General features: G+C 48.3%; 3 protein-coding genes across 5 annotated transcripts in view; 1 reads left to right on the plus strand and 2 right to left on the minus strand.

Annotated features, from left to right (window-relative positions):
* Positions 1-289: 289 nt before the first annotated feature.
* LOC128344995 (H-2 class II histocompatibility antigen, E-S beta chain-like) lies at positions 290-21,242 on the minus strand. 3 transcript variants are annotated; one of them, XM_053296192.1, is made up of 6 exons: positions 21,112-21,242; positions 18,019-18,297; positions 4,996-5,190; positions 3,536-3,646; positions 2,894-2,917; positions 290-2,168 (listed from the first exon to the last, which is right to left on the minus strand). In XM_053296192.1, exons 1-6 carry the CDS (start codon positions 21,200-21,202, stop codon positions 2,155-2,157), a joined length of 714 nt encoding a protein of 237 aa, XP_053152167.1. In that variant the 5' UTR covers positions 21,203-21,242; the 3' UTR covers positions 290-2,154. The 3 variants fall into 3 exon arrangements, with proteins under 3 accessions (XP_053152167.1, XP_053152165.1, XP_053152166.1); XM_053296190.1 differs by having other exon boundaries at positions 4,996-5,283; XM_053296191.1 differs by lacking the exons at positions 290-2,168; positions 2,894-2,917; positions 3,536-3,646 and adding an exon at positions 3,689-3,887 and having other exon boundaries at positions 4,996-5,283.
* Positions 21,243-23,657: 2,415 nt separating this feature from the next.
* On the plus strand, positions 23,658-30,511 carry LOC128343797 (RLA class II histocompatibility antigen, DP alpha-1 chain-like). Its single transcript, XM_053293234.1, has 4 exons — positions 23,658-23,674; positions 25,132-25,331; positions 26,815-27,053; positions 28,697-30,511. The coding sequence occupies exons 1-4, from the start codon at positions 23,658-23,660 to the stop codon at positions 28,817-28,819; spliced, it is 579 nt and encodes a 192-aa protein (XP_053149209.1). The 3' UTR covers positions 28,820-30,511.
* A 19,821-nt stretch (positions 30,512-50,332) lies between these two features.
* LOC128343798 (H-2 class II histocompatibility antigen, E-S beta chain-like) overlaps positions 50,333-70,466 on the minus strand; it is a 23,152-nt gene continuing 3,018 nt past the window's right edge. The window contains exons 3-7 of the mRNA XM_053293235.1: positions 67,675-67,826; positions 60,503-61,004; positions 58,237-58,347; positions 53,595-53,618; positions 50,333-50,887 (exon numbers count right to left, since the gene is read on the minus strand). Of these exons, the coding sequence (XP_053149210.1) occupies positions 50,874-50,887; positions 53,595-53,618; positions 58,237-58,347; positions 60,503-61,004; positions 67,675-67,826 (803 nt within the window). The 3' untranslated portion in view covers positions 50,333-50,873. The remainder of the gene's footprint in view (positions 50,888-53,594; positions 53,619-58,236; positions 58,348-60,502; positions 61,005-67,674; positions 67,827-70,466) is intronic.

A 70,466-nucleotide genomic window follows, 5' to 3' on the forward strand; every position in this document is an offset into this window, starting at 1 on the left:
GATTTTACCCTGTTTCTATAGGTTCCTATAGGACTCTAGAGGCTAATTACGCAAAAAATGAAAGTGGAATGTTCCCCCACCCCCACCCCAAGTAAGTAGAATGCACTAGTCCAGGCTGCACTTTGATTTTGGGGTAAAATTAGGGAGACTTTTGCAGGCTTCCTGGGGCAAGGACCTCTCTTCTCATTCTTGGGGAAGCACTTTTACCCACACTCTACCCAATCATTACAATTCTGGCACTTTTAAAACACTGTAAATCAAGGAAGAACACACTTAAGGTGACAGCGGCTGGAAAAAACCCTTTATTGATACAATTCAGAAGAAATCATCTCACATCAAGGCTGTGCTGTGCAATGTCTTGCTGTATTTAAATGAGTCAGATGATGTTGGGCAATGTAAGAGAATTGCAATGATCAAAGAAGCCACTGAAATGTGCAATACATTTAACTGATTTCTTGCCAAGCAAAGAAAGCTAGCAGGTGGGGGAAGGATTCTGTCCCTGGAACAGGAATCATCAGTTTCTGTGGGGGGAAATTACAGGGGGAAACAAACTAGTAAAAGGGAGTTACAGACCTCTAGCATTTGCCTAGGAGCAGATTTCCCAGTGAACCGGATTATCTTTGGATCCGGAAGAAAGGGAGAGTGCGGGACACAAAGACGGCAGGACCCACAGAGCCAAGGCTGACCTGTAAGACTCTCCTCAACACTCTCGCCCCTCACATCAGCCAATCTGGGACAAGAACAGATCCTGGGAGATTTCCAAAGAAGGTGGTTTATTAAAAAAATCTTTTCATTACATTTAGCCCATTGTTATGGGATCGGCGGCATAACTCTCATCGGGCAGACATCTTCCAAGAACACAGGCTTCCCACAGTCACTTGGAGGGAACACTGTGTTGCTCCCCCTCGCCCCTCCTGCCGCTTCCCACCACCACCACCACCACCACCACCACTGCTGCTCCCCCTCCCCATAGAGCTAATTCTCACAGACTCATCCCCCACTGCTTTGGCCTCCCCGCCTGCCGTTGCTCTTGCTGCCCCTGCCTTGCTGCCCACTGCTGCCCCTCTGGCCAGCCTGCTTGCAAAGCAGTAAGGGGTGGAGTGGCCTCTTTCTGCACTTATTATTTATTTCTTTATTTGATCTTTATACCACCCTTCCAAAAAGGCTCAGGGCACTTGAGCGAGGAAAGAGGCCATTCAGCCCCTTCTTGCCGTGCAAGCTGGCTGGCCAGTGGGGTGGAAGAAGGGCAGCAAGAGAAGGTGGCCAGAAGAATGAACTAGAGGGAGGAGGAGGAAGAAAGGGGCAAGGAGCTACTGGGGGGGGGGACCTTTGTGTTCGTGCGAGTGGTGGCTGTCCACAAGGAATAGTGTAAAATATTTCCGTGGCACCAGAGGCGCAGCAAGAACGGGTGGCCAATGTCCATTATTGAACACAGGACCCTCTAACCTTGTTACGGCAGTGACTGCATTTGGGGTAAGGAGAGGGTTAACTGGCAGAGTGCTGACCTAATTTACTTATGTTTTGGTTTGCTTACTGTGTGAAAAGGTGTGGTGCTCAACACAGATCTCATGGCTGTTGCGGTGGCCAGTAGCTAAAACATATATCAAAACCATAATCTATACCTGTGAATCTGAAAGAAAGGCAGCCCTCAGCAAATCCCACCCCCGCCATCCAGCCCACCAGAGCTCCAGGAACAACTCACAAGAGATGGCCTTGTGTGAAACTGTTACAGCTAAACCGACAGAGAAACTGGTGGCATCTCAAAGCCTAGGAGGAAGTCTTCAAAAGGCCACACGATCCTATTGCTCTGAAGGGAGAGTCCAGACTCCCCGAGAAAGGGCAGTGCAGGATGCGGCCATCTGGACCAGACATGTGCAAAAGTCTCAACGGGCAAAAAGACAAGATGAAATGCAGCAAAGACGTCACGGGGCTTCTCTCCACCTCCCATACAACACTCCCCCCCAGATAAATAAGAGGCAAAGAAGTGATGGTGCTTTTGAAGGGTGGGGTGTAGATGAGAAGATCTGACGGTCCTTTTCTGTTCTTCCTGTGCTGCCTCTGAACTTTGCATCCTCCAAGCAACAAAAGGTGTCCATTTGAAAGGAAGAACACAAATGCTTCTCCCCTTTGGGGATCCAGCTGGAGCTGTGAAGTTTAACTGATAAGTCCTGCAGGTAGAGAAGAAAGAAGAGAGAAAGCCTTGATTGTGGGGTGCAAAAAGTAGAGAAAGGGCAGGATCAGCCCTGTCAAGGCTAGGTTGGGGGCGGCGGTGGGGGGGGCAGCTCTAGCATACCGGTGGGCGGGTGTCCAGGGCCTTCAGAATCCCCACCTTGATGCTCTTTTTCATCAAACTGTTCCTTAAAGCACAGTTAGGGAAAGCAACACCGCCATCTCCTGGCCATTCAGAGAAAGAACTGCACCAGGCATTTAAGGGCAGGCTGCTCAGCCAACTCGTATCAGCCTTGAACGAAGAAGCTCGTGGCACAGTGAGGGGATGCACAGAGGGGGCACAATGGGTTGTTGCTCTCCCCTTGCTCAGTAAAGAGAATCACCATTTTTAAAAAGTGCCTCTTTGCTCTGCAGGGGACTATTGGAAAGATTCTTGCAATGGAGTTCCAATTCTCCATTGGCTCCTGCGGAGGAAGCCTCCTTGACAGCCTCAGAGGTGGTGAATTCTCCCACAGGCTGCAAAAAGAGTTCCAGGGGCAGGACTGGGGCAGGGGAGGGGGGAGCCCGGCCTCCCCGTTCCTAAGGAAAATGCCCAGCACTGGAAGGACCTTCCTGCTCTATAGAGTCTGTGCCTGGAAAACAGGCAGAAATACCACAGGGGCACCCCAGGCAGCCAGGGCCAGGGGCTACTTGAACAAGAGGAAAGAGCAGAGAGAGGAATTACCTGCAGGTTGTGGAATGCCCCGCCCTGAAAGAGAGAGAAAAGACTCCGTCAGGACCAGGATAATCCCCTCCCAGACCCACCCAGCCCCTTCTCCAGACCATCAGCGGCACATCGCCTAATTAAGGGACAAGGAGGAACCATCCTGTGTGGGGAAAGCTCATCTGCTGCATCCCACAAAGAGTTACATCTGGAAATAAAGTGCTTCTTTTATGGGGAGCATGGAAAGGGAATAAATACTCCTCTCAAAACACATCCAGAAGTTTCAACGGAGGGACCCCTTGTCATCTCTCCCCCACTCCTTCTCTCTCTCTCTCTCTATCACACACACACACACACACACACACACACACACACACACACACACACCTGGGCACAAGTTCTCTGTCTGGAAAAGGATGCTTCCTTTGCGACATGGGAAGCCTCCTGGGACTGAATCCAGGGTCCCTCCGGTCTCCTTTGGCCCTCCAATTTCTTTAAAAAATACTGCCCATTTCTGCGACAGCTGGAGGGACCTCCTAGGACCAGAGCAGGCAGCAGCCCCCAGAGGCCTCTGCCTTGTCCCTGGGGAAAAGGGTGTGTGTGTGGGTCTTTGGCCAGGCTCCAATTCCCTGCCCCCCCCAACACAAAAAGCATCCCAGTCACCTTTCTTATTCTTCAGGAAGAGGACGAGTCCAGGGAGGAAAAAGACCAGCCCCAGCATGACCCCCATGACCCCCGTCCACATCTTGTTCCTGGCAGAATCCGATTGTGGGTCTGTGGACAGAGAAGCAGCAGCAGCAGCAGCCGGGAGTGAGAAAGGGCAGGCCTGGAACCGGCTTCCTGCTCCTGGCATAGTTCAAGTATTGGACGAGGACGGGGGAGACCCAAGTTCAAATCCTCTTTCAATCATGAAACTCACTGGGTGACTCTGGACTAGTCACTTCATTCTCAACCTAGCCTTCCTCACCGGGGGGTTGTGAGGAGAAACATAACCATGTCCACTGCTCTAGGCTCCCTGGAGGAAAAACGAGATATCAATGTAAAGACTGTTTCAGTAAATCAATCCCAGGAGGCGGCCAGGACTTGGACATAAAAGGAGAAGCTCGCCTGGCCATCCTGATTTAGCGTTTGGGTGACGACGAGGAGGAGAAGTTCTCCTCCTGCAATTCTACTTCTCGCTTGGACTATTCCTGCTTCTTTTGCTTCTTGGGAATCTTCCTTGCTTTCCTCTCATCTTTCCTCTGCTTCAATGAATGAATAACTTTATTACGATCATAGATCAGACGTAAACACAACAAGTGATACAACATTCAGACAAGAAATCTATTATACAATACACCAACAAAGTTTGTCGGCGGACCTTAACAACCTTGTGTGTGATAGATTTCTTGTCTGCAAAGAGGAGTGTGAGATAAATTTCATCTGTTCTGCAGGGGTAATATAAAAGCCACGGAGTATTAAGACTACATTGACTGTCAATATAAAAAGAACAATAAAGCAATGCATGGTGGACAGATTCAACCTCACCCAAACCACAAGGGCAGATCCTATTGGCCAAGGGGGTTTTCAGAAATTTCCCATTAAAAACTACCAGTGGTAAGGCATCACATCTTGCTCTGAGGGACACTCTCTGATGGCTAGATGGAGAGAGTGACAATCAATAAGTGGCTGGTTCCCGGCTGAAATTGCCAAGGCCTCTTGTGGTGGTCTGTGGGATGGCAACTAGGTCATCTTGGTGCTCAATGTCCAAGATCCTCCGTTTGTTCCTCTACTTGATCTTTTCTTATCTGCTTTCTTCTAAGCTTTTATTTTTAGTTTTTTTCCACAGGATCCTGGACTAGAGATGAGGCCTTGGATCTGTCCCAGCAGGGCTCTTCTCAGGTCCTTAATGTCTGCTTGGAGCTATCCAAGGTCCTGCATCTACAGCATGGCACCACCTCCTAGTCTTGGCCACCCCTAGCCCCCAGCTCCCCACCCCACACGCCCCATGGGCTTCTGCTTGAGGTCCGGGGAGGACATGGCAAAGAGATGGTCCCTTGGGCAGATGTCTGGCTCTGCTGCAGAAGCCCAGGAAGAAGGATCCAGGGTGGGGTGTCTATGTGGGGAAACTCCAGGGCTCTTACCCCACTGCACGGTGATGACGGTGCCATTTAAGCTGGAGTGCTCCACCTGGCAGGCGTAGAGGTCTCCGCACTCCAAGTGCGTTTCCAGCATGACGTGGATCTGGTAGGTCCAGTCCCCGTTCCTCATCAGGTCGGTGGTGGCCACTTTGCTTTCGCCTTCCTCCTTCCCGTTCCTCAGCCACTTGATTTCGATCTCTGAGGGGTAAAAGCCAGTGACGGAGCAAACCAGCAAAGTGTTGAGGGAGGAGGGGTCGTAGTCTGTGGGGATGATCGTCACCTGGGGCTCGACTGGGGGGGGGGAGTGAGAAGATGGGGGGGTCAGAGAGAGCCTCAGGGACTCAAATGAGGGAGCAGGAGAGAACCCCCATCTCCAGCCTGGATAGCCAGTGATAACAGCCTGTCTGGGTGGGACAGAGGGGAGGAAAAGAAGCTGCAGGTGTGGCTTCTTCCCACACTACTTCTCCCCCCATCCCGGATGCCTCGCTCTCCCTCACCATGTCCCTTTGCTGCGTTGACCCCAGGCAAGCAGGCCGGTCATTTTCATGGTCTCCCAAGCTGATGAATGACCAGCCTGCATGCCTGTGGTTAACACGGCAATGTGAACCCTCCTAGTGAGGGACCATGAGGCAGTGGTGGGCGCAAGAAGAGTGGGAACAAGCCACACCTGCGGCTCATTTTCCTCCCCTCTCCTGCCCCCACACCTGGATGAGTCACCACTACAGATCATCCAGCTGGCTCCCTGTCAGTCCTGGTCACAAAGCTCATCCCACCACCATAACCACCCCTTGGTTCTCCCCATAAAAGAGCCCCACCAATATAAAAATATTGGGGCTTGGATTTTCTCTCTTGCAAATGCACTATGCCAGGGGGGTGTCAAGCTCAAATCTGGTGGTGGGCCAGATTAGATTCCGATGCACCTCTGGGGAGCCACACATAGCCTTGCGCCCACACATCACACCACCTTCTGTCTTCCTTCTCCTCCTCTCTGCTCTTTCTCTCATTCCTTTGCTCCCACCCTCCCTTAAATTAGCTGAATTCACTATTTTTTTACACTGAAATACACTCAGGGAAAGATTAATAATAATTATACTTTTTTGTATTTTTGGAAGAAATCCTGAACATACCTGCCAATACCAGATTTTGCATGGACAATCCTACCACTTCTCTCTCCCTTAACAGAGGTGTTGCTGGGGACTTAAAAGATCCAAGGCTTGGGCTCACAGCTCCCCCACATTTTGATAACTAAACCCTTTCATGGTCTCTTAAAGATATCCACTAGTTTACTTCACCCGAAAAACGAATCTTTTTCTCCTGCATCAGATTGCTCCTGCAATCAATAAGCACGCAGCTGAGGACCAGTGTGGTGCAGTGATTAGAGTGTTAAGACTAGGATTGGGGGACTTGCGTTCCCCATTCAGTCATGAAACTCACTGTGGGACTTTAGCTGAGACACTCTCTCCCCGCTCCAAACCTGCCCCACAGGATTGTTGTGAGGATAAAAGTGGTGAGGAAGAACATGGACACTTCCCTGACCTCTTTGGAGGAAGAACAGGATGTGTGTCGTGTTATATATATACGTTTATATAGACATATGACTTTTAGCCACATGCACTCCAATCCTAAGCATGTAAATTCAGAAGCAAATTCAAATAGCCTTTTTTACACCAATCGCAGCAGCATGCAATCCAGTTTGATCTCTTCTATTGACTGCATTTCAATTAAGCAAAAAATCATATGGAACTATAGTGTATGACTATATACTACAGTATATATACAATGTATAGTGTATGTCTATACACTATAGAGCAGGCATGGTGTAGTGGTTAGAGTGCTGGACTTGGACCGGGGAGACCAGAGTTCAAATCCCCATTCAGCCATGATACTTGCTGGGTGACTCTGGGCCAGTCACTTCTCTCTCAGCCTAACCTACCTCACAGAGTTGTTGTGAAGAGAAACCTAAGTATGTAGTACACCGCTCTGGGTTCCTTGGAGGAAGAAAGGGATATAAATGTAATAATAATAACATAGAAAGAAAAAACACCATTTTGATTTCAAATAGGACAGCAGAATGTCATATATGGAGTTACCCCAATTTTGCAGAATTTAAAAACAACCAATCATTTCATGTGCAAAGGAGTTTTAAAAATGAGTTTCTTCTGAACTGATCTGCAAAGCCTTATTTTGAAGCAAGTGTACAAAAATACTTTTGCTTGGGGAGCATGTTACAAGCACAAAGCAAAATAAAATAGTAATGTTTAAAAGGGGGAAACATGTTAAAAGAACCATTTCTGCATATTTTGCTATTTAAGCCATTCTGAGAACTCTGTTGCTAAAAAAGCAGCATATAAATACCTTTTAATAAGAAGAGGGAGAAAGAAACTCACACAGAGAGACCAAATTTGAGCTATAAGCAGTGCATCTTCAGGAACAAAAACAGATCCATTTTGTCAGAGCATTCCTCCCCCCTTCTTTTCAAACCTTTTAATACTTTTGCACTGATTCATGGGGGTGGGGTGGGGAGAGAGCAATACGGTAGCTTGACCAAGGGGAACAAATCACATACCAATTACATACATAACAGCAAATGGTTGGTTCTTACAAAATGTTTTAATTCCCCTCTTGGAGGGAGCCCAACAGCCAGCTTCCAGGGCTCTGCAGTTCCATACAAATTCCAAGCAGGGGAGGAGCACAAGACTCCAGGAGAACCAAGAGGGCTGGGAGAAAAGTTAACCCTTTTTTAACTCTCTTCTACTGCCGATCTCCAAGAGAGTCAACATTAATCCACAGGGGGTGCAACTGCACACTTGCACACCACCCCCACCCCCGGATCTGCCCCTGCCTCAGAATCCCAGTTGCAGGGGAGTCACAGCAGGAGAGAGGGCATGCCCCTTTCAGCTCCTGCCTGTGGGCTTTCTCAGAGGCAACTGGTGGGCCACTGTGTGAAACAGGGTGCTGGACTAGAGAGGCCCCCTTGGGTCTGATCCAGCAGGGCTGTTCTTGTGTTCTTAAAATGCAGTTCCAGGGGCTACACTCTGAAGCACAAGAGCCACAAGAGGGATGCAGGGGGAAGAGAGCAGAGACTCTTCCCCACTGCTTTATCTCCCCCGCCCCACAGGAGACCAAAGCATCTGAGCGGGGTGTCCACATGCATAAAAATGTGCATGCATGTGTACACACACAAACACACACCTGGTATCCGGCATAGCTCAGTGTAGTTTACAACCGCCACAAAAAAAAGACCGTAATCAAAACCCTGGGAGGTGGGCTCATTTGAGGAGGGGTCTGAGGATCCCAGGGCTCTAAAGGCTGAATCTCCCACCCACCCCTCAAGCAGAGACACCCAGCTCCATCCGGCACCAGGCCAAACCTCTGAATGGTCCTCAGGCCTCACTGAGACCACATTGCTGTGGCCAAGCCTAGAAATGGGAGAAGTAGAGATATGCATGGCAAGATCCACTCTCTTCTATTGGTGTGCACGGATCCGTGCCTCTGCGGTTCTGCGCCGGGGGTGGTGGTTCTTTAAGGGCAGGGGGTGCACTTACCCGTTCCGCTGCTTCTCCCCTGCTGGCGCTCCTTTAAAAAAAAAATTTCTTGGGGCGACAGTGTACCTCCCTGCTGCCCTTGCTCCCACTGGTGGCTGGAAGTACCATGCGTGTGTGCATACATCGTGCCTGCACATCACTTCCGGCCAAAAACGAGGGCAGAGGAGTCAGGGAGATACACTGCCGCCTCAAGAAGTTTTTTAAAAAAGGAGCGCCAGCAGGGGAAAAGCAGCGGGAGGGGTAAGTGCACCCCCACCCTTAAAGACCCCCCCGGTGCAGAACCTTCAAACTGTGCCACGTTCGAACTGGTTCGGAGGCCTCTAAAATGGTCTCTGGACTGGTTCGTGCACATCCCTACTCTCTCCGGGGGGGCGGGCCTTTACATTCAATGCAGGGTGGGGGGAAAGGTCTTCCTCCTTGCAACATTCCCATCCTGCTTGCCAGGCACAGCCCTGGGTCCAGAAGCACTTGTGCTCCATCTTCCGCAGGCAGGCTGAGAAAACCTCCAGACTTGACTACTGTAATGCACTCTATGTGGGGCTGCCTTTTCACGTAGTCCAGAAACTGCAGTGGGTACAGAATGCAGCAGCCAGGTGGGTCTCTGGGTTCTTTCAGATTACTCCTGTACTATAAGAACTACATTGGCTAACAATTTCAGGGCAAAATACGAGGTGAACATAGGAACATAGGAAGTTGCCATATACTGAGTCAGACCCTTGGTCCATCTAGCTCAGTATTGTCTACTCAGACTGGCAAAGACTTCTCCAAGGTTGCAGGCAGGAATCTCTCTCAGCCCTGTCTAAGGTGCTGGTTATAACCTATAAAGCCCTAAACAGCTTAGGCCCTGGGCTATTTGAGAGAAGGACTCTTCACTATGAGCCCCAACACCTATTGAGATAATCCGGAGAGTTTCATCTGCAGTTGCCGCTGGGTCATCTGGTGGCTACTCAGGGACAGGCCTTTTCTGTTTCTGCCCCAAGACTCTGGAATGTGCTCCCTGCTGAAATAAGAGCTTCCCCATCTCTGATAACTCCTTTAAACAGTCTCTAAAGACACACTTATGCAACCAAACTTTTAACTAGACTTGTGGTTTTAAATGTTTTAAGGCTTTAATTCCCATTTCAATATGTTTTATGTTGATGAAATTATGCAACCATTTGCCACACAGGAGTTGCAGCTGTTCCTCATGGCCACTAGGTGGCAGTTTCAGATAATCTGATTTCATCCCTTTCACCCCATCTCAAGCCTCACATTCGAAATCTTCATGGAGGGGAATCCTGTTGTGGATGCTCTACCTCTGTATTCCCTGCACTGAGCAGAGGGTTGGACTAAATGCCCTCCATGGAACCCACCAGCTCTAGAACTTTAAATCTCACCCTTTTTAATTCACCAGAATTGGTAATTTACACAGGTGGCTTTAAATTGGATATTTCAACTGAAAATCATAGTTAAATATACGAACACGGCATACTAACTAGGAACGGGTCACCACGGAAACTGTTGTCCCAAAAATGGGGTTCATGCCTGGTGTGCAATAGTCCAATGAACACACCAAGGGTGGAGATCTGTCAAAGCTTTAGTCTGTGCAGAAGACAAGTGCTGGGGATCATTCCCAAAGCAAGCACACACAGCAAATGTAGCATCAGACTTATATAGGAAAATGTACAAGGTTTCCATCACACCAGCCCTTCATGGCTCCCTCGCCCCAATGCTAGACTCCCGCAGTCACAGAATAAAGGGCCATTCTCCCTTCTTTCTTATGGGAACCAGACTGGGTGATTGCGACTTAGTTGCAAGCAAGCAGCTAAGCGGACAGCTGACTGCTACGTCTGCATTTTAACTTAGTGGCCTTACATACAAGGGAGGGGTAATGGCTGCTCCCTGGCCCACCACGTTTAGCCATTTTCCTGCCCCATCTGGGCGTATACATGATGATCATTCACTATGAGACTGGGGGCAAGAGATCCAGGGCTGCTTTAATTCTCTTTCTATGAATCTCCTGGTGACTAATTAGGTCTTTTTGTTCCTTATCAGGTTATAACGGATGGTCCCCAGCTAAAGTCTCTATCCTTCTTTAGGTCTGGCTTGCTTAGGCAGACATACACCCTCGTCCACGTGGAGGCCAGAACAGGGAGGGACTAAAACACCCTGGTTTACTGTATCTCCCAGTCCCTTGACAGTGTGCCTGAGGAGTGTGGGGGGGGGAGTGGAAGTGTGTGGGGGTCAGAGAGATACCTAGATATGAATCCAAGTTGAAAAATGCAGGTCTTCCCTCTGATTATCTTGGTTGGACCAGCAAAAACCAGAGCCTCTCTTGATGGCCCCAATGAGAGTTCCTGTCCCTGTCACAGACTGGATGAGGAAGTATTAAGGCCTGACTCCTCCCTCCTCCCTCTCCCCTCATTTCAATAGCAAAATCAAGAGCGAACACCCCCCTCCAAGCACCAACATCGCAGTCCTGGATGCCACATTTTTGCAGTCCATTCTGTGAGCATGAATGTGAGTGATGGTGATGGGTTGGGTGTGGGATGCTCTCCTGCAAGGATCGAGCCTTGTCTCAACCCTGTTTTTGCAGAGTGAGATTGCCAGGATGAGCAGGAGGACCCAGGATGCTGGCCATGGAGTCTGACCTCCCCTGGTTGGCACTGATGTGAGTCCCGATTACATCACAGTGGGTCTGGGGTGTCTCCCTGGACAAAGTCATGAGGGACTCCTGGCAAAAGACACGAGGAGCTCTGAGGACCCAGGCCTTGGCTCTTGGCTCTGGTGCCATTGGGGGGCCTCACTGTTCATAGCACTGCTGGATGGGGCCTGTGATTGGATTAGAGAGCTGCAGACCCCTTCCTCCTGGCTCCAGGTCCTCCTATCGGGAGGCCTCCCCAGGACCCTGCTGCCTGCCTAGCCCCACATTTCCTCTCTTGGTTGGCTGGCTACACCTTACCCTCACAGCTGATCTGCCCCCCCGCCCCCCCGACCTACCCCCCCATTGTAGCATCTTGTCACACCTCCTCTCCTGCTTGGCTGGATGCGCTTGCCTCCCCTCATCGCTGATCTGCCCCTGAATATTTCTCCTTAGATTAGCCTACAGTCACCCAACAATTCATGGCTGGACATGGATTTGGTGTTCCCCGCCCCCAATCCTAGCTCAACACTAACCACTACACTACGCTGCCTCTCAATTGAATGCACCTGAATTCAGAGGAGGGCGGGTATGGTCTTGTCTGATGGTAGCAAGCATGAATGGCCCATTTTGTTAAGCAGGGGCTGCCCTGGTTTACATTTGGAAGGGAGACTACATCTGTGCGCTGTAAGATATTCCCCTCAGGGGAGGGGTCCGTAGCTCAGTGGAAGAGCATCTGCATCCTTAGAAGGTTCCAGATCCAGTCCTGGCATCTCCAGGCAGAGCTGGGAAAGACTCCTGCCTGAAACCTTGGAGAGCTGCTGCTGTTCATAAAAGAAATATGAGCTCTCTTTGGAGCAGCAGCAACTAGAGAGAGACGCTGATCTACAGCGGCAAAGAACTCAGTGTGCTGCTGAGGACACCAGGGCCAGAGAGGCTGCAAGCCAGAAGGTGGGAATCAATCCAATTTGGGAGGCCACAGAATGAAACCACTAGAAGTGGTCATGATGGGAATGTACCCAATTATTCAGCACCAGCTCAGAAGAGAACTGATTGGTGGGGCTGCTTTTGTCCAGTAGACTCTGGAAAGGTTTCCTTTCAAAGAGTCTTAAAAACAACAGCAGCCCACATGTTTGCATGCAACACAACAGCACTACATTTAAAAATATGAACATGGAGAGTTCTTTTTCTTGGTCTTTGAATTGGGAGTGTGGCTATGGATCATGGCTGTGGCTATGGGAGCTGTCATGCTGAGCGCCCACACTTGTGAATTTGTGACTATACCACTGGAGAAGGAGCCAGACGTCTGTGGATAAGCCCAGATGCTAAGTGGACAAGAAGCACCTTTAAAGGGGCAGCTCTTATATTCAGCTCGAGGGGAACAGCCCTCCCATTTCAGCTCCGCACAGTTTCTCTCCCAATGGCCGGTTATGTGTGTGTGTCAGAGAGAGAGAGAGAGAGAGAGTGAGAGTGAGAGTGAGCATGAGCATACACATGATCGTATGCTTTAAACGGCAAGCTCTTTTGTGTCAGGGAGCCTTCTTCTCATGCCTTTGGCTGGGAAAATCGCACTTTTTTTTTTTTTTTTGCTGTTGAAAAGTAGTATATAACTTTTTCAATCAAGACAGGTACAGGGTGTCCTGAGGAATCTCGGTGAGAAACAAGAGCTTCTAAAGATGGAGGAATTCTTGTTGGTATGGAGGATTTGGAGTCCTGCCTCTCAGTCACCACAGAGCTGAGTTTTCCAAGTTGTGTGGAATTAATCCCCTGCTAACTGGGCAAAGAGACACCTTTTACCGTGGTGATTCTCTTTATTGAGCAGGGGGAGAGTAACTGGCCCCACCCACCCCCAGCACAGTACTTCCAGTGACTGTTGCTGGTGTCTATTGTATGTTTCTTTATAGATTGTGAGCCCTTTGGGGACAGGGAGCCATCTTATTTATTTGTTTGTTATTTCTCTTTGTAAACCGCCCTGAGCCATTTTTGGAAGGGCGGTATAGAAATTGAATTATTATTAATCATCATCATCATCATCATCATCATCTTCTCCTGTGTGTCAACCTAAATCATCCTTAGGATTGCTAGACATTATGTTGAATACTAATCTATAATCTGTTCTGTTTCTTGTTTATCAGGAAATTTTTCTAAAACGTTTTAATAAGATATTGGGGTGGTACTGCCTGGCTGCTGCTGGTATGCTGTTAAGAACTGCTTTGCATGCAAATGCTTTAAAGGGCAGTCTGACATTTACTGTCTAGAGATGTGTTTTATCCATTTCTAGAACTTTTACACAGAGATACAGGCGGGCATAGAAATCATCCTTTGCTTTGACAAGTCTTTGCCCTTCACAACCGCTTTAAAGGATGGGCAATTGGAGCGTAAATTGTGTGTTTTCAGGAGGATACTTTTAGGTTCAGCATCACATTATTGACCTTATGTTTTGTAAGTGCTGAGAGGAAGAGAAGAAGATTCTTGGTCAGGAATCGTGCTGCAAATGCAAGTGATCCTGACAGGGGTGGATGCACAAGTGAGGAAATGTGTGCATTGCACACCAGCTGCCACAAGGGGGCACTGTCAATTTTCTAGCTGCAATTGGATAACTGAAGTTGGAAATTCTTTAAGAGAACACCTTCTTCGTTCTGAACCCTGCCGCCTATTGAGATCATCAGGGGAGGCTTGTCTGAGGGTGTCACTGGCTCATCTGGTGGCGACCCTTCTCTGTAGTTGCCCCAGGGCTGTGGGACACACTTCCTGCTGAGATGAGAGCTGCTCCATCCCTGATGGCTCTTAGGAAACAACTAAAGACATCTCTCTTCAGCCAAGCTTTTTAATAGGAGTCTTAGCTGATGTGCTTTAGCTGAATTTTATTGATTGTTTTAACTTTAAATTCTATATATGTTTTAAATGTGTTAAAAATTTTGTTTTGTTGTTGTAAAGTGCTTCGAGAGCTTGGTAGTAAGGTCAAGTGAGTCGTTGAGTCAGTGTCCTGGCTCCCACGGAGCCCTGTGGTTGTCTTTGGCAGAAAACAGGAAGGGTTTACCATAGCCTCCTCCTGTGCAATATGAGATGATGCCTTTCAGCATTTTCCTTTATCGCTGCTGCTGATATAGGTGTTTCCCATAGTCTGGGAAACATACCAGCGGGGATTTGAACCGGCAACCTCTAGCTTGCAAATCAAGTCATTTCCCTGCTGCACCATTAGGAGGCAGGCAGTATAAATAATAATTTCCCCAGAAAGATCAATGGGATCTTTTGGGAGCTCAAAAATGCTGAACGGCTGGGTTGAAAACTCTCAGATTTCACATGGTGCCCCTACATGATGATAACAGCAAGTATGTGAAGGTGTGTGAGGACAAGTCCACCCACTGATTGGTAATGAATTTTCAAAATTAAAAATGACAGGTTTACCGATATTACTGAAAAGCCACATTCTTTATGCTAGGATCCTGGGCTCCCACCAGCTCCCACTGCCCAGCCATTCTGCAATTATAACTCGGGGTGCAAAAGTGGGGGCATGGCTCCCTTTATATGAGGCCTGCTCAACTGCAGGAGGGCCGAAGTTGAGCAGCCCTGCTTTATATGAAGGCAAAGGGCCGTTTCCTCCTAGTGAGGTTTGAGTGATGGTCCTTATGGGGGCTTCAGTTCCAGCCCTTTGTGGTAACTTTCTGCCGTGAAGCAAAAGCATTTAAGAGACTCCCTACATTAAAAAAAAAAAAATTAAACTATGTGAAGCGATCCCCTTGAAATTCTACACACTGCGTGCTACGTGACATTTAAGAGCTTTCTAGAAGGAAATTATTTATATTTATTTAAAATATTTATACCCTGCCCCTCCAGTGCACTACTGCTCAGCGTGGCTTACAACAATAAAACAGATACAAAAGTAATCAAGTTAACCGAACTGAACAAACAAGTTAAAAGTCAGGTTAAAAACCACAATCATTATTAGGTTCAAATTAATTAAAAGTTATTTTAAAAGCCAAAAGCTGAAAATTATAAAAAGCTAAAAAATCTACCAGATATAACCAAAAACTGAGCATTAAAAAGCCTCCTTAAAAAGGTGTGTTTTAAAAAAATCAATGCGGGAGGTAGCATGGCGAAGCTCTTCAGGGAGGGTGCTCCAAGACCAGGGGCTACAACAGAGAAGGCCCCATCTCCCCCTGGCCCCCCTCAGGGCCCTCCTGCAGGGCAGCGGGGATGGGAGGGGCACTTCCTCATCAGGCAGGCGAAGCTCACCCGCCTGGCAGCCCCACCCTCCTGAAGTGGGGGGCAGGGAGGAGAGAGGGTCCCAGCGAGAGGGGATCCCCTGAGAGGGGCCACAGATCCACCGGCACTGCCAGGAGGGCACCCTTGACAACAGCAGCCTCGCTGCCTCCCCAGTTCCCATCGCCTCGCCCCCCCGGCCAGAGGCGTAACTAGGGAAAACGGTGCCCGGGGCATGCACTGAAATTGCGCCCCCCCCGCCGCACTCCCCGCCGCCGCACCCCCCGCCGCCGCACCCCCCGCCACCGCCCCCACAACATACATCTGACTGACACACATGTTTCAGAAAACCTCTATACAAACATCTGACACCCATCTTTCAAATAACTTTACCATAATACCAGCTCAAAAATACAAGTCAAGCTCGTGACCGCCCCATCCTTGGTGATATTATCAATGTCCTCCTAAAACTATTTGGTGTAGTTGTCTCGTATATAAACAATCACCTTGCTTTCCATATTTTTATCTATGAGGACTTCCTGTATATGAAATGGTTTATCTTCACCAAAAACACTGATAATAACTACACCATTAGACAATTCAATGGAACTAACTCTAAATGAAATGCAGTAATATCCAAGAACTCATACTACACATTTCTTGTTACTTTTTCAAAGAATCACACTTGCTGAATCTAACTGGGAAGAAAACAACGTTTTCTGAATTTTTTTAAAAAGGAAAAGGTAAACCAGTGAAGAGAAAGCAAAAGCAATGAGGAAATTTTTACATAAACTGATTTGAACTCTGGGGAAAGCAGATCAAAAATATTTGTGCAAATAAAAGATATTGAGATACAGTATTTGAAAACAAAGTTTTCTGCAAGATTAAAAAGGTAGCAAGGAACTCTGGGGAGTTCCCAGAGACTACAGCAACAGGCAAGAGACTTGTCAAGTAACAAAGCAATAGTTAGTAGAGTGCATGTCAACTAACGAATGTGCCCGATTTCAAACTTCTTGATTACAAAGTTCACTAGGGCTCAACCCTGAAGACTTATGGGCAGTTTCAGGACTCTGATCTGAGAGATGCAGCTAAATGAAGAGGCACACAGTTAATTTCCTTGCCTGCTAAGAAGCCACAGCGTCTCACACACAAACAGGTGGTGGGATTCATGAGCAGGGGTTTCAGGTGCTAAATGAGCAAAGAAGCACCTTTGAAAGTGGTGATTCTCATTATATTTAGCAAGGGAGAGCAACTGACCCCCATCCAGCACCAACAGAGACACCAGCAAGCCATGGGAGGGATGCTATCTTATGTTTTTGTTTTTAAAACTGTGAATCCTTTGGGACACAGAAGAACCCTCTTTTTGTTTGTTTTTTTGGTGTAAAACGCTCTGAAAACTTTGGTTGACAAGTGGTATGTAAATATGTGCAGTAGTTCCAGGTGGGAGCTGTTGTACTTTTTCTAACATCCGAGTCAGGGGAATCACTGACTACCATTCATTTAATTGAACATTCAATTTAAACATTATGTTCTCCACACAAATTGCATACCTGAGGATGGCAACGACTATTTGCATGTATAGGTCTTGTGCAAACTAGTTCCCCCACATTCATTCAAACTAATCCCTTTTATAATTTGGGGTACAGGAAGTATTAGATAAACAAGATATCCCACAACAACCATTTCCTCCCTTTGTCCGCCCCCACTCTACTGTGAACAATCTGGATAATCCCAGGATGTTTTCAGCGATAAATAACGTTGTAATTAGAAAACAATCGGTGGTCTTTTAAACAGATCTCCAAAACACCCTCTCTTAAAATACAATCTGCAATTTATTCCGTTTATTTCCAACAATCCCACTCTCCCCCGCCCAGAGCAAACATACTAGCTTTTCCCACACTGTCGCTCTTCCAATCTCTTCCCCGAGCAAACCTCCAGAAGCGGCTGGTCTGCCGAATGTGCCAGCCGGGTGTCCGTGTCCTCTGCTGCCTGCTGCAGCCAGCCCCAGCCCCAGCAACGTCGACGCGACGGCGCGGCTCTCCTCCGCTCCGCGACCGTGCCACCGCCACGTGCAGCCGGCTGCAAAGTTACCGAGCTGGGAGAGGAGGACGCCAGGACGGAGATGCACGCATGCGCAGAGCGACTCGGCACGCCGGCCGAGTCGCGTATGCGTGCGACTACCCTACCCTCACCCAGAAAGGCGCCCACCGCGGCGCCTGCCGCCAAGAACTTCCTGATCCAGGTAAGCCAGCAGCAAAGCAATGGGGCAGGCGGGTGGGCGTGGAAGGGACCAGAGCCGGACCGCTCATTGGGGAGGGGGCGCCGATGCGCTCCCTTGACTGCTGCTGTGGCAGAGCCAGAGAGAAATTTGAATTTAAAATATATATATATTTTAAAAAAAAATTGGGGGGATCGGTGGGGGTCATGGCGGCACCCCCCACATGACCCGCAACGATGGTGCCCGGGGCACGTGCCCCCCCTGCCCCCTATCATTACGCCTCTGCCCCCGGCTCCCCCTCCTGCCCCCACGCGGACCCCTCCACGCCATGCCTCGGGGCTGTGAGGGGGCAGTCCAGGGGGCCTGGGAGGGACCCCCTCACCCCCTCCTGGGGGCTTCTCTGCACCCCACCTCCCCTGCCCGGCCCCTGCTGGGCTCACCACTCCTGGTGCGGGCGAAGGACCCGTCGACTTCGTAGTTGTGCCGGCAGAAGCGGTCAACATTGTGCCGCTCGCTCTCCAGGGTGGCCTTCTGGCTGTTCCAGTATCGGGCGTCGGGCTCTCCCAGCGGCATGATGGCCCGGTACTCCCCAACGCGGCTGTCGAAGCGGACATAGTCCTGCCGGCCCCAGGTGTAGGTGAGCAGGAAGTGGATCTCCAGCTGGGTCCCGTTGAGGGGGGTGAAGAAGCACACGGGCCTCATCTGGTAGACGAAGTGCTCTGCGGGGAGGGAGGGGAGGGACCATGAGAGGCAGTAGGGGAGGGGAGAGGGGAGGCAAAAGGAGGAGGGCTCCTCCCCTCGAGGAGGATTCCAGCCTGGGACTCCGGGAAAAGGCGGAACGGAGCCTCAGGAACGGCTCCCGGGCAATCCTAACAGAGGAGAGCTAGCAAGGGGCCGGTGGAAAAGGTGGAACGGATCTGCTCGGAACGCTCCCCACCCCCGGGGCAATCCACCTGAATCCCGAAACCAGCAGTGCCGGAGGAGGAGGAGGAGCGTGTATCAGAGTCTGCCACTGAGGTTAAGAACTGGCTTGACCAAGTCAGGGCAGGGGGATGATGGATCAGAGGTGTAACTATAGGGGGGCAGGGGGGGCACGTGCCCCGGGCGCCATCTTTTCGGGTCACATGGGGGGCGCCGCCATGACCAAAAAACTTTTTTTAAAAAAAACTTTTTTTAAATACAAATTTCTCCTGCTCAGTGCAGCAGCGCTGCAGCAGTCAAGAGAGCGCATCGGTGCCCCCTCCCCCACGAGCGGTCCCTTCCGCACCGCCCGTGCCCCCCCATTGCTTTGCTGGCGGCCAGTCAGTGGCCTGGCTTGGCGGCGGCGGGCGCCACGGCGGGCGCCTTTCATGCTGCTCACTGCGCCTGCCCTTGGATGAGGCTCGCTCGCTCTGTCGCTCACTTAGTCTGGAACAGCCAGAAAGAGGCCCTCTAGTGGCTTGCCAGCCAGAGGGTCTCTAGTCAGTGACGCACGCATGTGCAACTCGGCCAGCGTGCCGTGTCGCACTGCGCATGCGTGCAGTGCGTCTGTCCTCCTCTGTTCGCCTGCACGTGGTGGCGCGGTCACCGTCACGGAGGAAAGCGTGGTTGCTGGGGCTGGGGCTGCACTGCAGCAGGTGCAGGCAGGACAACGAGGACACACACGGACACCCGCACGGAAGAAAGGATTTGGCGGTGGGCGGGTGGAAGCAGCAGACCAAGTGTCAGGGTGAGAAATGGAATGAGTTGCAAAAACTACAGAAGCCACATGTGGAAAAAAACACATATTAAAGAATCAGGCTTTTATTTAGCTGCCCAGCTATGGTTCTCAGATGCCTAACAGGTATTAATGTTTGCATTATACGCTCCTCTCTCCACCCCAAAAGAAAGAAAAACAATCATAAAGATTCTTTGGCACTCAATCTTAAATGAAAAATGCATGCATGTATATGGAACTGAGAGTCAATTCCCACAGCCTGGGTAGTACAGCAGTGTGAGTTGACTCAAGCAGTGTAACATAGCTGCCTGTGCATTGTTACAAGGTGTTTCAAGAGAGTTTTACCATGAGTTCTGCTTGCTGGCATGCTCGTTTTTGCACTGGGAAAGCTTGCCTTGTGATCTCAGTTTACGCTGAAGTGCTCCTATAACAGCTCCATCTCAGAAAAACCTGCAGTGTTAGCTTTAACAAGTGCCTGTGGTATCCTGCTAAAGACACAAAGTTTGGCAAGAAAAATGGGGGAGGGGGTTATATGCCAGGACCTTTGGAGATTGTCTCTTGCTTGTGAGGAAAAACCTAAGTATAATGTGGTGTGTATCATCAATCATTGCATCATAATTCTGTTGTTTGAGATACAAGCCAACTCCACAGGGTTGTTGCTTGTGAGGAAAAACCTAAGTATAATGTAGTGTGTATCATCATTGCATCATAATTCTGTTGTTTGAGATACAAGCCAACTCCACAGGGTTGTTGCTTGTGAGGAAAAAACACATGTGTGTCAGTCAGATGTATGCTGGGGGGGCGGGGGTGGGGGGGCGGGGCGGCGCAATTTCAGTGCTTGCCCCGGGCGCCGTTTTCCCTAGTTACGCCTCTGTGATGGATATAATCATGTCAGGAACAAGGAGGGGGACTTGGAAGGGTTTGTGCAGTAACACTTCTCACCCAACAAGAGAGGAGTGCCCACTCCAGGAGGTTCCGACCGGATCCCCCTCCGGGACTTTGGACCAACTGGCCAGCAACCAGCCTGTAGCCTGAGGTGGTCTTGAAATAATCCAGGAGGAATTAGGAGGGAGACAAGCCCCCTTTGCAAAGCGCCTTGCTCAGCTGGAGCTCTTGCTCTGCTGCCACTGAACTTCTGGAGAGGAAGAAGAAGCCCTCTCTTCTGAGGCAAAAAGGGGCCAGTTTGATTAATCACAGAGGAAATCACTGCTGGAAAGAGGACGGCAGGCCAAGTCACAACCACAAGGCCTGACAATGGTGGTTAACAAGCTGATTCCAAGATCAAAGCAAGCCCTTCTAACGAAGAGGCCCCGCAGTAACAACTGTCTTAGTAACAACACAGTGCCAATGTGGGGCTAGAATACCACCCCCTGGCTGGACATAGGTAGAAATAGGTAAAAATAATAGGTATTATTAGGTATTAGGTATTATTATTATTAGGTATAATAATATCTTAATAGGTAAAAATAACCTCAGGGTGTGCCACTCCACAAAGGTCTTCACTTCTCCCCACTTTCCCCCCTCCACCCCCAGTAGAAATCGAAGTAACTGTCCACGGAGGACGGCCCTTTATGCCCTCCACGAAGTGGCCTCTACCCCTCTACCGCTGATGCTGAAATCATTGTGATAGTCTTCAAGGTGCCACAAGACTCTGTGTCATTTTAGCACCAAAGAAGGGGCTACTGCATGGAGACCTGTGTTCTTGCAAGAGGGCTGGGAGAGGGAAAATCTGGGGTTCTAATTGGGGGTCCCAAATGGGGATCCTGCTTCCCTTCAGGAAAGGATTGCCCTGGGAGCAGTCTGCTTCTGAAGCCCCCCCCCCTCCATTATTACTCACCTCTTGGCCCCGCGCTCTGTACCTGGGGAGGGAAGCCCCCCAGGCCGGCCATCGTCACAAGCAGGACCCCAAAGTCCAACGCAGATCTCATCCTGCCTCTTCTGCACAAAGAAGGACCAACAGCGTCTGCCTCCCACCAAACTCCATAGTGGGACTTTCTCAGCCTGGTCCTGGGGACAAATCCTGCCAGGGTGCTGCCCCTCTGCCCTGGGGATTGGACGTTGCCCAGATGAGAGGCCAATCAGCCGCAGAGTGGAGGCAGCATCATCAGTCACCAGGCAGGGAAATCCAGCAAGTGTCTTCTTTGGACAGATTGTCCCCAGGGAGAGAGACTGAGCGAGTGAGCAAGGGAGCGCATAGGAAGGCTAGACTAGGGCTGATCAGAGGGGACTCCATGCTACCATGAAGTAGTGATCTGCAGGGGTGTGTGTGTGTGCTTCTGCTGCCCCACTCAAAGAAAGCTCACTCTGTGGATGGGGTTTCTCTTGGCTTCTCTTTCTCTGAGAAGGGAGGAAACGTCTGCATTCCTCACCCCACAGAACAGAAGATGCCCCCACACTGTAGCCTTCAAGCTGGAAAGACTCAGGACCGTTTCCTACTAACTTCCTGCAGCAGGTCATCCATTTCCCACGTTGGAGACTGTGCCTGTCAGTCTCCCCGACCTCCATCTTTCGCCTCCCTCTTCCTCTTCCAGTTCTTGATGTGTAACTTTTCTTTTCTTTTATATGGTCCACATTAATGTGACTCACCTTAGTGCAGGGTTTGGGGCCTGTCTCACCAGTAGCCAGGGGCATATCAGAGCCCCCTCTCTATGTTGCTGGCCACCACTGAGTCCGTCCCCAGCCCCGCACCAACTTCCACCTTCCCTTGCAGGGGGAGAATTGCCATTAGTGGGAGGGCCCCCCCTGCACTCCACAGCCGGGGCCAGCTGCACCCCAAAACCCACACCTGGGTCCGTCCTGGAAGTGCACAAATAAGGACTTCTCCATATGTCACAACCATCAAACACACACACACAGGCCTCAGTTACTGTTCCTTCTCTGTATGCTCTGAAATTAGAGCTGGTGTCCCCCAGACAAGAAGAAAGAAAAGCCTCACTCACCACTCCCTGAATGAGCCACTCTTGTGAATCAGAAGACAAAACCAGCCCACCCTCCATATCCCCCCCACCCTCCACATCCACCCCCTGCTGTCCCCCAACTCTCAGCCCAGGACGGAGCTCCTGATCCGCTTTCACTCCATCGCCTCTTGAGGTTCCTGCTGATTGAAGTTTCACCTGGTAACAGACTGGTCACCACCCAGGCCTTTTCCTCATTGGCTGAATTTGCATGGGTGCCTCTGCCCCCTTCTCCAATTCGACTCCCTCCAAACTCCCTCCACAGCCACTCTGAGGGCAGGACCCTGCTGCTGGACCCATTGCTTCTCCTACTGTGTCTCTCTTCTTGGTTTGCACCCTCTCTGTGCATTGCCCACACCCCCACTTGGAAGAGCTGAGATGGCCAGAGAAGGAGCCCTTCACCTTTGCCTCTGGGCACGCCTTGCCTTGCCAGGCGTCAGAGCTGTGAAAGGTGAGAGGGGGGCATCAGGGGGCAGAGGGGCCTGGGGGGTGGGCTCAGGTGTGAGGGGAAGAGGCTTTGAAAGAAGGGGGTGCCTGTTGGGCAGCTGTGGCTAAAGAGTTGGGGGTCCCCTTTAGTAGCCCCCGCCCTTTGCACAGGCTGAATACACCAAACAGGTAGATGAGGGAACCAGGAAGGGGAGGGAGTAACGGCCTCCCCCCAGGGAAAGAATTCAGAGCAGGGGCGGGTGGATCTCAGGGGTGAGGAGAGCCACGGAGGATGCTTAATCCCTCGGCTGTCTTCAAGACGGCCCTTTTTGATGAGGGGGGGCAGGATGGGTTGCACAGCTGGCATCCAAAGCTAAAAGGGCAGAAACTACATCTCTACCATGTCTGGGGATGCTGGCACCTTCTGGGTGAAGACAAAAGGAAAGAAGGAAGAAGTCCTTTCCTTGAGAGTGAATTTGATACCAGAAACAAACCGAGCTGTGTGATACAGAAACCCCCAACAGCTCCCCAGAGGGGCAGCCCCCACCCTCCAGATCCAATGTGCCCCCCCCCCAAGACAGAGAGGTTTCTCCCCTCCCCAGCCATGCAGACTCAGGGTGCAAATGCTGACCTCTCTTCAGGGATCAACCCCACTTCCATTGCCGGCTGCATTTTGATATGTTCTCCACAGCGTCAGGCTTGCATTTAATTGTCAGCTGAAGTTTTGGTTGCTTATAAGGGAGGGCAGTTTCTTCGTAGCCCCTTCTTCCTCCAAGGCATTCAGGGCACAGTTGACTCACAGCAACCCTGCAGGTTGACAGAGTGACAGTGTCTGACCCTGGATGACCCTAGGATGCCTGATGAGATGGATGGATGGGCAAGGAATAAACTGTCCGTGACTAACCAGGAAATACATCTTGGGGTAGAAGTGGATGAAAAGTCAACCTAATATGTGGTCACTGTGAAAAAGGCAAGCTTTGCATGGGGCTATTGGGCAGGGGGAATGGATGAAATAATTTGGTGGGTGGGGGGGGACTGCTAATATTATCATGGCCTTTTACAAGCCTATGTTGTGGCCACACTTCAAATGCTAAAAAACCCCAAAAACATATTGTGTAAGTGGACAAGGTATAATAGAGAGATAAATCCAATGGATAAGGGAACCTGGTCTGGAGCACCTTCCTTACAAGGAAAGCTCCCATGTGCAACTTATGTACATTCATACTCCCTTCAGGCAGCCTGATACCTTGAACTGTGGCCTGTACATCTTGTGCACATAAGTTCTGTTCAGAAGAGAGGATCATAGGAAGCTGCCTTATGTTGAGTCAGACCATTGGTCCTGCTAGCTCAATATTGTCTACCCAGACTGGCAGCGGCTTCTCCAAGGTTGCAGGCAGGAGTTTCTCTGGGAGATGCCAGGTAGGGAATGTGGCACCTTCTGCTCTTCCCAGAGCGGCCCCATCATTGACAGCCATTGCAAACCCATTAAAGTTTTCATCCATCCTGAACTTTCAGGGGCTTGCAGGATTCACCTGGAAACAAATAGGCCCTTCCTTCATTCTTCTCTGCTGCCTACAATCCTACACAATGGGCCATTGCTCCCATTTCACAGATGGTGAGCTGAGGGAACAGAGACACCAAACTGAATTAGTGAACAGGAGAGGAGAGCTGGTCTTGTGGTAGCAAGCATGACTTGTCCCCATAGCTAAGCAGGGTCTGCCCTGGTTGCATATGAATGGGAGACTTGATGTGTGAGCACTGCAAGATATTCCCCTTAGGGGATGGAGCCACTCTGGGAAGAGCAGAAGGTTTCAAGTTCCAGACTAATTCTCAATCTTTCTTCTCCGGGAATGATGGATCTCCAAATGAGGAAGGGGAAGAGGCTGAGATGTTTGCCACTGAGGGGGAGGGCGATTCTCTGCCTGATGGCATTGTCAGGGGAGGGAGTCCCTTGACATGGGGAAGAGTCTGGGAGCCACACTGTAAATAAATAATCCTTTCTGGAGCCCTGGGGGAAACTGGATTTCCTCTTTCTGGAACCAACAGGAGCCTTTCCCACATTGGGCCCTGCAGAGAGAGGTGATGTCACTGTTGTCACAGCCATGGTGGGAAATTTCTTCTTGAATTGGTGGAGGGGCTGGCCATCATGGGCAGGAGGTGGAGATTCTTCTTCTCCCCTGACATGCACAGGAGGAGGCAGGAGGGGATTCCCTGCCTTGGGGGCCTTCATGCTTCCAGAATCACTTCCAGATTGCTCTCAGCTGATACATCCCAGGGAATAATGTTGGAGCTTCTCATCTGGAGGAGGCCCATAGCTGGGGTGGAGGCCTGGGGTTGGCCAGAGGTAGGGTCTTTGGGAGCAGATTCCCTCCCACCCTTTTCCTCTCCTGCTGACTCCCCTTTGCCTCTGTGGAGGGTGTCCGCCATGCACTGGGATCTGTCCCTGCCCAACTCATCTCTCTCTCTTCTTGCCCCAGTGGAGATGTTTGTGGAGCTGGACTTCTTCCAGGAGAGTTCTTCCACGTGGACTGGGACAAGAGGCAGAACGTCTGGAGGCTGCCCAACATCCCCAACTACTTTGGCTTTGACGCGCAGGGCGCTGTGGGCAACATGGACATCATGAAGAACAACATGGAGGTCCTGATCAAGCGCAGCAACCGCAGCCAGACCCCCAACGGTACCAGGAGGGGGCCCAGGAGAGCTCCTCGGCTGGGTGGGTGGGTGGGTGAGTGTGTGACGCGGCCCCCTGAGCTGCGCTGATGTTATGAGCACCCCAAAATATTAATACATATATAGGCCTGTGTCTGATTTCATTTTGTTAAGAGTTCAATTCAATGTCTGAACTGGAGGTGAATCTCATGACTGCCTGGTCAATGATTTGTAGAGGCAGGGGTAATCTAGCATTGGTTATCAGCATCTGTGGAAACTCACTGAGACAATGGGCCAGGCTTAATTACCATTCTCACACTGCTGAAATTAACCTGTGTCCAGTAACAGGATGCTTCTGCCTTAAGTCAAATGTGTTGATTAACTTGCCTCACTCACGCTTACCCTTTTGATGTGACTTTGAATATTCTTTTGTTGCAAATACACACTAGATAGAGGTATACAAGAAATAATGTCTCACACAAATAGAATTAACTCCCTCTCACTAATTGCTAACTTTTAACACCTTCTGGGACCAGGCTAGCACATCTAGGATGCAGATTTGCTTTTGGACTTTGTCCCCTCCTCAAGATAACAGCTAACAGGAGATGAGAGTGAGATCTCTCTGGACTGATCAAATATCCTGAGCTAATTTTAGTAATTAAAAGACAATATTCCAAGGATAGCAGGAATAAATGCCTTTTGTGATCCAGAAGACTAAAAAGGGACATCAAAGGATGGAACCACTATAAGAAGGAGTCTCTGGACATGGCAGTTTAGCAGTTCTGTGCCTACGGGCATTCTGTTCACACGCTAGCAACCTTGTGCCTACAACAAGATCTGCTCACACGCTTTCCCAGAGTTTGCTGCCCAGCCGCGGGGCTAAGCAGGAACTCTGCCCGTGCTCAGAGGCTATGACTCTCACTGCGCAGTTCCCTTCTCCTTTCCCCCCCTTCTTCCCTTCTACTAACCTCCCCAAAACCATGCCAGCCCACAGCCTTCACACACCCCGTTTTCCCTTTTCTGCCTGTATCTGAAATGTATTAGGATCTAGGAAGATTTAAATACCCACGCATATGTAGTTAGGCACACGGGTGAATATTGGTGCTGGTTAGGAAATACTGTTGCTGATATTAATAGAGTATTCTGCTTTCTGCTTTGCTAGATTATGTTGTTAGTCTTTATACTCAATAAAGGCCATTGAACCCTTTCAGGAGTGGTTTGATCTCCTTTCCTCTTGCGCCCCAGATACACATGGGTCACCATATAAAGAACTTGATGACATTATGGGCCAGACCTAATTTTGTATACTAGCTAATGAGCATATTTGGTGTATAAATCAGGCCTGGTCTGTAACACTGACCACTCTGCCCTCCAGGCAAAAGCACAGCAGATCCAACTGCTTTGCTTGGACTTTGGTTCTGATCAGGGAGCAAAAGCATCGCATTGAGCGAGGTCCACTGGGAAGGAGGCTTTGGATCCATAAAATCCCTAATCTGGACCCTCTTTTTCAGCTCCTCCTACAGCAACCGTGTTCCCCAAAAACCCTGTGGAAATGGGGGACCCCAACGTGCTCATCTGCTTCATGGACCAGTTCTTCCCCCCAGTGCTGAACATCACCTGGCTGAAGAACGGAGAGGAGGTTTCCCAGGGCGTGACAGACACAGACTTCTTCCCCAGTGCGGACAACGCCTTCCGCAAGTTCTCCTACCTGGCCTTTGTCCCGCAGCATGGAGATGTCTACATCTGCCAGGTGGACCACTGGGGCCTCCCTCAGAGCCTGGCCAAGCTCTGGCATAAGTAGAAGTGGGCCCAGCCATTGTGGGCTGTTTTGTATCCTGTGTTTTGCTTTTGCTTTGGAGAGGGAGTCAGAGGAGAGATGCAAAGGACTCCCCAGAACCCTTCTGTGATCTCATGCCTAACTTTGCAGACTTTAAGGGCTAGAAACAGTTTTTTAGCCTATTTTTTCATAGGCTTATGAGATCACTTGGCAGTCACTGTGTGTATGTTCCTATCAATTTTGCAGTGCCTGGACCAGTATGAACCAAATTGGGTACAGTTGTTGGGACACATAGAGATACCCCAAGGGTATATTTTGTGAAGATATCATCCATCCCAAGTCAAGGTGGTGGATCCGTAAATGTATGAGGTGCAAGTGGTCTGACTTGTGAACCGCCTAACCAATTTGAACCATAAGAACATAAGAAAAGCCCTGCTGGATCAGGCACAAGGCCCATCTAGTCCAGCATCCTGTTTTATACAGTGGCCCACCAGATGCCTCTGGGGAGCCCACAGGCAAGAGGTATGTGCTTGCCCTCTCTCCTGCTGTTGCTCCCTTGCAACTGGTATTGAGAGGCATCATGCCTCTGAGGCTGGAGATGGCCACAGCCACCAGACTAGTAGCCGTTGATAGACCTGTCCTCCATGAACCTGTCTAAGCCCCTTTTAAAGCCATCCAAGCTGGTGGCCATCACCACATCCCATGGCAAAGAACTCCATAGATTAATTTTGCTACAGCTGTAGGGACACATATGGACACCTCAATGGTGCAGTTTGTGATGATGTCATCCACCCCAATTCAAGATGGTGGACACATGAACATGTGAGGTACAAGTGGGAGATGATTTGGACCAAATTTGGTACTCTTGTAGGGATACATACAGGTAGGGACTCCTCAAACACATAGTTTGTGATGATGTCATCCACCCCAATTCAAGATGGTGGATGCATGAGCATTTGAGGAGCAAGTGGGCTAACTTGTGACCTGCATAACCATTTTGGACCAGATTTAGTCCAGTTGTAGGGATAGTGAAAGAAAAGTAGGCAGATTAGTTCTTAATAAAACAACGTGTTAAAAGTAAAGCTGGAATTCTGAGGATGCTGTGTCTGTGCCCATGACTGCCCATTGTGCCCAGTGTGACTACAGAATTTGCACTCTGGATGTAAGCAACACAACACTTATGGCAATTTGGGAGGGTTGCTAGCAGACTACCGAGGACGTTTCTTGGCTGGGCATGGAAGAAATGAATGGACCTTGGGCTTTATGGTCCCAGGAGTCAAAAATATAAATGTGAATGGGGTGAGGACAGGACTCCTCCTCCTCCTCCTCCTCCTCCTCCTCCTCTCCTCCTATTTATATACCAGTTTTCAACAGACATTTCCAAAGTGGTTTATACAGAAATATATATAATAAATAAGATGGATCTCTGTTCTTAAACGGCTCACAGTACAAAAAGAAACAGAAGTTAGACACCAGCAACAGCCATGGGAGGGATGCTCTGCTGGGGTTGTGGTTGGGGATGCTGTCCTGGGTTCTGTCTTTGGCTCTTGAGGGACTTGGACACCCCCACCCCCTGCTGACCTCTCCCCTCTCTTCCTTCCCTTTCCTGTCCTCAGACTCCAAGGAGCCGACGCTCATCCCAGAGACGAAGGAGAATATGGTGTGTGGCCTGGGCTTGGCCATGGGCATCCTGGGCATCATCGGTGGCACCGTCCTTTTCATCAAGACCAGGAGGATGAACAGCATCAACCAGCGCAGGGGCCCCCTGTGAGTCCATTGCTCAGAAGAAGGAAGGCCTCCCCTGCCCAAAAGGCTTTGCCTGGCGGTGGAGGGATTAGCAGGGCAGAAGGTCTCAGATCCCATTTCTCAGAACTGGCACTTAAGTTCTTTGGGTCACATTTCTGCCCCTTATCGAAGGCCACTGAGGGCCACTCACATATCCAAAAAATTTCAGCAAACAAGGAGCTGAGCCCAATCCTGCTTCTTTGTCTCATATACTGAAAGGACACAGTCATAGTTCAATGTTTTTGCATGTCAAGCATTGCATATGTTTTCATCTGCACACATTAAATACCCATACATTGCTCTAATCTGTCTATAGGGACCCTTGGGAGTGGGATTGTATGTGCTTGGATGGGGAGGGGCTAAATCCAGGTCCTTGACTCCCCTCCCAAAGAGCTGACTATTATTATCACCCAAACCCTGGGCAAGGCACGGATCATGCCCACCACAGCAGCTGCTGGATACAGACAGGAATCACCTGCCCAGTCTAAATTCTGCCCCAAGACAGCCAAACAGAGTGCCAAGGAGACCCAGATCTTCCTTCCAGAATAAACACAGCAAAAGAGGAAATTTTTTGTATCTTGCACGTTTTATATTTCTTCAAGGAGACTGGATTTTTCACAAGTGACATGAAATGAAGATGGGATTTTTTGTTTAATAGGAAAGGAGGTGGGGCCCAGGAATGAAGGAGGGTACGGACTCCTTTTTGATTACAATATCCAGAAGCTAGATTTTAGAAAGGATTATGTTTTATTCCCAGGACACCCTTATTTCTCCCTAGCAAAATTGCAGATGTGCAGACAAGACAGCTCCCAGCTCACCATCCCTCATGTTCCCTTTCAGATAATGGAGGAGCAGCCAAACCAGCTCCTTCCCCCGACAGCCCCTCTGCAAGTCCCAGAACTGCGTCTCTCACTCCATCCCTGGTCAAGGCTTTGCTTAACCAACCTGGTCCTCGATGTAGGTCCTGGTCTGCTCCTTTCCATACCAGGGGCCTTTGCACTGCTGATTCGTGGCTCTTCTGCTCTTAGATGGAAGGGGAATTAAGACGCCGGTTCACTAGGCACATCCTTTAGTGTTATTGACATGGATTTTAAGAATAAAACCATCCTTCTTGGCTTATTCCATTAGATTCAAATCTGGCCTAGGAAATGGTGACCTTCTGTCTATCACCTTTTCAGCTGAAACTTGTATTTTACAGGATATTTTTAAGATGTAGTTAGCTAACTCATGTTCTCTGCTCCTCAAACAGAGATTAGAGAAGGGATTTTATATCTACATGAAAGGGGTTAATTATGTCTCTGAGTTAGAGTAACAACAGATCAAAGAAGCAGCAGCAAAAAGCTGAATGGGAGAAGAGGTTTTCTATTGAGAGAGAAGCGCGACGCTGACATGTTTCTAAGTTATGGTTTCTATATAGTCATGAGGAATCTTATGATATCAGAGTTTGACTCCCAGATCCAGAACCAGGTTGCTTATTAGCACATCACCTGATTCTCTTTTGCTGTTCGTAAGTTTGTAAATGCTACTTGAAATCATCTTTCATTTAAAGCTCTTTGTAATCAGTGCTATGCTTTTGTTTTTGTCTATGATTAAGTCTGTATATGCTGTACTAAAAGCTTTATAAATAAACTAGCATTTTAATATAAGATTTCCTCTTGAGTGCTTATTTTAAACTTCATTATTCAATAGTTGTCAATACAATGCCAAACTCATACTTATGGGTGTATTCCCAAATAGGACCTTTGTACACCCTACAGGTTCCTGCTACAGGCATGACTATAACTATATCAGACCAATCTGAATACAGAGCTGTGAAAACTATGCAATTAGAGGTAATCTGGGACCAGGAACAGATTGAGGCGGGGGGGAACATGGGTGGGTAAGCACCCCTCAAACAAGCAGTTTGTCCCCATACTTGCCCTGCCATTTATGAAGTCAACAGGATCTATTTCAGTGAAAATATGTTCAAGATGAGAGTGTAAATGTGCACTGTGCGTTGTGGGGACCCCCCAGGCACCGGCCAGAAGCCCCACAGTATATCAGCAGCGGCTGAAAGCAGCCAGTGCCCACACACGGGCAATGAAATGGGGTTCAGGGAGTGCTTGCCCCCTTAATCTTATTTAACTGCTGGGCTCCGAAGGCAGGTTCGCGGCTCCTGGTGGGGTTTGGCTGCTCTAGTCTGGTCTTGGCTGCACAGGAGAACAGCCTCAAGGACTGGATACATGATTTAAAAATGTTTAATGTCTGACGTCAGCGGGGGCCGTGGTCTGGCTCTGTTCGGGAATTTGAGTAACGCGGGCAGGAGCGGCTCTTCCCTACCTTAAAGGGGGCATGGGTGCAAATGCAGCGTTGGCCATCCAACTCCCGAATGGGGCCGTGCAGCCCCGTTCTGGAGCTAGGTCGGGGCTGGCGTTGCGTTCGCGGCGTGGCAAGGAGCAGCTCTTCCCTGCCTAAAGGCAGGGAGGAGCTGCTTCTTGCAGAGCCGTGGCTATTTAACTTCCGAATGGGGGCTCTGCGGCCCCCGCTCGGGAGCTAAACCCCCACCCCCGCATCTGATGTCAGATGCTGGGGGGGTGTCGGGGCCGCGAGGCGCAGCCCCTGATTGGTGGCAGCCCGGGTTCTTTAAACCCGTTCGCCCAATGGTAGCTCCACCCCTGCTGCCTCAAAAAGCCTGGCCCTTGCTCACCTGATCTGCTCCTTTCCATCCCAAGTGCAACGGAAGCATGGCTATTGTGCAATTAGGTAAAAGCAGAATTAAGACTCTGGTTCACCAGGCACTTCCTATAGCTCTACATTTCTCCTAAAAATGCTTCAACCGAAGTAGTAGATCTGAAATATGTTTACTCAGAAGTAAGTGCTGCCTAGAAAATTCATCTAGGATTGCCGTCTTCAGTCAAGAGAGGCTCCTCCTGCCACCCCGTTACTGACATTGGCCATTTAATCAGCAATTGCCTCTTCCCAGCTGGCCAGGAGCATTTTTTCTACTTCTTTCCTCTGTGCAACCAGAGCAGTTAAAAAGAGCACAATTAATTGAATACAGCTAAACACTGTTCAGCCATAAGACTTGTATACACTGTGCTTTTAAAAAAAAGATTGTTTTGCTTGTGCTAATTCCAGAGTGGAGTGAAGACCTTTGCAGGCCATGGAAGCTCTCCCCGCAATCCTTGGAAAGTCTCCCCGGTGACCTGGTTTCTCAGATTTTACCAAGCACTGCTGCATATTTTTTGAGCCATAAGGGATAGAAACCTATATCTTCTGTTAAGGAAAGTGACCTTGAAAGCAGCAGGCTGCCCAGGGCGGGGGATCAGCTCCGTGAAAGCCAGGTGAGTGGTGGAAGCGATCCCTCAGCACAGAGGGTACTGTGGGGGGGGGGGCACACTGCTTCTCCAAGCAGCATTCAGGTGCAGCGAGAGCGGAAGTAAGCACCAATTCATTTATTCTTAAAGGTGCCTCTCTCTGCCCCTCCACCCACTGGCCGCTACTGCCCCAATTACCTGGGAGTTTTACACACAGGGATTTTAAAGCCCTTTAACTTGCATCTCCTCTGGAATGGAGGGGGGGGTGTTCACAGATCAGCTAGATTTACCCCAGGTCCCTGCGAGTTATCGGGGAGCAGTTTACACACAATTGGGGTTTTTCACTACCAACACAGTCCCTTCCAAGGGATGGAGGCCTGCGACTCTGAAATTCTACCCTGTGGACCTTCTCCCTGGAGGAAAAGGAGACATATGAAAGGAATCAAAGAGAAAATAGAAAGAGAGGGTGGGAAAGGTGGGGGAGGGGAGGTGTCTTTCCCTGAGGGCTACAGAACTCCCCTTCCCCTCAATTCTCCCTTTGGTCTTCCTTGAGCCCCCTGCTGCTGCCACTGTGTCGTTTCTTCTCAGGGGCGTAGCTAGGGGAGAGGGGGCCATGTTCATCCCTCTCTCTGGCGGCCGCCCAGAGCGAGGGAGCTAATGAAGAATATAGAGAGGGATGGAGCAGGAGGGCCCTCAGGAGCTGGGGAGCCCCGTGTTCTTTGAACCCTTTTGCTCAATTATAGCTACGCCCCTGTTTCTTCTATAATATCTACTACTTCTTCATCCCTCCCTTCCAGGAGTTTTCTGCATGCAGGAAACTCCATGTTCAATCCCTGGCATGGCCAGGGTCGGGGAGACCCGTTCCTACAAACCTGGAGAGCTGCTGCCAGTCAGTGCAGACAATATTAGGTGGACCTAATATTAGGTGGATATTAGGTGGATAGGTGGATATTAGGTGGATATTAGGATAATATGCATAATATAATGGATAATATAATATTAGGATAATGGATAATATATTATGGATAATATATATAATATATAATTAATGGATAATATATATATTATATTATGGATAATATAATATTAGGTGGATATTAGGATATTAGGTGGATATTAGGTGGATATTAGGTGGACCTAATATTAGGTGGATATTAGGTGGTTTAGAGATGCTCTTTCACTGCCCTTTTCTCCTGAGGACAAAGGAAGAGAATTGGACCAGAATTGAAATAGAATTGAAGGGATCCAAGAGAGTAATTGGCATTTGCTGAGCAGAGGGAGGAAACTCATTTATCACTGCACATTAGAGTATAGCCCGATTTATATCAGGGGCTTAAAAAAAATCCACTATTTGTCTCATTTTGCGGGGACAACTTCAAGTTCACAGTAAACTCACAGTGAAGCCTGCTATGTGTAAAAGTCCCTGGGAGCTTTTGTAGTTTACTTTGGCTTGGAAGTATTGAAACTGTAAATAAAGTATGTTGCCAGCAGGGGGAGCAGTCTTTTCTGGCTTCCGCCCGGACCTTACAACAATGGGAAAATACAGCTATTTTTTAACAATGTTGTAGGACTGCAACGCAGAAATTAAACCCAAAAGATTGCCCTACTCTGAAGGGTCTAACATAGGCTTCTTTAAAAGAGGTCTCATAATTGCCTCCTTAAGACAATGCCCTCCCTCAGAGAAACATTTCTATCTATCAGGCCCTCTACAACAACCTCCCTGCTAGATAGTATAAGTCAGCTTGGACAAGGGTCAAGGGAAGAGGTGGTAGAAGACACTGCTCCAAGTAGCTTGTCCCCAGGAGTCACAAATGGAATTTTACCCCATTTAACTATTTAAAAGGTGTTACTGGGCACCCCCACAATAGACTTTGGCTCAGTTGTGGTATCTAGGTCAGCTCTAATATAAAGTATCACAGAGGAGATGAGGAGGAGGCTGTGTTTGCCTTTCTCTGTCCTTCCTGCTCTCTGTCCAAACTTTGCATCCTCCAAGCAAGAAAAGGCAACCATTTGCAAGAAAAAACAAAAATACTTCTCTACTTTGTGGGACCCAGATAGAGCTGTGAAGTCTAACATACGTCCTGCAGACAGAGAAGAAAGAGGAGATATGGTCACTAACGTGGGGTACAAAAGATGGAGAAACCTTAGAATCATCCCTTCCAAGATTGCGGTGGTGGTGGTGGGGCAACCCAAATCGGGTCAAGTCAAGAGGGCAAATGGCCAGGGTCTTCACAATTCCAATCAGGATTGTATCTTTTTTAATCAGCAATGTGCTCTTTAAAGCAGAGTTCGCTAACGTAACATTGCCATCATCTCCTGACAATTCAGGATAAGAACTGCACCATCCACTTGAATGTGGCTCAGTCAGCTCAAATCTGTCGTGAACAGATTGGTGTGATGTTGAGGTGATGCACTGAGGAGGCACAATTGGCTGTTGAAAGAGATTCACTATTTCCCATTAAGGCATTGGAGCACAGAAGGGAACAGAGAAGACACAAAATGTGGGAAATCATTGTAGTCAAGAATTCAGCAGACACCCCCCTTCTCTTACTCATGAAACAGGAAAAATATATTGAGGGGAGAGAAGGGGCAAAGTGCCTTTCTGGGCGTAGGGGTGAAATTTTCCCCATACTTTACAATTCTGAAATGTAACATTTCTGGTATATTTCACATTAATTTCACATTTTCACCAAAATTACTGGGTACCCAGTAAACTGATGGAAAGCATACTTAAGGACAAAACTGTTAGGCATATAGAAGAACAGGCCTTGTTGAAGGAGAACCAGCATGGCTTCTGCAAGGGCAAGTCTTGCCTCACTAACCTTTTGGAGTTCTTGGAGAGTGTCAGCAGGCATGTGGATAAAGGTGATCCGGTTGACACAGTAATTTGGACTTCCAAAAAGCTTTTGACAAAGTTCGCTACCAAAGGTTCTTGAGTAAACTTAGCATGCATGAGCTAAAGGGACAGATTTATGTGTGGCTCGGTTGAAGGACAGGAAACAAAGGGTAGGAATAAATGGTCAGTTTTCACAATGGATTTAGGTAGGAAGTGGGGTCCCCCAGGGATCGGTACTGGGACCAGTGCTCTTTAACTTGTTCATAAATCTGGCTTCCACCCTGGATATGGGACTGAAACTGCCTTGGCTGCTCTAGTGGATGACCTATGCTGGGAACTAGACAGGGGGAGTGCGTCCCTGTTGGTTCTGCTGGACCTCTTGGCAGCGTTCGATACCATCGATCATGGTATCCTTCTGGACTGCTTCTCAAGTATAGGAATTGGAGGTACTGCATTGGAGTGGCTCCAGTCCTTTCTTTGGGAGAGGGTCCAGAAGGTGGTGCTGGGGGACGATTGCTCGACTCTGTGGCCATTGGCCTGTAGGGTCTCACGTGGTTCAATTTTGTCCCCCATGCTGTTTAACATCTACATGAAACTGCTGGGCGTGGTCATCCCGGTATGTGGACTGAGTTGTCAGCAATATGCTGATGACGCTCAGCTCTATCTCTCCTGGTCACCTGATCCTAGGGAGGCAGTGTATATCCTGAATCAGGGGCTGGAGGCTGTGATGGGTTGGATGTGGGCTAATAAACTGAGACTGAATCCAGACAAGACGGAGGTAATGTTGGTCAGTAGGAGAGCCAATCAAGATGAGGAGATTTTACTGGTTCTGGAAAGAGTGTGAGGGGAGAGGGGGCCTACACCTTCCCTCTCTTGGTCACCCAGAATCCCAAATCACTGCTTCTCCTGGCTGGTAGCAGCTAAGCCTGAGGAGATGAAGTGATGGGTTTTGCAGAAGAGGTGCCTTCTCTGCCTGGCAACTGATGACTGGCCAGGCCTGGAGTCTACGGTTGGCCAGCTTAAGTTTTGCATGGAGAGGAAAGTCCCTCCTGGGACCACAAGCTTGCCGGCCCTCCTCAGATGACAAGTTGGCTTTGGAAAGTCCCTGACACACAGCCCCAAAGTATAATGGGGATGTTAGGGGAGAGGGAGGGCAAGGCAAAACAGCAAGAAGCAGGCCACCTGTCACTACAGCATGGCTGGTGCAGAGGTCTTTCCTGCCTTCAGGAAACCCAAATCCACTCCATCCCTCCCCCAGCTGGTGCTGAGGCTTTTATTTTATTTATTTATCACATTTGTACACCGCCTCAAACTTTTGTCTCTGGGCAGTTAACAATAGCATAAAACCAGTTAAAAACATATACAAAAACCTTAAAAACAATTTAACAATTTAAAAATAAACCAGAGATTAAAACCCCCCAAATTTAGGAAGCTGAGAAAGCTTGGGCAAAAAGATGAGTTTTCAGGTGTTTTTTAAAAATTGCCAGAGATGGGGAGGATCGTATCTCAGCAGGGAGTGCATTCCACAATCTCGGGGCAGCGACCAAGAAGGCCCATCTCTGTGTAGCCACCAAACGAGTTGGCGGTAACTGGAGACGGACCTTCTCAGATAACCTCAATGGGCGGTGGGGCTCATAGGAACATAGGAAACTGCCATTTACTGAGTCAGACCATTGGTCTATCTCGCAGTGAAGAAGACGCTGTCTTAGATACCCAGAGCCTAAGCCATTTAGGCAGGGGCGTAGCAAGGTTGGAGTGGGCCCAGAGACAAGATTTTAAAATGGGCCCCTCACTGCCTTCCTTCTTGTCCTGGCCCAATGTCTCTGCTAACTATCCCAACTAGTTACAAGGTGTAAATAACAGCAGAACTAACTAATACAACAGAATCAGGGATGTAGGATCATGACCATGCCCATGCCCAGTATGTTTAGAAAGGGTTAATCTCCTTTGTGACTAGAAACACACTGAAGCTAGTGCTTATGTAACAGCATCCCTGGGGGAGTTAATCAGAATACTGGTCATAGTAATCACATATCCATTAAGTGAATCCCATTTTGGCACTGCCTTCATCAACTTCCAAGACATCTCACAGTGTCAAAATATAATGCAGCTTCTAGCCTACCTTACTTAAGCAATGAGCCCACCATATCAAATAGTAGCCATATGGGACTTCTCATCACCAAACGACATGGCTTTGAGATTTTTGCAACATTAAACTGTTTCACCAACCTTGATGAGAGCTTGGAGGCACTATTTACATCAAACTCAAAAGTTGCGCTTGCTATTTAAGCCTTTAGCATAAAGCAGCCCACCCCCTCATTCTGAGCAAAGACCCTTCTTGTAACACTTATTTTGGGACTACAGTACAAATATCAAGCTCAACTCAATAGAAAATAAAGGCAAAATTGCAGGGCTCCCAGCTGGAGCCTAGTGGAAAGTCCACTAAGGGGAACACAATCTCCCTCACTTGAAGGTCCTTGAAAAACCCTGAAGATAATAATAAATAATAATTATAACAGCAACAGTAGTAGTGATATAATGATAGTGTTCTTTGCCCTGCATTAGACATTAACATTCCTACAATAGTATAAAAGAAGCTGAAATCAAGACAATCTCTGCATTAAGAATGCATTTTTGTGTGGGAGGAGGAGGGTGCTGGGGAAGAAAAAAATTAGGGAGCGCATGTACTGTAACAAAAAGCACTTGAGGGAATAGCCTCCTCCCTTCTGTTTGCAGGACGCCTCCGCCAGTTAATTAATGGGGGTGGGGGGGACTATTCTGGTCATCTCAATGCAAGTCTGCAGCAGAAGAGCAGCCCCTCTTTCCTGGAGCCAGCTATTTGTAATTTCACTACCAAGTTGCAGGGAGTGAAGGAGAGGGGCGAGTGGCTTTGAAGGAGAAGGGCGAATGTCTCAACAAGCCGGCTGCCTCTGCGCCGGGTAGCTGCTTACCTTGGTCCCCGGCCACAACCTGCCTTTCCTTGGTTCTCCCTTCAGCAGTGGCGCCAGGCTGAGGCAGGACAGGGCAGAAGTTGGCAACAAAGGAGAAAATTCTTAGTCTTAGACTAAGGTGTCTGACTCACAATTCCCCATACTGGAAGTGCGAGTTTATTCTCCGAGGAGTCTCTGGACAGATTTACTTGTATATAAATGTCACACTTCCCCATGGCGCTTATTTCCATGCAAGGCTGCAAAATCTTCGAAGCACTTCTTGGAAGTCTATTGAGTTTCCCTAACAAAAGCAGGTACGTTACACACCATGTTAGGGCAGGAAGTGACAGTGGGCAAATGGGAAGCCTGGATCTACCAGTAGACAGGGAAATACAAACTCTCTTTAGACCATGCAGTTTATAACCACTTGTTCTCAGACTGGAGACCAATACAAGTACTTTTGCAGCTCTCCCAACTGCACTCGAGAATCGGGCTGGGACTTTGAAAATTGCGATTGCTCAGCAGAATTCTTTGGAAGCAAACCCCTCACCGATTGGTGACGGGACAAGGCTTCCTCCCTCGCCCCTTGCAGAAATTGTGCTTAAGTTAGGAGTGCAGTGTTAACTCACAATCCACCATGTACTTCAGTGGAGTCCAAGGGTGCAGTGGAGTGGGGCGGCAGTGGCTGTGCTTGGGTGGGCAGCTGGCAGCAAGCACGCCAGCACAGTGAGCAGCTGGCTGGGGCGGAGAGGCTGCGCGGGCGCCCAATGGGAAAGTTTGACTACTGCAAAGCGCTGCAGAGGAGGGGGGTGGGGAAGCCTTTGCTTTAGAAGGGAAGGACGATCAGCAGCCCACAAGTAAATGTTTTACTTACTGTGCCCTACCCTCATCAACATACAAACTCTGGCGCCAAATCTCACCAACACACACACGCTGCTCTGTCCTTCTGCTTTGTCCGATCCCTTGCCTCCCCCGACCCAATTCTTCTCTCAATGAGTAGTTCAAGACACGCAGCAGCACACACCAGCAAGTGCGTTGGACGCACCGTGCCCACCACCCATTCCCACTCGAGTCATTCAAGACAGTAGCAGCAGCACTGCAGGGGAGATTTGCAGGCATTTGGGGAGAAATGGCGCTTGCCACTGGCTGGGTTGAGTTGCTTCCGTGGGTGGCTGCGGCAGCAGTGGGGTGGAGTGGACAAACACTGGCCTTAGGACAGCAGCAGGAGGAATTAGCAGTTGGCCCTCGTCTCGGTGGTCCCTCCCCTGTTGTTATAATATAATATAAGGCTACCGGTAGCCTAGCCCCTACTCAGCGGCGGCGGGAATGCCAACTACCTGAGGAGGAGGAGGACTCCATGTGTTCTTTTGTGTTGTCTGTGTCATATCGTCGCGCTCTCACTGTCTCCCTCACTGTCTCCCTCGTAGTTTAGCAGGCTGCGGCAGCAGCAAGGCAGGGAAGGAACAAACAACGAAGTGCAAAGACTAAGAGAGCAGCCTCGAAATTTTTCTCTGTGTTGCTCGCTGGCTTCCCGCCTTCCTGCACTGAGGATGGGATCATATGCCACTCACGTGCAGCACCCAACCAATGAAAGGGAAGGGGAAGGAGGAGGAGGCGCCTTCGGCAATGAAGTGAAAGGGTGTGGAGGAAGGAGGAGGGAAGGTCAGATATGGCGGCATGGCCACGCGGCACAAAAAGAACCCCCACCAATTAAACAGTAAATAATGAAATGAAGCCCGGGTGGGCAGGGGAGTCATGTGACTTGCCTCTGGGGTGCCCCCCAAGGCAGTGGGCCCCCAGACGACTGTCTCCCCTTGCCCGATTATAGTTACGCCCCTGCATTTAGGGCTTTGTAAGTTATAACTAGCACTTTGTATTTTGCCCGGAAACCTATTGGCAGCCAGTGTAGCTCCATCAGTAAAGGAGTAACATCGTCTCTCCGAGATGACCCAGAGACCAACCTGACTGCTGCATTCTGAACCAACTAAAATTTCTGGACTACATACAAAGGCAGCCCCACATAGAGCGCATTACAGAAGTCAAGTCTGGAGGTTACCAACAGATGTACCTCTGTTTTGAGGTCATTGATCTCAAGAAACGGGTGCAGTTGGCGTATTAGCCGAAGCTGATAGAAAGCACCCCTGGCCACCGCCTCAACCTGAGAAACCAGGGAGAGGTGTGAATCCAGAAGTACTCCCAGACTGCAAACCTGTTCCTTTTGCGGAAGTGTGACCCCATCTAGAACAGGTAGCTCAAAATCGTCTCTAGAGTTGTGACCCCGCACAATAAGTACCTCCATCTTATCTGGATTCAGCTTCAGTTTATTCAGTGGATTTATTCAGTTTATTCAGTGGATTCAGTTTATTCTCCCTCATCCATCCCATTACTACTTCCAGGCAGGCATTTATGGAGGATATGCCAGCTCATGAAGAAGCTGACATGGAGAAGTAGATCTGGGTATCATCAGTGTACTTGTAACACCCAGCTCCAAATCCCCTGATGATCTCTCCCAGCGGTTTCATGTAGATATTAAAAAGCATTGGAGAAAGTACAGGGCCTTGAGGGACACCATACTTAAGCTCAGATATCGAAGAGCAACAACCTCCAATCGACACCATCTGGAATCTGTCTGAGTGGAAGGAGCGGAACCACTGTAAAACAGTGCCTCCCACCCCCAACCCCCTCAGACGTTCCAGAAGGATACTATGGTCGATAGTATCGAAAGCTGCCGAGCGATCCAAAAGGACCAACAGAGTCACACTTCCTCTGTCAATTGACAATTGGAGATCATCCATCAGGCCGACCAAGGCAGTCTCCACCCCATAGCCTGCCCGAAAACCAGTTTGAAATTGGTCTAGATAAGATCTTCTTTTGCAAAAGAAAAGGGGCTTTGCCCCCTGAAATTTCTCTCCCCCTCATCCTAGAAGGGCAGAAGATCTTACTGAGGCTATTCAGTTGAGATGGAAATGGACTTTGGGCCTGAAAATGTTGGGCACTTCCATACTGTGAGAACTGTTGAACAGTGGAACTCTCTGCCTCATGCAGTGGTGGACTCTCTTTTTATGGAGAGGAGAGCTGGTCTTGTGGTAGCAAGTATGACTTGTCCCCATAGCTAAGCAGGGTCTGCCCTGGTTGCATATGAATGGGAGACTTGATGTGTGAGCACTGTAAGAGATATTCCCCTCAGGGGATGAAGCCGCTCTAGGAAGAGCAGAAGGTTTCAAGTTCCCTCCCTGGCTTCTCCAAGATAGGGCTGAATGAGATTCCTTCCTGCAACCTTAGAGAAGCCGCTGCCAGTCTGTGAAGACAATACTGAGCTAGATAGACCGGTGGTCTGACTCAGTATATGGCAGTTTCCTATGTTTCCTATGGAGGTTTTCAAACAGAAAGTAGTAGAACAGTTATGAAAGTAGAATGCCAGCAGAGGAGGGGCTGCTTCCCTGTGTATTGCACAGAATGTCGCATGTATGACTATCTGCCTGAGGGGCAGAAGTTGTGGGTGTGCACTAGGTGTAAAGAGCTCTTGGCTCTTAGGAAACACGTTCGTTCCCTTGAAGCCAAGGTGGATGACCTGGAGAAGCTCAGGGAGGTAGAGAGGTGTGTGGATGAGACCCTCAGGGATGTGGGAGAGGCATCCCACTCCCAGGCTGATGGCGCTTCTGCTGTCCTTGAAAATGAGGGTCTCAGGGAAGGAGGACATGGGTCTGAGGAAGAGGGAAACACTCCCTTATCAGGGACCCCTTCCTTGGGTGATGTGCCCATATCCTCTCGCACAGAGGATACTCCTCCAGGGGTTGGGGGCTTCTTAGTAGCGGGTGATTCTATCATTAGGGGCATAGAGAGATGGGTCTGTGACCCACGTGTAGACCGCGTGATTACTTGCCTGCCTGGTGCAAAGGTTGCGTACGTCACGCTGCATCTAGGTAGGCTGTTGGGCAGTGCTGGGGAGGAGTCAGCTGTCGTGGTGCACGATGGCACCAAGGATGTTGGGAAATGCAGTCGGGAGATCCTGGAAGCCAAATTTAGGCTGCTAGGAAGCATACTGAAGTCCAGGACCTCCGGGGTAGCATTCTCTGAAGTGCTACCTGTTCCACATGCAGGGACAGCGAGACAGGCAGAGCTGAGGGGTCTCAATGCATGGATGAGATGGTGGTGCCGGGAGGAGGGGTTTAGATTCATTAGGCACTGGGATACATTTTGGGGGAAGCAAAGCCGGTACAAAAGGGACGGGGTCCACGTGAACCAAAATGGAACCAGACTGCTGGAGCTAAAAATCAAGAAGGTTGCACAGCACCTTTTAAAATGACACCTGGGGATTGCCGGCGGGAACAGGGTGGTGTCTGCTTCAGCTGGCAAATTCCCCTGAGGGTGAACATGTTTCGGATAAACCAGAAGGGGACAGAGAGTAGAGCCAGGAGTTGAGCAGAAGGAAACACAGGGCAGCTTGCCACATAGGTCAAATGATGGTAAGGGGGATAGCACACGCCAACACCAGGTGATGGACCTGGCGTAGAGGTGTCTGTATACCAATGTCAGAAGCCTCCAAGCCAAGATTGGCACTTGGTTACTAATGAAAACATAGATATAGTGGGTGTAACAGAAACCTGGTGGAATGGTGAGAACCAGTAGGAGATGATTATTCCTGGATATAAACTCGAAGGATCAGGGAGGAGAGGGTTGGGGGAGGAGTGGCACTGTATATCAAAGAAGAGATAGATTCCAATAAACTAGAAAACCTAGATGAACCAGAGTTCTCCACAATTCAACTTCTGGAATTCTCTGCCACAAGATGTGGTGACAGCCAACAACCTGGATGGCTATAAGAGGGCTTTGGATAACTTCATGGAGGAGAGGTCTATCGGCTACTAGTTGGAGGGCTAAAGGCCACCTCCAGCCTCAAAGGCAGGATGCCTCTGAGTACCAGTTGCAGGGGAGTAACAGCAGGAGAGAAGGCATGCCCTCAACTCCTGCCTGTGAGCTTCTCAGAGGCATCTGGTGGGCCACTGTGTGAAAAAAGATGCTGGACTAGATGGGCCTTGGGCCTGATCTAGCAGGGCTGTTCTTATGCTCTTATGTTCTTCTGGTAGAGCAGTTTCCTGCACTGAGCATCAGGTTGCACTAGGAGACCTCCAAGCTCCTTTCCTACACTAAAATTCTGTGCTCTGAGGCAGTGCTTGCAATATGAGCAAACAGCTAAAACAGGCTGCGTTAAGGAAATCCACAACCCATCCCTCATGCACACCGGCAGAAATTTCAGCCCCTCTGCTGGCCCCCACAAACCATTCCTAAGCTCTGATCCAAGAGGGTGCTGCTGCAGAAAGCAAGGCACCTGATGAAGCCAACAACATGCAGAACAGCATGGAACATTATCTTCTGGATGCGTGTGTTGGGTTGGCTTGAAATATTATATTGCTGATCTCTTGTGTTTTGTGCGAGTTGGTCAGGAAACCAAACAAGGAGGCAAGTAGCAATGCAGAAGTGAAGCATGGAAGGGGAAGAGAAGACCAATTCTCCTTCTGCAGGGCCAGGAATGAGTTGAAGGGATTGAAAGGGCATTGCAGTAGGTCCTTGGATAAGTGAATGGGAATGGGAGGGGAGAGATTTGATCGTGGGGCTTGGACTGGCCAGGTTAGAGGAAGGAGCAAGAGACAGCTGTGACCTGGGTTGCCCCTTAATCTGAACCTCTCTCCAGTCTCGAAGCTAGTGGGCTCCAGGTCAATGATCTGTCAGGACTTGTGGTGCTGTCAGGTTCTATTTACTGGTGTTTACCAGTCAAGAAACTAACAAACAACAACAATAATAATAATTAATAAACCATCCAGGAGTTGAACATACTGAGACCAATGTAGAGGAGGCAAAGCTGCATCATTACCCGTGCCCCCCAAGCAGGACTGCCTGCCCCCCGCAACCAGCCTCAGACTCATAAACCCAACGTAATCCAAGACACCCTGTGCCACAAGAAGGAAGAGAGAGCACCTAGATGCCTTTGAAGCCAAGCACAGCAGATGACTCGAACAAGTGAGCCCAGCTGCATGTCTGCAAGGGAAGACAAACCTTCTTAAAGACCAGTCAAGAAGCCAGTCAAGAGCCATCTTATTTGTTTGTTATTTCTTTGTGTAAACCGCCCTGAGCCCTTTTTTGGAAAGGCGGTATAGAAATCGAATGAATGAATGAATGAATCCCTTCCTGTCCCCAGAGGTGGTCATCAGAGAGACTCTGAGCATGTAAGAAAGGTCATCTATGGATTTCCCTCCCCTTTTGCAAAAAGATTTTCTCTGCGTGGTTCATGTGAGAGATTCTCCTCCCTGCTCTGCTCTTATCTAACATTTAGCTCCATGATCCCCAAGGGGTCCCTTGCTATGGGGGGAGTCTGCCTCATATCCTTGGGGGTGGGGGAGCCGGGCGCTGCAGTGGCCTTGTGAGGAGGTTTTGCTTTGCTCTTAGGGGACCCCAGCCATCTCCTGGGTTGTCGCCAGCTTCTCCCTTTCAGTTCCCTGGATGCGGAGCTCAGCTTGGCGTGTGGGGAAGCGAAACTCAAGCACTTCTGCCGGTGATGTAACCAGGCTGGTGTGGGCCCCCTGGGACAAAGTGAAGATGGGCCCCACCCCCATCTCCCTCTCTTCTTCTTCTTCTTTAGAGAAGTGGGAGGGGGAGAGTGAAGACCAAGTTGTTGCTCAGCTGGCAGGCCGCTCTCCTTCAGGGCCCAGAGAGTTATTCAGACATGGCTTCATGCCCTGGGTTATTGGAGGAAGAGCGAATCTGCTTTGCAGCAGATCCGGAGCTGTTTACTTCGCAGTGTTAAATGGACCATCTGCATTTCCTTGGCTCCTCTCGGCATCTTTCTCTGTGTGCATTCCCACAGCTTGCTCTGGGTTTTTGATCCCATCAATCACATCCCAGGAGGAGGAGGCCCGAGATGCCTCCCTTTATAATTACTTTTTTTTTAGTTTGACAGCCAGCTGGTCAGCTGGAGGGCGTGGGAGGAGGGGGTTGATCACATTGCCTCAGGGCCCGGAGATCTCCTCCAGTAGCTCCCATGGGACTTTTGCCATAGAATGCATTGCGCACCCCCTCCGCTAATCCACTCTCCTCTGCCCTTCCTCCCTCCCTATCTCTTGCAGGATCAGTGACAGGGAGTGGAAGTCCACCAGCAGCAAAGACCATCTGAGGCTGCTGTGCCTGGTGCTTTTGCTGGAAGCAGCCTAGGTGCAGGAACATTCCAAGAGCACACACGGGCGGATAGGGATGTGCGAACCGGTTCGGATCCGAACCGGTTCGGGTCCGAACCGGTTCCGGTTCGGAGGTTCGGATCGAACCGAACCACCCCTGGTTCGGTTCGAATCCGAACCGAACTGGGGGTGGTTCGTTTCGAACCGGTTCGGACCGGTTCGGATCGGTTCGGAAAGCTGAAAATTGGTCAGATGGTAGCTGGCACCCAGGGGTACCTGTCACCCAAACCCCAAAGCAATCGGACACTCGTACGATTTTTTATGAATTTTTGAAAAATATTTTTATTTTTCTCTCATAGGATATAATGGGACCCGAACCAGGCCATTATTTCTTATTGTGGAGCACTCATGGGTGCCAACAACCATGCAAACCCTGAAGCAATCAGACACCCCTATGATTTTTTATGAATATTTGAAATATTTTTAATTATTTTTCTCATTGAGTATAATGGGACCCGAACCAGTCCATATCCCCTGTTGTGGAGGACCTAGGAGCACAAAAGCAGGGTGGGTGGTAGACAGGCATGGGTGCCTACCACCCAAAAAATCTCAAGGCAATTGGACACTCCTCTGATTATTGGTGAATTGTTAAGTGTTTTTGAATTCCTCATAGAGAATAATTAGGATTGCAGCAAATGTATAGCTTCACATCGGGGGGAAAGGGGTGTCATAGAGTGCAGTGTGGTGGGTGGTAGTTCCTAGGGTGGGCAAGGAAGCTATCAGAATTATTTGAAAGGAATTGGGCAAAGAGGTGATTTTTAAGTGATTTTTGAAGTTTACGCGTCTTTAAGGTTTTTCCTCATAATAAGTTATAATGGAGCTTTCAGCAGCCCTATAAGTGCACATGGGGGTGCTGGGGTGGCCCAGAGCAAGTGGTGGTGTAGTGCACATAGGGTGCCAACCACCCCCATGGGTTTCTAACCCATGGGGTACAGGGATCTCTGGTAGGGGCACCCCCATGGGTACAGGGTTCTCTTGTTTCTGAGGTATTGAGTGTGGATTCTATGATAGCAAATGAGATTTTCAATGAGACACCATCAATCCACTCTAATATGCTATCATAGAATCCACACTCCGCCTCCTGCTTCTTCTCTGTGTGTGTGCTTAGTAGGGGTGTGCAATTTGGGATTTCGGGTGATTTGGCTCGGACCCGAACCGAATCACCCCTGTTCTGTTTTGTGCCCAAATCTGGGTCACCCGAATCACCCTTGATTTGGTTCGGATTTGGATTTAATCCGAATCTGAATCCGAATCGATTCGGGGGGGTAAAAAGGGGCCCAGGGGCAAAATTTTGGGGTGGGGTGGTAGTGCCCAATGGGTAGAGTCTACCACCCCAATTTCAGGGGGATTGGGCAAAGGGCTGATTTTTGGTGAATTTTTAAAGTTTTAGTGACTTTGGGGCAGTTCGGGGGCAAAGCATGGGATCTGGGCAAAAGGAGTGGGGTGGGGTGGTAGTGCCTAATGGGTGCAGGCTACCACCCCAATTTCAGGGGGATTGGGCAAAGGGCTGATTTTTGGTAAATTTCTGAAAATTTCATATCTTTGGGGCATATTGGGGCATATTGGGGCAGAAAGTGGGGCCTGGGGCAGAATAGTGGGGTGTGATGGTAGTGCCTAATGGGTGGAGGCTACCACCCCAATTTCAGGGGGTTTGGACAAAGGGGTGATTTTTTGAGAATTTTTGAAGTTTTAGTGACTTTGGGGCAGTTTGGGGGCAGAAAGTGGATCTGCCCCAAAATAGTGGGGTGGGGTGGTAGTGCCTAATGGGTGGAGGCTACCACCCCAATTTCAGGGGGATTGGGCAGAGGGCTGATTTTTTGAGAATTTTTGAAGTTTGGGTGTCTTTGGGGCAGATTGGGGGCAGAAAGTGGATCTGCCCCAAAGGAGTGGGGTGGGCTGGTAGATAGTGCCTAATGGGTGGAGGCTACCACCCATCCCCAATTTAAGAGTGATTGGGCAGAGGGGTGAATTATGGTGAATTTATTTGTATGAGGTTTGTCTTCATAAGGTGAAGTGTGCTAAATTGATTACTTCCTCATATTATTCATAGTAAAGGAAAGTGTGAAAAAGTGAAAGTGGGGTCATGAGAGTTGTTTAATTGAAAAATATCTCATTTGCTATGATAGAATGAGAATTCACACCTTTTCTATTCACCATAATTCACCCCTCTGCCCAATCACTCTTAAATTGGGGATGGGTGGTAGCCTCCACCCATTAGGCACTATCTACCAGCCCACCCCACTCCTTTGGGGCAGATCCACTTTCTGCCCCCAATCTGCCCCAAAGACACCCAAACTTCAAAAATTCTCAAAAAATCAGCCCTCTGCCCAATCCCCCTGAAATTGGGGTGGTAGCCTCCACACATTAGGCACTACCACCCCACCCCACTATTTTGGGGCAGATCCACTTTCTGCCCCCAAACTGCCCCAAAGTCACTAAAACTTCAAAAATTCTCAAAAAATCACCCCTTTGTCCAAACCCCCTGAAATTGGGGTGGTAGCCTCCACCCATTAGGCACTACCACCACACCCCACTATTCTGCCCCAGCCCCCACTTTCTGCCCCAATATGCCCCAATATGCCCCAAAGACATGAAATTTTCAGAAATTTACCAAAAATCAGCCCTTTGCCCAACCCCCCTGAAATTGGGGTGGTAGCCTGCACCCATTAGGCACTACCACCCCACCCCACTCCTTTTGCCCAGATCCCACGCTATGCCCCCGAACTGCCCCAAAGTCACTAAAACTTTAAAAAATCGCCAAAAATCAGAGGAAGGTCCAATCGACTTGAAATTTGGGTTGCAGGTAGAACACAAGGTCCCCTTTCAAACCAGCTATTTTTTGAGATCCGAACCGGTTCGGATCCGAACCGAACCGGGGGGGTGGTTCGGCAAAACCAAAACCGAACCACCCTGGTCCGGTTCGGACCCGGTTCGGATCCGAACCGAACCGGGAGAACCGGTTTTATGCACATCCCTACGGGCGGATCTCCGGCTAGTGCCCAGAAATCTCATAGGAGCATAGAAACATAGGAAGCTGCCATATACTGAGTCAGACCATTGGTCTATCTAGCTCAGTATTGTCTGCACAGACTGGCAGCAGCTCCTCCAAGGCTGCAGGCAGGAATCTCTCTCAGCCCCATCTTGGAGATGCTGCCGGGAGGGAACTTGAAACCTTCTGCTCTCCCCAGAGTAGCAGCTCCATCCCCTGAGGGGAATATCTTACAGTGCTCACACTTCTAGTCTCCCATTCATATGCAACCAGGGCAGAACCTGCTTAGCTAAGGAGACAAGTCATGCTTGCTACCACAAGACCAGCTCTCCTTGAAGTGTGCCAGTCCACATTTTAGCTTCATTTACTCCAATGTCTATGCGGGCTATCAGGGACCAGTATAGACAGACTTTGATCCCCCCCCCCCCCGAATCAAGGCTGCACATTTTGGCTTAGCCCAAAGTATGTCCGGCTTAAAAAAATCCCTCTAGTTTCAGCAACTTAAAAAAAAAAAAAAAACAGCTGAGGCTAAGTTCTCTTAGCCTGCTTTCCATAGATCATGGTAATAGCTTCAGTATGTACTTGAATTTTTGGATAAAATTAGGCATTAAAAATTTTAAAGCCACATTGTTGTGAAAAAAAAGTCACCAACACTCAAACCCTCTTATAGGAGTTAAAACTTGACACTGCTGTATCTCAGGCATTTTTCAAGGGATTTGCACCAAAGATGGGGGAGTCATGGCACTTATCACCTAGTTGACATGGGCAGAATTTCAGGAGGAGCTAAAGGAGGCTGTAGATTTAATAAACAAAATAATATTCAGGGCTTATAAGGGTGGAATGCCGTTTTGACTCCTCACCTTAACTATACAGGTGCTACTGTATTGTTATAATAAATGATGTCCCTTCCCTTCTCCTCCTTCCTCCATGGCCTCTCTTGTGTTGACGACTAGATTGTTACCCCACTGGGACAGGGTCCTCTCTCTCATTCTTTGTAAAGCACATTGAAACCACTAATTCAATAATTATCACTGTGGCACTTCTTAAATAATTCATTTCAAGGAAGAAAACAGTTAAGGTGACAGAGAGGTCAAAAAATATTTATTGATACAATTCAAAAGATTCAAAAAAGGTTGTGCTATACAATCTGTTGCTAGAGTGAAAAGGAGTCAGATGATGGTCAATATAAGAGGTTTGCAATGATTTTAAAAACCCAATGGAAATTTCCAGTATAATTAACGAATCTGTTACAAAGCAAATAAAACCAGTAGGTGGGGGTGGGAAATTGTGTCCCTGGTAACTGGAATCATCAGTATTTGTGCTGAGAATTGGTGAATGGGACCAGGGGCGGTGGGAGAAAACACTAGAAAAAGGGCATTGTAAAACTGCAGCATCTGTTTAGAAGGAGAGTCCCCACTCGGCTGAATGTCTTTGGATCTGAATGTCCGAAATAGAGGGAGAGGGTAGGACACAAATGCGGCTAGATACACAGAGCTGGGGCTGACCCACACGGTTCTTCTCAGCACTCTCGCCCCTCATGGCAGCCAACGTGGGACAAGAACAGATTCTGGAGGATTTCTGAGGAAGGTGATTCATTAGAAAAATGCTTTTACTATATTGAGCTAATTGCAATTGGGACTCGGAGTAAGGAAAGGATTAGATATGACTAATAAAAATGAGAAAAGCACAAAAAAACGCTGTTTACCCCAATTAGAGGACCCAGGTTTGTCCAGAATGGTGACTGTTTTCACACCGACATGCACCTAAAGAGAAGTTTGGCAGTGCTCTTCTAGATACTCTGCGGAGGTGGATTTGACCTTGTACCTTTGGGGCCTATGCTTTTTAAAAACTTCTTTATTATGTGAAAAAGTGCTAATACAAGTATTATGACTGTTCTGGTAGCCAATAGCTAAAATAAATATTAAAACATTAATGTATTTTTAAAATATATTTATCTCTCTATCTCTCTCTCTCTCCCCCCACCCTCCCCACCATCTTGTGAGGTGGGTTAAATTGAAATATTAAAAACGAAATATCCCTTTTAGCAACATCCTGAACTCCTTGCAGAGAGAGAAGTATGTAAATAAATACAATGTTTGAGAAAATTCTAGGTGTTAAAAATGCTGTTCTAAAGCTTTTATTTATTTATTATTATTATTACTTCATGTTTACACAGTCAGACAGGTATAAAATACACATTTTAATCTGTAAGACAGGTTCTTCTGCAAATAGCCCAGGGACCATTCACAAGAGATCGCCATGTGTTAATCCGTGGCAGCAAAACCAACAAAGAATCTTGCAGCACCTTAAAGACTAAGAGGCCGTTTTTTAAGGGTCACAGGACTCTGCTGCTGTTTAAGGGACAGTCCAGATTCCCAAGAGGGACTCAGTGCATGGTGTGGCCATCCGTACAAGATGCGGGCAGAAATCTCAAGCTTAGTCAAGTGGCAGGCGAGAGGATGAAATGCCGGAAAGACATCAAAGGGTATCCCACCCCCCAACCCACCCCCTGTCCAAATAGAGAGTGATAAAAGGCAAAAACAAAGAAAAAAAGAGGTGGTCTTTTTTTGTGAGGCAGACTGGAGGTGAGGAGGATGCTGTGCTTGTCCTCAGTTCTTCCTGTGCTCCTTCCAAACTTTGCATCTTCCAAGCAAGAAAAGATGGATTTTCAAAAGGGACAACAAAAAATGCTTCTGCACTTTGTGGGATCCCAGGGGAGCTGTGGACTCTAACTGATAAGTCCTGCAGGAAGAGAAGGAAGAGAGAGAGAGAGAGAGAAAGCCATGACTGTGGGGTACAGAGAGAGGCAGAGAGAGGGGAAGGATTATCCCTTCCAAGGTTGGGGGCAACCCTCACCTATGGGGTCAAGAGGGCAAGTGGCCAGGTCTTTCCAAATTCACGTTACAGGAAGACGCTGTCCTTACGATCAGCCAAAAAACCCCAACAAACTGATCCTACAATCAGTTCTGGCCGATCGTAAGAACCACCGGGAGCCGCACGGCTCTCAGCAACAGCAAACCCGCCACAGAGGCCGGCCTCTTCAATGGGGTTAAGGGAGCGAGCCCTCCCTTAGCCCCATTTTTAAAATCCTCTGTCAGCACTGGCTGCTTGCAGTAGGGGCTGGAACAATGCAGGGCTCCAGGTGGATGCCATGAGGATACCCATAATGTACTATGCACACCCGTGCGGTGCATTATATGAGAGTTCCAGGGGCCAGGAGGATGCATCTCATCCCCCAACCTTCCATGCTGCCAGGGGCTGCCAGCAATCGTCTGGGCAGGCGATCTGCTTGTCCAGGGAGAAATGAGGATCGTTAGCAGGGAGGTAAGTATTAGTGATGTGCACGGACCGGTCCAGAGGCCATTCTACAGGCCTCCGGACTGGTCCGGACATGGGTGGTTCGGGGTTCGGGTGGATTGGGGTGGGGGTTCCTTTAAGGGTGGGGGGAGGGTTTACTTACCCCTCCCACAGCTGTCCCCCCTCTGCATGCGCACGTCGCAGAGACGTGAAGGGCAGGCGACGTGCACACGCGCAAAAGGCTCCCTGAAGCCTTTTGCAGCCAAGCGGGAGAAGGGGCGGCAGGGAGGTATCCTGCTGCCCCAATTACTGACTGAAATACGTGCGCCGGATGGGGGAAAGCAGCGGGAGGGGTAAGAAACCCTCCCCCGCCCTTAAAGGAACCCCCACCCTAGTGCCGGACCACAGCTCCGCAGTTCCGTGCACACCTATAGTAAGTATCAGCAGCCTCCCTCCCTCCCTGGACCCCTTTCTCACCGATGATGCTCATGAGAAAGGGCTCCACATCTCCTTTTTCATGAAAGTGTTCCTTAAAGCAGAGTTGGGTAAAGCAACAGCGCCATCTCCTGGAGCTTTTCCATATGGCGATTTATATTTCACTGGGCTTGGGGTACTGAGGAGTTCATAGGAGGATGGGATTTACAGCTCCTTCAGTATGGTAACAGTAAGTGTTGCTCATACATCCAATGGCCATTTTTCATGACCCTTCATGACTATTGGCCCTTAGTATGTAATATAAGTGTGTTTTAAAATTTGCACTTTGGGAGAGTGTGGAAAACGGCAGTGCGGGATACTCCGGCATTTTTGCTGCACCACATGGAGAGACCCTCGAGATAAGGCATGAGCTGGAGGTGTGTCTACCTGTGTGGGAGTTCTGGCTCCACCCACCACCCCTCAATCCCACTCAGACTTGCTTCCTGTGCCCTGCAGTCTAACACTGACCTAAGTGGGTGTGGGGAGACAGTGTAATTTGAACTCAAATCTCCATTTATCAAATCCCCATGTAAATAGCGATGTTCCAGAGCAGGGAATAGTCTAGAATAGCCAGTGAGAGGGCCTCTCCTCTGAGCAGGGAGGCTGGCAGCTATTTTAATGTGTATTTACCTGTAGATGGTGTAGGCAAGCAGGTATAGGAATATAGCCATTCCAAGCTAAAAACAGTTTTGCCTCCTGTATCCTTCTGAATGAGTAGAGACAGCAGTGGCAGCAACCTTGATCTCAGCGTTTTTGTTTGTTTGACTGGGCTCCATTGCACAAGGGTGCTGCTGTGAAAGAATCTCCTTCCGGTGTTGAAGACATGGAAGAGAAGCTTTTGCTGCAGCAGCACCCTTGTGCAAGGACACCTAGTCCAAGAAACAAAGTTGAGGCAGAAAGTAGCTGCTGCTGCTACTCTCTCGTAAGAACAGCCCTGCTGGATCAGGCCCAAGGCCCATCTGGTCCAGCATCCTGTTTTACACAGTGGCCCACCAGATGCCTCTGAGAAGCTCACAGGCAGGAGTTAAGGGCATGCCCTCTCTCTGCTGTTACTCCCCTGCAACTGGTACTCAGAGGCATCCTGCCTTTGAGGCTGTAGGTGGACTATAGCCCTCCAACTAGTAGCCATTGATAGGTGACTTCTCCATGAAGTTATCCAAACCCCACTTAAAGTCATCCAGGTTGTTGGCTGTCACCACATATTGTGGCAGAGAATTCCACAAGTGGATTATGCATTGTGTGAAAAAGAACTTCCATTTGTTGGTCCTAGATTTCCCGGCAATCTCTGGCCCTCCAGGGTTTGGCCTGGCCCTCCAGGGTTTTTAATTTGTTGTAATTGTTTTTAGCTGATATAAGTGTTTGGCCTTGTTCTCCAGGGTTTTTAACTGTTTAAATGTTTTAACTGTTAATTAGTTTTATGCTGTTTTTATAGTTTTGATTTTTACTGTTAATTGATTTTAATTTTTTTTTATTTTGATGTAAACCACCCTGAGCCTTTTTTGAAAAGGCGATATATAAATCAAATAAATAAATGGATAAATAAAATAAGGGAAATCTGCCCCCTCATGTTCTACAGAGTCTGTGACTGAGAGGCTGGCAGAAACACCACAGGGGCATCCCAAGGAGCCAGCAGCTGGGGCAGAGATTAGCAATATGAACAAGTAGAGAGAGAAATTACCTCCAGGTTGAGGAATGGCACGCCCTGAAAGAGAGAGAAACACGTGTCAGTAAGTATCAGGGTCCCCTCATAGCTCCACCCGGAGCATAAACTCATAACTGGGGGGCAGGGGGCACTTGGGAACCATCCTGTAAAGAGCTCATCCACCATGTCCCACAAGCGGGGTTAGGTTTGGAATTAAAGTCCATTCTTCATGGGAAACATGTATATATGGAATAAACTCATGACTGAAGGGGAAAGGAGGGAGTTCTTGCCATTCAATCCTCCTTTTTAAGGCATGCACAAAACTGGGCAGAAGTTTCCTTCACAGCAAGGGAGGCCTCCTTTTGGACTCTGCCGGGGATAAAGTCCAGGGTCCCTCCCTTCCCCTCGGCTCCACACATCCCTCCAGTAGGTCTTGCTGGGGTCCCCCTTTTCTTTTTGTTTTGGATTGTAAGCCCCTTTGAGTCTTAAGGGAACCGTTTTCTCATTCATCTGCTATGTAACAGGCTTCGAGAACTTCTCTGTTGAAAAATGGCATATACACATTAAGAGTAATTACTCTCTCCCACACAGCAATTCCTAGAATACATCAGCCCCTGTGTTTCCACAGAAATTGTTCCTTTTGATATAATTGTCTCCAGCAACTCGTGAGCTCCTGGTTTTGTGTTTCAATCTGAAGAATGATAGAATAGCAGTGATCACTGAGCCCACCCAGATCCCTCCACCCCAGGGTCTCCTGGCCTCACCTCAATTCCCGTTGGTGTGAATCGTCATTTATGCTTCAAGGAGTGTGGAGTCGAGACGGGAAGTGCTGAAGAAGGTCTCAAATCATGTACATTTTCCATGGAGGGGTCTGCCACTGTGAAGCAATACTCTCTCTCTCTCTCTCTCTCTCTCTCTCCCCACCCCCTCCCTCTCTCCCCACCATCTTGTGAGGTGGGTTAAATTGAAAGATTAAAAATGAAATATCCCTTTTAGCAACATCCTGAACTCCTTGCAGAGAGAGTAGTATGTAAATAAATACAATGTTTGAGATAATTCTAGGTGTTAAAAATGCTGTTCTAAAGCTTTTATTTATTTATTATTATTATTTCATGTACACACAGTCAGACAGGTGCTATTGACTGGTTTGTTTTATCCAGACATCGAGTCCTTCCCAAGGACCTGGGATGGCTGAATTTTATTGTCAGTTGTTATAGGTATCGTCGCAGAATATAGGCTGTTCCCAGTAAAGCTGCTTTTTGTAATTGGCTGATGGTGATTTCTGTGGCCCCTATGGTGTTGAGGTGCTCTTCAAGGTCTTTTGGAATTGCACCTAGAGTGCCAATTACTACTGGGATTAATAATAATAATAATAATTATTATTATTATTATTAACAACAACATCCCATCAATATCCCATACCCATATCCCATCAACAATATGGTGAGACGTAACTTTAATAAATCTATACTGGATCGGTCGTCGCCTGGGTCAACAAGGACCACACCAGGTGCTGGAGTCCCTGGACATCTGGTGGTAAGTGGGCAACAGGACTCAGGATCTTCAGTTGAGCAACCAGGGCTGGAGACTGTAGGGTTACTGGAAGAAACGTTGCTTAACCAAAAAATATATACAAAAAATGCCAACAAGGAAATAATGATCCGCTATTACAAGTCTAGTCCAACTAGAAGAGGTTATTTAAAAAGAATGTACCAAATTTGGAAAGAGAAGCATCCAGATACAGAAATAACAGAACAAAGGCTAGCAGACCAGAGAAGATTCATAATCAGAAATAAAGTATTCACAGTAGTTGAGCTGGAAGAACTGCAAAGAGCAACACAGGCTCAAGATATGGAAGAAGAATTACCACCAACTGAAGAAGTGGCTCAGGCTAGGAGTGTGCATGGTTCGGTTCGGGCACTATGTTAAAGACCACTGGACCGGTTCGGAAGTCTGGCGGCCCGGCAGCCCGGCAGGGCGGGGGCATGTAGCTTTAAGGGGGGGTAGTACTCCCCCCCCGGCGCTCTTTCCCCTCCGGCGCTGGTGCTGTTAAAAGTCTTCTTGGGGCGGCAGAGTTCCTGCCTGCCGTCCCTGCCCCCGCCGTTGTTCTTCAAAGCCCTCAATGGAGTACATCTAGCGACGCACTATTCAACATCAATGAAACAAAGCAGGCCTACAAGAAAGAACAAGTCAAGAACCGAGCAGAAAAATGGAGAAATAAGCCCCTGCATGGTCAATATTTACACAATATAAGTGGAAAATCAGACATCACCAAGACCTGGCAATGGCTTAAGAATGGCAACTTGAAGAAAGAAAAAGAGGGTTTAATACTGGCTGCAAAAGGACAGGCACTAAGAACAAATGCAATAAGAGCAATAGCAGAAAAATCAACCACAAACAGCAAGTGCCGCCTTTGTAAAGAAGCAGATGAAACAGTGGACCACCTAATCAGCTGTTGTAAAAAGATTGCACAGACTGACTACAAACAAAGGCATGACAAAGTAGCAGGGATGATACACTGGAACATCGGCAAAAAATACAAGCTACCTGTAGCCAAGAATTGGTGGGACCATAACATTGAAAAAGTTGAAGAAAATGAAGATGTAAAAATATTATGGGACTTCCGACTACAAACAGACAAACATCTGCCACACAATACACCAGATATCACTGTAGTCGAGAAGAAAGAAAAACTAGTCAAAATAATCGACATAGCAACACCAGGGGACAGCAGAATAGAAGAAAAAGAAATAGAAAAAATCACCAAATACAAAGATCAACAAATTGAAATTGAAAGGCTGTGGCAGAAAAAGACCCAAATAATCCCAGTGGTAATTGGCGCCCTGGGTGCAGTTCCAAAAGACCTTGAAGAGCACCTCAACACCATAGGGGCCACAGAAATCACCATCAGCCAATTACAAAAAGCAACTTTACTGGGAACAGCCTATATTCTGCGACGATATCTATAACAACAACAACAACAACATTGACAATAAAATTCAGCCATCCTAGGTCCTTGGGAAGGACTCGATGTCTGGATAAAACAAACCAGTCGATAACACCTGCCTGACTGTGTAAACAAGATGATGATGATGATGATTAAAAACATGAATATGCCCCTTTTCAACAACAAAAAGTACTCAAAGGGATTGACACAGCAAATCAATAAATGAGATCATGCTTCTAAGCCTGTTCACACAAGCAGCCTAACCCAGGCTAGGGCAATCCAGCCTGGGTTGGGCTGCCCGTGTGCAATGCCAGAATCGAGCCCAATCCCAGTGCTGCCCTCCTGCCCTCATCGACTTTTACCCCATACTTTAGCCGGGGTTTGAGGGCACAAGCGCCCCCTTAACCCTGGCTCCAGGGTCGTGTGGCTGCTTCAGCTACATGCAGCCTGATCACGCACAGATTCAGGCGCCTAGAGCGCCCGACTCCCAGGGGAACCACCCAATGAACTGCACTCGTTGCATGATAGGATTCCTGGAGGCCGGGACTCGTTTCCTCAGCCTCCACTGATCCAGGCTGCTGGGAGCAGTGAGGACCATGTGGGTGCACAATGGAGCTCTGGAGAATCCAGCCCCCGTTGTCTGGGGTGAAAGCAGGTTCAGCCTTGCTTTCCCCGCCGCCCATCCCGCCGCCCACCTGCCCTGCAGGTTGTGTGCCCAGTCTTGAGCTCTTCGTGTCCCAAATGAGCTCACAGTCTAAAGAGACACAACAGCCTGCCAGTGGGAGAGACACTTGTCTGCAGCAAAGAGTATAAACAGATAAAACCTGGACACATTGAAGCATGTGCGGGGGCAGGGAGACACAAGCCTTCTTCCAACTTTATAATATCGCCCTGCTGTGGCCATGGACAGAAGGGGAAGGAAGTCCCGCCCCTGACACATCATTCACTGCTTCTCCCTGCCGCTCATGCTTACAGTGGGGCTTGTCTGAAGAGCCCTACCCATGAATCCATCCAGCCTCGCAATCACGTTTCAATGAAATAGGACATGGAGTTTTTTGAGGTGGGGGTACCATTCCTCTTAGCCACCTAATGGCACAATAGGGAAATGACCTGACTAGCAAGCAAGAGGTTGCTGGTTCGAATCCCCATTGGTATGTTTACCAGACTATGGGAAACATACATATATTGGGCAGCAGTGATATTGGAAGATGCTGAAAGGCATCATCTCACACTGCATGGGAAATGGCAATGGTAAACCCCTCCTGTATTCTACAAAAGACAAACACAGGGCTCTGTGGTAGCCAGGAGTCGACACCGACCCAACGGCACACTTTACCTTTATCATTCCTCTTACCTGAATCTGTTCCCCATTTTCCCTCTTTTTCTATGGTATTCCTGATAGACTAAGAACTGCTTTGGGGGCTTACTTCCAAGCAGATACAAATAAGATGCCCTTGACCATTTGGGCCCTCCAGTTTTATTAAAACATTGCCCATTTCTGAAACACCCGGATGCTTTCCAGATTACAGGCGACAACAGCTGTAAAATGCTTTGGCTTGGCAGGATTGAACTGAAAACGTAATTAAAGGGGGTTGCACAAGGCCACCAGCAGGGGGAGCAGTCTTTTCCAGCGTGTGCAGGCAGCAGTCCCACAAAGCATCTCCCCGGTGGCAAGAGAGGGGTCTTTGGCCAGCCCCCATTCCCTGCCCCCCCAAAACACATTCCGGTCACCTTTCTTATTCTTCAGGTAGAGGACGAGTCCAGGGAGCAGAAAGACCAGCCCCAGCACGATCCCCACGACCCCCGTCCACTTCTTGCTCCTGGCGGAATCTGTCTGAGGTTCTGTAGAAACAGAAGGAAAAGGAAGCCCAGAGTGAGAAACGGCAGGCCCCATACCCGCCTCCTGCTCCCCTCAGAGCATCCCTGGCCCACAGTAGCCTTGGCTAGCAAGCTGCCCATTCCCAGGAGGCAGCCAGGACTTTGACACAGCGGAAGAGAAGAAGCTCACCTGGCCAGGAAGGCCCCATGCGGTGCTGGATCCAAGCCCCAACACAGCACCTGAACCTATCACTGAGGAACCCTTGGGTGGAAAGCCCTGAGCCAGGACCCCCAGCTCAGTCGTCCCCATGCCTGATTCCTCTGAGGATCTGGCATCTATCCTCGCACTCCTCTCTCTTTCTCTGCTCCTCTCCAACAGACAACACACCATGCAGGAAGGAGAGTTCACGGTTCCAGGCAAGAGGGCTCTTTCTTTGAGTCTCTCTGCTAGCTGTGGAAGGCCTTGTCAGAGGACAGAGAGGCTCATTTAAGCTCTAGGCGTCCTCCAAATGTCTGGAAGCATCAAGTGAACAACATAAGCTACTTTAAATACTTAAGGAGAAGGAAAACTGCTTGGGATTTGATTGGACCATCACAAGGCAAGGAGTTTTGGAGGGAGGGAGGGAAGGAAGGAGAGAGTGCCAGCCCTTTGGGGACAGAGAACAATCTTTTAAATGTATTATTTGTTTTTCTATGCACACTGCTTTGAGAAGTTTTGTTAAGAAGCAGCATATATATCTTTCGAGGAAGAGGAAAAGTAAAAGGGAGTGAAAGAGATGCTTGAGGAGGAGATGGAGATAAAAGTGAAGCTAAATTGACCCCTGCTAACTTGGCAAAGAGGCACCTTTTAATGTGGTGATTCTCTTTATTTACCAGGGGGAGAGTAACTGGCCCTATCCACCCCTAGGACAGTACCTCCAGTGACCATTGCTGGTGCCTATCTGACGTTGCTTTTTAGATTGTGAGCGCTTTGGGGACAGGGATCCATCGTATTTATTTATTATTTCTCTGTGTAAACCACCCTGAGCCATTTTTGGAAGGGCGGTATAGAAATCGAATAAATAATAATAAATAAATAAATAAATAAATTCTCTGGATCCAACTGCACTACAGAGCATATAGGGCAGATACCCATGCCTGAATAGACTTTCTTTGAGATGGAGCCTGTATAATTGAACCAAACAGAGCTAGCATGTACTAAAAGAGCAACAATTTATGGAGTTTGGACAGTAGCTATCTGAGAGTTCCTAAAAAACTCAAATGTGAAATTGCTGATTTTCCTGCCAACATATGTCCCCGGTCTCTAAAAGTAGGATCTGTGCCAAACAACGGGATGGCAGCCAAAGTACACCTATTTTAAAAAAGGGATCCAGGGGGACTGATCACAGGCTGGTTAACTTGTTCTGGGTAAATTGCTCGATATCATAATTAAAGATAAAATTATTAAACATATAGAATAAGCCTTGCTGAAGGATGGCTGCTGCAAAGGTAAGTTCTGCTTCACTGACTTGAAGTGGCTAAGTTGGGACATGACTGAGATTTATACCATTTTGCATTGTTTAGAAAAGAGGATAGAGAGAAAAATCTCTCTCTCTCTCTCTCTCTCTCTCTCTCTCTCCCTCCCTCTTTCTGCTATAACCAGGAAATATCAAGTGAAACTGACAGGCAGGAGATTTAAAACAGCCAAAGGAAGTACTTTTCCAAATATCCCACCATGCTATTCACTGTTAAAGGTGTGACAATGGCTACTAACTCAGATATCCTTAAAAAGGGGTTAGCCAAATATATGAAGGCCAAATCTATCAATGGCTACTAGTCTTGATGGGCTAGAGACACCTCCAGATTCACAGGCAGGATGCCTCTGAATACCAGTTGCAGAGGAGCAATAGCAGAAGAGAAGGGGCATGCTGTTACCTCCTGCTTTGGGGCTTCCCAGAGCCTTGGGCCTCATCCAGCAGGGCTCCTATTAGGTTCTTACATCTCCTTAGAGATAGCTAAGATACCACAACTCTAGCCTGACCCCCAGCATCTGCCAGCATTCACCACCCTCAGAACCCCCCTGCCCCATGGGCATTTTCCTGTGGTCAGGACAAGTCTCTTTCCACTCCAGAAGTCTAGGAAGAAGGATCAGGGATGGGGAGTATGTGTGTATCACTCCAGTCTCACTCCCATCTCTTACCCCACTGCACAGTGACGGAGCCTTTGAAGCTGGCGTGCTCCACCTGGCAGCCAAAGACGTCTCCACGTATAAGCTGCGTCTCCAGCATGACGTGGATCTGGTAGCTCCAGTCCCCATTCTCCATCACGTCGGTAGTGACCACTTTGTGGGGGTCCTCCTCCTTCCCATTCCTCAGCCACTTGATTTCAATCTCCAGAGGGAAGAAGTTGTCCACATTGCAAACCAGCATACCGTTTTGGGAGGAGCGGTCATAGTCTGTGAGGGTGATTGTCACCGCGGGCTGGACTGGAGGGGAGGGAGAGGAGACAGGATCAGGGTCAGAGACACAAAGCTTCAAATAGGGGAGGGGGAAGGAACCCACTTCTGCCTGACTTACCCAGAAGAAAGTCCCCACCACCACCATAACCTCCCAATGGCTCTCTGAACCCCCTGCCCCCAGCTCTTCCAAAGTCCCTCTCTCCCCTCTTTTCCAGTCTGGATTAGTTAATTTTGGAAAATACAACTCCGGAGGAAGCAGAAGGGAAGATGCGGGAGGAGAACAGATACTTGAGCCTCTTGTCCTGTGCTATACTGTTTCATTCTCTTCACAGGAGGAAAAAGCTGCTGGGGGAGACCATATCTGTGTTTCCTATTTAAAATGTGTATACACAGGAATGCCTGTCCAGTATAGCTCAGTGTGGTTTACAATAGCACTGGAAAAAATGACACTCATAAAAAGAACCCGAAGTGGGACCGGGAGGTGAATGTATCCGGGGAGGGGTCCGAAGCTCCCAGGCCATGAAGAGCTTAGGCTGAATCTGTACACAGATCCCACTAGGGATGTGCACAAACCGGTTCAGAAGACCTTTTACAGGCCTCCAAACAGGCACAAGCACTGGGCAGTTCGAAGGTTCAAAGGCAGGGGGGACAACTTTAAGGGCGGGGGAGGGTGAACTTACCCCTCCCTCTGCTTCCCCACTGCCGGGGCTCTGTTAGTAAAGGATCCATTGGATCCTTTACATGCTGGGCGCGTGTGTGCAAGCATGGTGGGCGTGCACACATGCCCAGTGTGCACATGCGCACCAGGTACTTCCTGGTAGGAGACGGGTCGGCAGAGAGGTTTGCTGCCACCCCGATGGATCCTTTGCTAACAGAGTGCCAGCGGCGGGGAAGCGGAGGGATGATTAAGTGCACCCTCCCCCACCCTTAAAGTCAATATCCCCCACCTTCAAACACTCCCCACCTGGTTCTGTGCACATCCCTACCTCCCACCACTTGATAAAAGATGGGCAGCTCCATCCTGCATTTGGGCCCGTTCCCAATTACGTGCTACAAGAGGGGTAAAATGATTTGGCTTGGCAGGATCGTATTGAAAACGACGCCCAGAATCTCAAACTCCTACAACAGGAAAACACAACTATTTTTCTGCAATGGATTTGGAACATTGTAGCACTGTAATGCAAAGATAAAATCAGAAATAAAGCATCAGAAATGGGAACAGCACCTTGCCGTCAGCGCTGCGTCTGCTGCGGTGTGACAACACAGGAAGTGCAGAAGCAGACTTAGCAGATCCATAGTGACACTGTTGTATGTAGGGTTTAATCTGGAAAGTGCACAGGGAGTTATTCGCACATGGCTTCATGCTTCGGGGTAAATATTGAGCGAAGCCACTTGGAACTAAATTCGCGGCATTGAGGGAAGCAGCCCCTCCCCTCTGCTCTCGGGTTCTGTTTTGAAACAAGTTCACATGGCATGCCTCCATGTTTTCCTTCTAGCACCAATGGGCGGGGGGGTGTTTCCTAAAGACCGTTATCTCCATTTCTAAAGAGAACATCCCTCTTATCATGCTAATGATTCTATGGCAGTGCCTCTCTCTATTTGCTCCAGCATTTTCAGAAAAAGTAGCTTAAAACCAGCATTTAAAAAATCTGGAAATATGTCAAGATAAGCTAGAATTCGCATCACAAATCCCCATTTGTGTGTGGAGTGGGTCCAAGGATCTCGAAGGGACTTAGGGTATGTTTGTCTGGTGTGTGAATGTGCACACAGAGAAGCCTGGTCTATACCTACGAAGATTAGAATAGTTCAGACAATGGTTTTCCCTGTACACTCTATGGATGCAAAAGCTGATACTCTATGCCTGCGAAAGCTGGACCTTGAAGAAGCAAGATAGAGCAAGCAGTGACACTTTTGAACTTTGGTGCTGGAGAAGACTTTTGAGGATACCATGGACAGCCAGGAAAACAAACCAATGGATCCTAGAACAAATCAATCCATTTCTTTCACTCGAGGCACAAATGACCAGGCTCAAACTATCATACTTCGGACACATTATGCAAGGACCCAGCTCCCTTGAGAAGTCCATAATGCTGAGAAATGTTGAAGAAAAGAGAAGAAAAGGATGACCAGCAAAAAGGTGGATGGACTTGATTACAACAGGAATGAATGCACCACTGAGAGACCTGAAAGGCCAAGCGGAAGACAGATCATCCTGGAGAGAATCTATCTATGTGGTTGCTAAGAGTCGACACCAACTTGACGGCACTTAATCAATCAACTGGTATACCACCTTTCCAATACCCTGCACTAAAGCCCCACTTTCTTTCCAATCCAATAACTTTCACAGCTTAGAACAGTAGATAGTCTAGAGCAGTGATCATCTCTGTTTTTCAAGCGGTGGCCACTTTTGCAAAAATCCTTCAATGCGAGAGCCATTTTCCAGTGCTGACCTCTGCACCGTACTGCTCTTTTCTCAGTGCTGGAAGGTATGGAGCCCTCTCTTAAGGGCTATAGAACAGGCTTCCCCAAACTACAACTCCCAGGATACCCAGCCACAATAAATTGTGGCTAGGGATGCTGGGAGCTGTAGTTCAGTAACATCTGGAGGGCCGCAGTTTGGGGAAGCCTGCTATAGAAGAAAAGTTCTGGGAAATACTACATTTCCCAGCATGCTATGCATGTCTTCCAAGATGGAGGAGGGGCTCAAGAAGGCTCAGTTACCCTTAAAGGAGCACCCACCCACCCTTAACTGGGCAAAAGTATAGCTACGCCTAGCACAAAGAGAATGGTCATTTCCACATGGTACCAGGGGGACTACACAGAATATTTAGCTCTGGTTGAAGTGTCACACAGGCCCAATAAACGATTAGGGGCTGCACTTAGAGCTGATGGGAACTGCCACTGGCTTCTGGTCTTTACAGTGAGGAAAATTGGTCCAGAGGGAAATCTCAGCAAAGGCCTTAGAAATGATGTTTGGACACACTGTTTGTTACAATGCTTTTTTTTAAAAGAAGAAACATTTACTTGACCAGAAATACCTCCTTTCCATTGCAGAAAATTATACGGACCTAAACTACAGCAGTTTCTGAAAAGAATAGTGCCTATATAGTGCTGGAGCCTATATGGTCGCTAAGAGTCAACACCGACTTGACAGCACTTAATCAATCAATCAATATGGTGGCTACACAATTTTGGACAGCTGAAAATGAAAAAAAGAAACTAATTATGTTCATTACTCTTACTGTTATTATTAAGACTATTTACATACATTTAAGAATATCTTTCCAACAAAAAAATAACCCATTAAAGGAATAAGAAAACGGTTTCTTATCCACAGAAGGCAATTGCAAACCAAATTAAAAGGCAAATTATGGGCCCCAAAATGGAGGGATGTTGGATCTGGCCAGTATCTGGGCATGTGGTAGCGCAGTGGTAAAACTGCTTCCCTGTAACCAGAAGGTTACAAGTTCGATCCTGACCAGGGGCTCAAGGTTGACTCAGCCTTCCATCCTTCCGAGGTCGGTAAAATGAGTACCCAGAATGTTGGGGGCAATATGCTAAATCATTGTAAACTGCTTAGGGAGCTTCGAGCTATAGAGCGGTATATAAATGTAAGTGCTATTGCTATTGCTATGTAGTTTGTAAAACAGGGTGTGGCAAGGTTGGAGCGGGACCAAAAGGGAAGATGGGCCCCTGCCCCCCCCCCTTCTTCTTCTTCTTCTTCTTCTTCAGAAAAGTGTAGGGGGAGATCAAAGAGCAAGATGTCATCCAGCTGGCTGCCGCCACCCCTGCCAGAGATCCAGGGACATTTGCATCCCTTTTCCCTTGTTCAATTGTGGCTCTGTCCCTGCTGTGATGGCATGAAAGCACAGAGGAGTCCATCCCTTTTCTTTAGAGAGTATAATTTGAAATGATATTTGTATCAAAAAATTAGGAGGACAACATAATTGGCTTACCCCGATATTATCAAATGGTTGCATTTGCGTTTTTTGTCATTTTGCAAGTCCAATGTGGTGTTAAATTGGCAGGGATGACAAAGTGAATGTCTTCCCTCTTCTCTCTCTGCACTTCACACATCCTTGATATTGAGTATTGGTGTATTATCTATTCTCCCCCACCTCTGCCACTCCAACATCCTTCTATTTTTTGTCCCTTGACTTGCATTTTCTTTTGGTTTGCACTTGCCTTCTGTACTACCTATTTGGACGAAACCATTTTATTTACCTATTTGTTTATGTATTATTTATTTCTTACATTTTTATACCACCCCATACAAAAGGTCCCTTTGTTTACCTATTTGTTTGTTTTTCACATTTGTAGATCACCCCAAACTTCCATCTCTGGGCAGTTTACAACAACATACAAACATATGAAAATGCAAACCAGTTAAAAAAAATTAAAACCACAGTACAGTTAAACAACTTGGGTGAAAAAACAAGTCTTTAGAGACTTTTTAAAAGTTTTCAGAGAAGGGGATTTTCCACTGCAGATTCTAAATACCTGCTTGTAACCTTTCACCATTTGTTTAAGACTCAATTTCATAACATTAATGCACCAGCATAAACCCTTTGATAAAGGGTTCTTTTTTTCATTGGACTACAAGAGAGTTCTGTGGGTGCTCTCTGGGGAAAGCAGCAGCCAATGAGCTTGCACTTTATTTGAAACATTATCGCTAATTTAATGGTTGTTCAAAGGGTAAATGGCAACGTTTCGTTGTACACTGAAAATGCTGTTAGTTTCTTAGCTGCTTTGGATTGCTGTGGAAAGGTGGGATGTGAAGCCTGAAAACAAACAAATTAACCAAGGACAACCAATAACCGTGGCTCAGTGAGCTGGGATTTGATGGTGGAGTTGGGTGGGGATCCATGTCAAAAAATCTGAACGGTTAAAGAGCAGGGGAGTATCTAGGCTGGGGCCGGCAGGGCACGTGCCATGGCAGCCACTTGAAGGGGCGGCGTCATTTTTTAAAATTAATTTTTTTTAAAGCCACCAAAAACAAAATGGCCACCGCACATGCTCAAATGGCCTCTGTGAGGCCCTAGGCCATGCCAAGCCTTGCAGAGGACATTTGAGCATGCACGGTGGCCATTTTGTTTTCAGCAGCCATTTTTCTTTAAAAAATATTTTTAAAAATGGCCACCACACATGCTCAAATGGTCCCTGTGAGACCCTAGAGGCCAGCGGGGGGAGGAGAAACCTTTGCAGACACCCTCCCATGGCCTCTAGGAAGCCCCCCGAAGGGGCTACAGATAAAAAAAATTTTTTTAATTTAATATTTGTTTATGTATTTATTAAATTTATATCCCGCCCAAACATAGGTCTCTGGGCAGCTAACAATTAAAACATATATAAAAATTAAAACAATGCAACATATAACACATATATAAAAGTTAAAACAATGCAATATTTTAAAAACCATAAAATTCACAAACAGTATTTTTAATTAAAAACCTGAGAAGGCTTGGGTAAAAAAAAAAAGGTTTTCAAATGTTTTTTAAAAAATAGCCAGAGATGGGGACTATCGTAACACAGCAGGGAGCGCATTCCACAATCTTAGGGCAGCAGCCGTTAAAACCTGTCTCTGTGTGCCCACCAAACGAGTTGGCGGTAACTGGAGACGGACCTCCTTAGATTACCTCAATGGGCGGTGGGGTTCGTAGCGAAGAAGACGCTCTCTTAAATACCCAGGTCCTAAGCAGTTTAAGTCTTTACATAACTAGCACTTTGTATTTTGCCCGGAAACCTATCAGCAGCCAGTGTAACTCCATCAGCAAAGGAGTAATGTGGTCTCTCCGAGATGACCCAGAGACCAACCTGGCTGCCACATTCTGAACCCACTGAAGTTTCCGGACTACATACAAAGGCAGCCCCATGTAGAGCGCATTACAGAAGTCAGGTCTGGAGGTTACCAACAAATGTACCACTGTTTTGAGGTCATTGATCTCGAGAAACAGGAGCAGCTGGAGTATCAGCAGAAGCTGATAGAAAGCACCCCTGGCCACCACCTCAACCTAAGAAACCAAGGAGAGGTGTGGATCCAGGAGTACTCCTGGACTGCAAACCTGTTCCTTTTGGGGAAGTGTGACCACATCTAGAACAGGTAGCTCAAAATCGTCTCTAGAGTTGTGACCCCGCACAATAAGTACCTCCATCTTATCTGGATTCAGCTTCAGTTTATTCTCCCTCATCCAGCCCATTACTGCTTCCAGGCAGGCATTTAGGAAGGATATGCCAACTCCTGAAGAAGTTGACATGGAGAAGTAGATCTGGGTGTCATCAGCATACTGATAACACCCAACTCCAAATCCCCTGATGATCTCTCCCAGCAGTTTCATGTAGATGTTAAAAAGCATTGGAGAGAGTACGGAACCTTGAGGAGCACCATACTTAAGCTCAGATTTTGAAGAGCAACAATCTCCAATCAACACCATCTGGAACCTGTCCGAGAGATAGGAGCGGAACCACTGTAAAACAGTGCCTCCCACCCCCAATACCTTCAGACGTTCCACAAGGATACTATGGTCAATAGTATCAAAAGCCACCGAGAGGTCCAAAAGGACCAACAGGCCGACCAAGGCAGTCTACACCCCATAGCCCTCCCGAAAGCCAGTTTGAAATGGGTCTAGATAATCAGTTTCCTCCAAGACCATCTGGAGCTGAGAGGCCACCACCCTCTCAATTACCTTGCCCAGCCACGGGAGGTTAGAGACAGGCCTATAATTGCTCAACTCTGAGGGATCTAATGTAGGCTTCTTTAAAAGAGGTCTAATGATTGCCTCCTTGAGACAAGGAGGCATCCTGCCCTCCCTCAGAGAAGCATTTATGATTTCTACCAGGCCACCTACAACAACATCCCTGCTAGATAGAATAAGCCATGTTGGACAAGGGTCAAGAGAACAAGTGGTAGGCCTTACCGATCCAAACAGCTTGTTCACATCCTCAGGAGTCACAAACTGAAACTGATCCAGTCGAATCGCATAAGAGGAATTGTTGGACACCTCCAGTTCAGAGATCAAATTAATTGTGGAGTCTCCATCCAGGTCGGCCAGAATCCGAGAGATTTTGTCTGCGAAAAATTCATTAAACACATCACAGCAGGTGATTGATGCTTCTAAATTCTGGTTCAAGGAAGGGGGGGCAGATACTAAACCCCTCACAACCCTGAACAACTCCGACGGACGTGAACTCGCAGAAGCAATACAGGCAGAAAAGAATTGCTTCTTTGCCGCACGTATTGCCTGAGCACAGATCTTTAAGTGTGCTCTATGTCATGATCTGTCAGATTCGAGTCGAATCTTTCTCAACTTGCGCTCCAGTTGCCTACCTTGCCGCTTCAGCCCCCGTAGATCTTCCGTATAGTATACCAAGGGGCCAATTTTGAAGCAGGTCAGAGGGGACACTTAGGAGCAATCGTGTCTACTGCCCTGGTGAGCAAGTTGTTCCAATTCTCAAGCAGGGCATCAACAGGATCACCGGCAAAACCAACATTAAATCCTTCCAAGGCTTCTTGGAATCCTGCTGGATCCAATAACCTCTTCAGGCGTGCCATTCTAATAGGCCCCTCGACCCTGAGGAGGTGGGAAGGGGTTGTAAGTCCAACCTTAACCAGATGGTGGTCCGTCCATGACAATGGGGAAATCACAGGAGTCCCCACCCACGGAACACCACCCTGATCAGAGTGAAAGAACAAATCAACCGTGTGACCTGCAGTGTGCGTTGGTACAGAGACCACTTGGGATAGGCCCATAGTTGTCATGGCCGCTATGAACTCCTGAGCTGCCCCGGACAGATTGGTCCTGAAACAAACATTGAAGTCCCCCAGCACCAGAAGTCTGTGAGACTCCAATGCAAGTCCCGCAACCAAGTCCGTGAGGTCAGTAAGGGACTCAGTTGGGCAGCGGGGCGATTGGTTCACCAACAGAAGTCCCAATCTATCCCTGGTCCCCAAACTCAAGTACACACACTCAACATGGTCTGATAGCCTAACAGGGACCCTGGTAAGGGAAATATCATAGACCACAACCACTCCACCTCCCCGCCCACATCCCCTCACCTGCTTCACTACAGAATATCCTGTAGGGAGAAACTGGGACCAAACTGGACCACTAGCTTCCCCTAACCAAGTCTCAGTAATATATACCAGGTCAGCCCCTTCATCCATAATCAAATCCTGGATGAGTTCTGATTTATTTTGGACCGACCTGGCATTGCAGAGGAGCAAGGTGAGGCTATGTGGGTTGTTGGCCGTGCTCCCTGAGGTCAAAGAGCTGGCAGGACAGCTGGAAAGGGGGACCGCTATTAGATTTCTGACCACCCTTCCCCTGGAACAGCCTGCTGACCTGCCAACGTTACTTCTTCTATTTACCACCACCACAGGAATAGCTGCCCCACATTCAATGAAGGCGCCCCCTGTCTCCCCATCTCCAGGCAGATCCAAACACATTACCGGCATGGTGTAATGGTTAGAGTGCTGGACTAGGACCGGGGAGACCCGAGTTCAAATCCCCATTCAGCCATGATACTAGCTGGGTAGCTCAGTCATTTCTCTCTCAGACTAACCTACTTCACAGGGTTGCTGTGAAAGAGAAACTCAAGTATGTAGTACACCACTCTGGGCTCCTTGGAGGAAGAGCAGGATATAAATGTAATAATAATACCCAATCTCAGTGACAAAGCTGGCACACTTACTGCTGCAACTTCTCAAACAGACAAACTGAGCCCTACGCCGCCTGCCGCAGCCCTTCCCTTAAATAGCCCCCCCCCGAGTCCTTCCTCTCACAAAGGACCCTGGGTAGGGCAGATGTGAACACTCAGTGCCTACAGGTGTTGAAGCACTGGCACTTGAGGAAGGGAGGATCCCAAATAGGCAGCAAGTCTGTGCTGGGCTCAGTTGGTCTGTCCAGCAAACGAAGGGTGGGGAAGAGAAGCTCCCAAGCTCCCAGCTGTTCGGCAAAGAAGGCTTGATAATAAAAAGCCACAGCTCACCTCCTCCGATCTATAAGTGACTTACATACTTATAATATAAGTCACTGTACACATATTCAGTTTGGCACTATGTACAGAGAATCAGGGCTTGTGAATACTGAGCTGAAGCTTATGAGCTGGGATTGTATTCATTTTGCTCTTACTTTGCTTCTTGTGATAAGTGAGTTAAATGTGATGTCTTAATAATATGGCTATTAATGGTGAGTTTGTCTTTGAATCACTGTGAAATCCTTAGTATTAAGGCCCACTGGGAGTTTCTTGCTCTCTTTCTCTCATTTTAACTGTCTTTCTGAAATACTATAATATATTCCAAGTAGTGACACAGTTTACTCTGCATATCCTTTAATTATTTTCAGAGTATCTGGGAAAAGTCCAATTCTCCATTTAATTTTAAAACTTATGTAATAGTGATGCTACAATACATAGTAGAGAATTAGACAGGCACTTCTATTTAGTTTTCCAAGTATACCTCCACATAGTATTTGGGTATTTCATGAGCCCCAGCATACTGAAATTTGTAGTTTTCCAGCATTTTTTGGTCCACTGCTAAATAGTTTTTGAAATATTAAAAGATGAATGAGCTGCACTCGTATTTTTCAGCGGATATTATGATAAAGTTATCTGAAAGATGGGTGTCAGATGTTTGGACAGGTGGCGGAATTTCAGTGCTTGCACTAGGCGCTATTTCCCCTAGATACCCCAGTCAAGAGGATCGACTCCG

The sequence above is a fragment of the Hemicordylus capensis genome, chromosome 2 (assembly GCF_027244095.1).
Source record: "Hemicordylus capensis ecotype Gifberg chromosome 2, rHemCap1.1.pri, whole genome shotgun sequence".
NCBI classification, from domain to species: domain Eukaryota; kingdom Metazoa; phylum Chordata; class Lepidosauria; order Squamata; family Cordylidae; genus Hemicordylus; species Hemicordylus capensis.

Bases quoted from the DNA above. Each gene is read 5' to 3' on its own strand.
- LOC128344995 (XM_053296190.1), bottom strand. From the start codon at position 21,202: ATGAGATCTGCGTTGGACTTTGGGGTCCTGCTTGTGACGATGGCCGGC. The intron at 18,298-21,111 runs GTGAGTAATAAT...CCCTCCCCGCAG, and splicing joins ACAGAGCGCGGGGCCAAGAG to AGCACTTCGTCTACCAGATG. The intron at 2,918-3,535 runs GTGACTGGGATG...TCTCTCTTTCAG, and splicing joins CTTCCTGAAGAATAAGAAAG to GGCGGGGCATTCCACAACCT.
- LOC128343797 (XM_053293234.1), top strand. The intron at 25,332-26,814 runs GTACCAGGAGGG...CCTCTTTTTCAG, and splicing joins CCGCAGCCAGACCCCCAACG to CTCCTCCTACAGCAACCGTG. The intron at 27,054-28,696 runs GTGGACCACTGG...TCCTGTCCTCAG, and splicing joins GAGATGTCTACATCTGCCAG to ACTCCAAGGAGCCGACGCTC.